Source organism: Salvia splendens, chromosome 3 (genome assembly GCF_004379255.2).
Source record: "Salvia splendens isolate huo1 chromosome 3, SspV2, whole genome shotgun sequence".
NCBI classification, from domain to species: Eukaryota; Viridiplantae; Streptophyta; class Magnoliopsida; order Lamiales; family Lamiaceae; genus Salvia; species Salvia splendens.
The window spans coordinates 1782584-1851887 of NC_056034.1; the positions used below are offsets into that span (position 1 = coordinate 1782584).

Below are 69304 nucleotides of genomic sequence, written 5' to 3' on the forward strand. Positions count from 1 at the left end.
CGAACGAAAATAGAAAGCTGGGACAAATTTTTAGGGATGGAGGTAGTATAACTTGTTGAATAATTGGACCACTCTGGGCTGATGTATTATTAGGCATTGGGCCAAGAGTTGCTGAGGCCCGCTGTGAGTTATCAGGTGGCCATGTCTTCGAGGTCCGCTTGACTGATGACTTACCTGTGGTACTCCCAATGGCCGACGCCTGGCACCTCCATGCGCATCCCAGCCGTGAGCCGTTGGATTGATGATGTGTTTTCTCTCTCGATCCTTCCACTCTTCACTCATTCAACCTAGACCTGCCCAAGGTTTAACAAATCGGCGGTTAAAATCGAAACCATAACCGCCGGTTACAGTTTCGAATCGAAACCGTGAGAATTTACCCAAATCGAAACCGTTAATGTTTAAACCGTGGTTCGGTTCAGGTTCAAAAATTTTCGAACCAAAACCGTGTTGGAACCGCGAAAAATCACTGAAAAACCGTGAAACCAAGCCGGAACGGCAAAAAAACGGTGATTTGAAACCGTAAAAAACCGTCGTATCGGAACCGGAACCGTAACCGTGAAACACCCTCACGGTTCGGTTCTGGTTCTCGGCAATTTCCAGAACCAGAACCGGCGGTTCCGAACCGTAACCACCTGTTCTAGAACGTCGGGCACTTCTAATTCAACCTATTCATCTCTCTCACGTCTGTGTATTCTCTCTTCCTTTTCTCCACACCTCTATCTCTCTCTCATCTCGCCGGTCATCTTATTCGATCTCCTTTCTGGACCGATGAATCTCTGTTTTAGTGAGATTTAATCGGTCAAACTCTCGAGTTGAGGTTACTTCTTCGGTTGCCTTCGAGATCCAATGTTAAATCTTTTTCTGGAGTTAGATCTATGATGAATCCGCGAATTTTTGATGTTAGTAAATGCTGGTAGAGAATAAAGACTACGACACAATGAATTTACGTGGTTCGATTTACTGAAGTAAATCTACGTCCACGGGAAGAAGGGAGGGCAAGATTGTATTGCTTGATCTGGGATTACAGCTTACAACACAGACTTGCTATATGATATTTTATCTCTGGAGAGCTTAACCTTCTACCTGATCTAAGTTCTATTTGTACATTGAACTAGGATCGTGGTTTGCAGCCCCACTAACAAGATCGTGGGTGAGCAATAACTGCTCAATAACTGCTTCGTACCACTAAATAGATCGTGGGTATAGCGGAGGTCGTGGAGGCCTTTCATGAGTCCACTAACTCCTAGTTCGGTCGAATGCTGAGACCGAACTGCTGGACTTTACCGATCAGCTCTTGCCGATCTGAGAGGAGAGCTTGACTGGTCGGCTTTTACCGAGCTGTAGGCTGAGTCCGAACTCTTTGGTCGTGCCGAACTCTTTGGTGCCGAACAGATACTCTTTCTTGGGCTCTGGGCTGATGGGCCGTCACTGTTATTGGGCTTGCCATTAGGGTTTAGTTCGTACCCCATCACTACCCCCCCCGAAAAGCGAAGTGAATCACTTCGGCGAGGTGAGTCACTTCGGCATTCTGGATAACGGTAAGGGGGAGGCTGACGTCAGGGGACGTGCCTTGCGCGTGCCTGCATTAAATGCGACAGTAAAATCCGGCCGTTGAATCCTGAAAAGGTGGGATTCGAAACAGCGCAACGATTTCGAAATCTTTCCCGAATCTGATAAATATGCTCTTTCTTCCTCATTTGAACACTTTTGCTGTTGCGTCTTCTATACTCTCTCTTTCTCGAGAAATTTTCTTCCGCTTTCAAGAGCTTCCTCAGACTTTCTTCACCTTCAAAAAGTAAGAAAAATGGCTTCTATTTCTTCTTCGGAGTCGGGTAGCGGTAGGAGAGGCGGTAAGGGGTCTTCTGGCCGGAAAGAGTCCGGGGAGAAGACCGTAGAGTACTTCCATAGTATTTTGAGTAAGGATACTGTGATATCCCTACCCGAAAAATACTTTTTTCCTGGGGGGAAGGCGGTGGTACCTGACGGTGATCATAGGGCTGACTCCCCGCCGGAGGGTTACGCCACCGTGTACGAGGCCTGCTTAGAATGCGGGCTTCGTTTCCCCCTCCCTTCTGCCTTTATAGATTTACTAGATTTTTTTCAGCTTCCTTTAGGCCAGGTGACTCCGAACTCTTGGAGGCACTTGTCGGCCTTCGCTGCCGAACTCCGTAGGTTAGGAAGGGATTTGTCTTTGAAGGCGATCCTTAAATTCTTTCAATTTAAGAGGAAGGGGTCTTGGTTCTACTTGATCCCTGTACAGCCCTTTAGGGCCTTTTGTAAAACGAAGTGGCCGAAGTGGCAAAACCGCTTCTTCTACTATGATAGGACCGCGGCTCCTAGTTTTCCCTGGAGAGGGCCGAAGTCCGTTATCCGTCATCCTCGGCCTGAACCGTTGGACGAGCTCGATGGCGAGCTCAACAAGATTCCCATAGTTAGGAAACAATACACGGAGTCTGAGCTCGTCAAGGGCGACGTCATGTTCGACATCTCGTCTTCGGACGAAGAGGCCGAGGGTGAGGCTTTCTCTTTCTTTATGCTCTACTGCTTTAACGAAGAAAATCTGACTTTGTTTTTTTTTGTTTTTTGACAGTGAACTTGCTGAACAAGGCCGTCCGCAAATCCTCCGAGCTTGTGGGGCCGGAGAGGCAGAGAGCCCCTCGGTCGGCGTCTGAAGCCGAAAAGAATCCGAAGAGGCAAAAAACCTCTTCTTCGGATCCGAAAGAGCCGGAGCCGTCTTCGGCTAAAGGGAAGGGGAAATTTCATGAGTCCCCAAGAGTGCCGGGGAAAGACCTGGTCATCTCCGAGGTGGTTGCAGACATCCCGGAACACGTCCCTGAGCCTTTTCAATGGCCGACGAATTTTGTGGAGGTAAGCTTTCTGACTTGGCTTCTTTTCCACATTTTTTGATGGCCCTTCTGTTGACTTTTTTCCTTGTTCATCTTCAGAGAGCGAAGCTCGTCTCCGTGGAGCTCTCCAAAGCATCCCACGACTACGAGGAGATGCAGAAGAAGTTGCATCTTGCTCGTAGTCTGGCCGAACAGGCTGAGGCCAAATTTGAGAGGGCCCGAGCTGGTAGGATCTCGGCTCAGGATGAAGCTCGGTCAGCCAAAAACCAGCTCATCATCCTGCGAGAGCAGACGAAGCACCGGGAGGCTCAGAAGGAGGCAGCCGCCGTGGCTGCCCAGGGGGAGGCTCTCCGTGTTTACACGGAGAAACTCTTTTTGAGCAGCCAGTTCTCGGCCTTTGTCGGTAGTCTGGTAAGGCTAATTACCGATAAGGGCGAGCAGGGGGCCGACGTCGTGCTGCCTCTGTACAGCCGAGAGATAGCAGCTCGGCTTCAGAATCTGCCGCTCCTTGAGGAGCTCGCTTCATCCTCGGTCCTGCTTTCTGCAGACCGAGTCCGGAGTTGTCGAGCTGATCGGGACGAGAACCTGGAGGCTATCTTTGCCTCCGTGGGACCCGTTTCACCCGCTTCGACTTACAACGGAGAGGGTGAGGCCGAGCCGCTGGAGCAGGAGGCCGAAGTCGAGCAGGCCGGGCATCCGGAGAAGGAAGCCGATCAGGAGGCGGAGGCGAGGCCGGCAGGAGGCGAGGCCGAGGCTGAGGTAGCTCAGGAGAAAGAAGCTGAGCCAGACCGAGGAGCCGGAGACGAAGCTGGCGGAGTATGATTTCGTCTCCCTTCTCTTAGTCTAGTTTCTTCCTTGTAAAATGGCCTTGAAGCCCTCCTAGTGTAAAAAATTTTCCTTGTGAATGAAAAATTCTCTACACTTGTCTTCGTATAGCTTTTCGTACTCGCCTTTACTCCTGTTGTATTTTACTATCTGCTCGGTACAGCTGCCGAACTAATATAGCTGCTTTGTACCCAAGGAGATGGAGATACTTCACTGGAAACGGCTGTACTCTTCGGCTTTAGACGAAGCTGAGAAAAGAGCTATAGCCGATCAGACGAAGAATGACGAGCTTCTGGCTCGTTTAGTGAAGCTGGAGGCCGATATCAAGGACTTAGAGTCCGATAAGAAAGATCTGGAGGCCGAGCTGAATACGGCCATTGCTGAGAGGACTGCGTATGAGGATTATATCCGTGAGCGCGGGGGAGTTACCATCTCGGATGTTCAGAGTCGAGTTGACGAACTGTGGGAGGAATATCATGTACTCCGTAGGAACAATGTGCTGGAGAGCCCGGCTTGCCAACAAGTTGTGACATCACTGCGGCGTTGGGCTTCTCGGTACAACATTGTTCTTTCTCGGCGCCCCTCCATAGAAAGATTCCTTCGGCATATCATGCCAACAGATGCTCGCACTCCAGATCAAACCTCTGGTTCCCTTGCTCAAAATCTTGCTCCAAGTCAGCAACGAACTCAGGAACAGCCGGAAACGTCAAGACGAGAACGGGCTCAGGAGCAACCAGAATCGTCAAGGCAGGGACGGACTGAAATTCGCCGAGGAGTTGCGACTATGAGTGAGCTAGATCGACAGATGCTTATTGCAGAGACTCTTCATCGCCGAGGTGTTAGGACTTCTCGGGCTCGGGGAAGAGGCGTTGGGTCGAGGATAGCATCTCGTCGACCTGCTTATTCTTCATCTGCTCGGAACAACCGAACTCGGCTTCCAGAGGATTTTGCAGATAGGTGGCTTAACTTTAGCAACCGCGGACAGTAGAATAGTCCTTTGTAATGGCGTAATGCCTTCTCGTAGGGGAGCTGAATTGTCTGCCGAACGAGATTTAATAAATGAAATTTTTTCCTTTCGCTTTTATCACTGCTTACTTACAGTTCTGCGAAACAATTTCATCGTGCTCGTCATCGGTCTTATGAAGTGAGCTTCTTTTATCGGACTCGTCTTTGATCTTATGAAGGAAACTTCTTTGACCGGACTTGGTTTGTGTTCTAATTTGGCGATTTTTGTCGCCGGGATCGAACTTTCCCTTGTTAACCGAAGTGGTCTTATGAAGTAAACCTCTTTGACTGGACATGGTCGTCCTCGGTCTTATGAAGTAAACTTCTTTGACCGAACTTGGTCGTCCTAATTCGGCGAGGTTTATCGCATGGATCGGACTTTCCCTTATTGCAGTTCGTTTCAGACGAAGTGCTTATTTCTTAAGCCGAATTATGGTCTTGTATCTTCCTGAGAAGCTTGGACTCACAATCGTTGGCTTATTGCAGTTCGTTTCAGACGAAGTGCTTGTTAAGCTGAATTGCGGTCTTGTATCCTCCTTGGAAGCTTGGACTCATAATCGTTGGCTTGTTGTAGTTCGTTTCAGACGAACTGCTTGTTAAGCTGAATTGTGGTCTTGTATCCTCCTTAGAAGCTTGGACTCACAATCGTTGGCTTGTTGTAGTTCGTTTCAGACGAACTGCTTGTTAAGCTGAATTGTGGTCTTGTATCCTCCTTAGAAGCTTGGACTCACAATAGTCTTTAATAATCGATCTAAAAAGGGGATCAGCCTTTAAAGAACGATATACCTCGGTACCATTTGTAAGAGACGACAAGCACATAGAGACAAAACACATAGAGAAAAAATGAAAAAGATGAAAGAAAAAAAACTTTAAACTTTTTATAAAACGACAAGTAAAAGGTACAAGTAAAAAACAAACAAATAAAAACATGTACCCCTATGACCGAACTAGACACAAGACAGACTGACCGGACTTTGTCTCTTACAAGTGGAACTTCTTGAGGTTGGAGACGTGCCATGTTCGGGGTACTTGTTCTCCTGACATGTGAGTCAATTTATAAGACCCTTTGCCGAGGACTTCTGACACCCGATACGGACCCTCCCATGTGGGCTCGAGTTTGCCCAGCTTTTCTGCTCGGCTTACTTCGTTGTTTCTCAAGACGAGATCTCCCACTTGAAATTGAAGCTTTTTCGCCCTTTGGTTATAATACCGGGCTACTTGCTCCTTATACTTGGCTGCTTTTATGCACGCCAACTCTCTTCTTTCTTCGGCGAGATCTAGTTCTGCTCTCAGTCCGTCGTCATTCATTTCTGAGGAGAAATTTAGAGTTCGGGGACTGGGTACGCCGATCTCCACCGGAATTACGGCTTCAGTGCCGTACACCAGACTATACGGAGTTTCACCGTTGGAGGTTTTGGGTGTAGTTCGGTAGGACCATAGGACTTGAGGGAGATTTTCTACCCATTGTCCTTTGGCTTGTTCTAACCGAGCTTTTAACCCTTTCACCAGAATCCGGTTCGTTACTTCCGTTTGTCCGTTTGCTTGGGGATGGGAGACCGAAGTGAACCGCTGTTGAATGTTCAGCTCTTGGCACCAATTCTTGAACGTCTTGTCGGTGAACTGAGTCCCATTATCCGAGACGAGGATGCGGGGTATGCCAAATCGGCACACTATGTTCTTCCAGACGAAGTCCAATGCCTTTGAGCTCGTTATCGTAGCTAATGGCTCAGCCTCCACCCACTTCGTGAAGTAGTCCACAGCAACGATAAGGAATTTCATTTGCCGAGGAGCTTGAGGAAGTGGTCCCACTATGTCTATGCCCCATTGCATGAAAGGCCAAGGGCTTTGCATAGTGTATAGATCGGTCTGCGGCATCCTTGGGACATTTGCATGAATTTGGCACTTCGTACACTTCTTGACGAACTGCACTGCCTCTTGTACCATGGTTGGCCAATAATATCCCCATCTCAGAACTTTTTTAGCTAAAGCTCTGGCTCCGATGTGGCTACCGCACGATCCTTCATGAACTTCTCTGAGGATGTAGTCCGTCTCTTCTGGTCCTACGCACCGCAATAACGGCTGGAGGTAAGACTTTCTAAAGAGGACTCCTTCATGAAGTTCGTACCGAAGTGCTCGGCACGTGATCTTCCGAGCTTCTCTCTTATCCTCGGGCAATTGTCCTTGATCCAGATACTGCAAGATCGGCGTCATCCAGTTCGGCGAGCTGGATACTGAGTGTACCTCGGCTTCATCAATGCTTCGGTGCATTAATTCTTCCGCCTTTGAGCTCGGATCTGAGGCCAACTTACTTAAGGTATCTGCTCGGCTATTTTCCGCTCTGGGAATGCGGATTATCCGAAAATAGGAGAAACTTCGGCTGATGCTTTGCGCTTTGTCCAAATACTTCTTCATTCTCTCGTCACGGGCTTCACTTGTACCCAACATGTGATTTACTATGACTTGTGAATCACAATGGACTTTGAGAGATTTGACGAGCAGACTTTGCGCTAACTGGAGTCCGGCCAGGAGGGCTTCGTACTCGGCTTCATTATTAGTAGTGGGGAATAGGAACCGAAGTGAGTAGGCTACCTCGTGTCCGTCGGGAGCGACAAGTAAAATACCAGCTCCACTTCCCATCTTGTTCGAAGCTCCATCTACGAACCCGCTCCAGCAGTCCGGCGGCTCTACTTCGGATTCCAAGGGCTGTGCTAGTTCGGCACTGGCAGAATTCTTCTGTTCGGCAATAACAGGAATTGCTTGATCGAACTTCGCTTCTGCAAGAAAATCTGCCAAGGCTTGTCCCTTGATGGCTTTCCGAGGTAGATATTCAATTGTGTGCTCTCCCAACTCTATAGCCCACTTGGCGATTCTGCCTGATGCTTCTGGTTTGGTCAACACTTGCCGAAGTGGCAGATCAGTTAAGACGCATACCTTGTGAGCATAGAAGTATGGCCGCAGTCTCCTTGCTGCATTTACTAATGCCAGAGCAATCTTTTCCAGAGGTTGATACCTGGTTTCTGGACCTCTTAATGCTCGGCTTGTAAAGTAGATGGGAAGCTGCTTTAGGCCTTCTTCTCGTACAAGCACCGCGCTGATGGTTTGATCCGATGCCGCTAAGTATAAGAATATTACTTCGGCTTCGGTTGGAGCAGAGAGAATAGGAAGCTCGGCTAGATAACTTTTGAGCTCGTCAAAGGCCTTTTTCTGCTCGGCTCCCCACTCGAACTTTGGTGCCTTTTTCAACACCGTGAAGAACGGCAGTTGCTTTTCGGCTGCTTGAGAAAGGAATCGATTCAGTGCGGCTAGACATCCGGTTAGCCTTTGCACGTCATGTATGGACTTCGGCATCGCCATGTTTTGAACAACTTGAACTTTTGAGGGGTTTGCCTTGAGTCCGTCCTTTGAAACCCAACAACCCAGAAACTTTCCCGAATCTACCAAAAAGGTACACTTTTGGGGATTAAGTTTGAGGTTGGCTTTCTTGAGCACGTTGAGAGTGGACTTGAGGTTGTGCTCGTACTCCGAAGTGCTTTTGCTTTTGACGACTATATCGTCAACATACACTTCGACCTCCTTTCCAATCAGGTGCCGAAAAAGCTTGTCTACCATCCTTTGATAAGTGGCTCCGGCATTCTTTAAACCGAATGGCATCTTTTTATAAGCGAAAATGCCGAAATCAGTAATGAAGGCCGTTTTTGAAGCGTCAATCTCATCCATTAAAACTTGATGGTATCCTTTGTACAGATCAAGAAAATAAAAAATTTCAAAGCCTATCAAAGCTTCTACTTTTTTATCTATGTTCGGAAGGGGATAGCAATCTTTGGGACAGTGCTTATTTAGATCGGTGAAATCTATGCACATCCGCCATCCTCCTTCCTTTTTCTTGATCATGACAGGATTGGCCACCCACGAAGGATACTTCACTTCGAATAACACATCCGCCTTCAATAATTGACGGACTTCGTCATGGATGACTTGACTTCGTTCTGCCGCAAAGAGTCTTTGCTTCTGTTTTATCGGCCGGACTGAAGGATCAATATTTAACCGATGAGTGATTACCTCGGGGGGCACTCCGGTCATGTCCAACGGAGACCATGCAAAGACGTCTTTATACTCCTTGAGGAGCTGGATGGTTTTTTCCCGAAGTAGGGGCGTTCCCGCGAAGCCGATCTTAACCGTTCTGGATGGATCGTCTTCGTACAGCTGAACTGTCATCGAGTTCGGCTCCGGTATGACTTCGGTCATCGCCTCTGACTCCGGCTGCTGTGATTGCTATGCTTGGTGGTGCCGATCTGACTGCTCGGCACTTCTAAGCGCAATTTGCAGACATTCCTTTGCTCTCTTTTGGTCACCTCGGATGACCGCTATCCCTCCTTTAGTAGGGATCTTGATGGTGAGGTGATAAGTGGAGCAAACGGCCCGAACTGTGTTGAGCCAGTCTCTTCCCAGGATGATGTTGTACGGGGACCGAGCTTTCACCACGAAAAACTCAATCATCGTACTGGAGCTAGTAGGCGCTTTCCCCACCGTGATCGGAAGGCTGATAATACCTTCAGGGCGGGTGTCCTCCTGGGCGAAGCTCTTCAGGGGAAGCGGAGCCGGACTGAGCCGAGCTGGGTCCACTTCTAGTTTGTCAAAGCACTCTTTAAAAAGAATGCTAACCGACGCTCCTGTATCCACAAACACCCTGTGGATCAGTTTGTTTGCCACTCCGGCTTGGATGACAATGGCGTCTTGGTGAGGAGAGATGGCCGGGACGGGATCAGCATCCGAGAACGTAATCACTTCGTCCTGCTTCAGCCTTTTATGCGTTGGCTCCTCTCGATTGGAGCCTCTGCGCTCTGACTTTAGGGACGACTTGGTCTTCCCGGCAGGGAGAGCGTCAATAGTCTGGATTACTCCATCATATTGCGGCTCGTCATCGTCTTCGGGATCCGGCTGCCTTTTCGGATCCTGAGGAGCGCAGTTCGCACCACTCTGCTTCTTATTCTTCTTTGGCTGCTTGCTTTGGTATTTTTTCAATGTCCCTGCCTTCACAAGAACATCGATACCTGCAGCCAAGTTTCTGCACTCCTCAGTATCGTGACCGTGGTCTTGATGGTAGGAGCAGTAGCTATCCTGTGGTCGGCGCGCGGCTGATTTCGTCATCCGCTTTGGCTTTTCGAATAGGTCAGAGTGCAGTTCGAAAATTTCCGCTCTCGGCTTGTTCAGCGGTACGAACTGAGCGGGCGGCTTCTCGGGATTGAGACGGGGTCCCAATCTGTCTTGCACCGGAGCCCTTTGAATTCTTTCAAATGGAGTCCGGCGAGGATGCCCCTGATCGCTATGATCGGGCTTCCTTCTGTCTCCTCGGGTCGATGAGCTGTCTAACGACCGTTTGCGACGGTCTGCCTCATCGGCCCGGGAGTACTGGTCCGCAATGTCCCACATTTCCTGAGCTGTCTGCGGACCGCACTCAACGAGCTTCCTGTAGAGAGCTCCGGGCAGGATTCCATTTTGGAATGCCGAGATGACAAGCAGATCGTTGAGATCGTCTACTTGCAGGCATTCCTTGTGGAATCTTGTCATAAAGTCGCTGATTTTTTCGTCGCGACCTTGACGAATGGAAAGCAGCTGAGCCGAAGTGATTCGGGCTTCCGCTTTCTGAAAGAACCTCCTGTGGAAGGCATCCATTAGATCTCGGTAAGATCTGATGCTGCCCTGGGGGAGGCTATCGAACCACCTTCTCGCGTTCCCGATGAGCAGCTCGGGAAACAGCTTGCACATGTGGACCTCGTTGAGACCCTGGTTCGCCATGTTATATTGATAGCGCCCCAAGAAATCGTGAGGGTCCACGAGCCCGTCGTAAGTCATCGACGGAGTTCGGTAGTTCTGTGGTAGAGGAGTTCGGGTGATGTCGTCCGAGAACGGAGTCTTCAGTGCTCCGTACACGGCGAATCCGATATCTCGTCGGTATGGAGGAGATTGAGTTCTCCTGTGATTCCGGTACCGAGGAGGAACTGGAACATGTTGGGGACGGGGATTCTTTCTCCTGGGAGATGCGACACTACTGCGGTAGTGACTTTCTTGTGCGGAGGGAGAAGGAGAATCCGCCGTTTTTGTCTCCGGCTGCTTTTGGCTTTTTTGCAGGAAGGTTAAGAATTCCTCCTGCTTCGCCGCCAAAAACTGCTTGACAGCCTCATTCAAATCGGGCTGCTGGGAAGACTCAGTGGGACGATTTTTGGAGCGGCTTGTTCCTTCGCCATGAGAACTGGTGGTGGATTTATCCCTAGGCTGTTTTCCAGACCTATGGGATGGATTGGCTTCCTCCTGGTTCTCACGGGCAGGAATACGGGTACTCTGCGATCTGGTATGCATTTTTTGGGTGGAAAAAATGAATCAAAAATTCGCTTTATCACAAATTTTGTTCTCTGTTTCCCACAGACGGCGCCAGTGATGAATCCGCGAATTTTTGATGTTAGTAAATGCTGGTAGAGAATAAAGACTACGACACAATGAATTTACGTGGTTCGATTTACTGAAGTAAATCTACGTCCACGGGAAGAAGGGAGGGCAAGATTGTATTGCTTGATCTGGGATTACAGCTTACAACACAGACTTGCTATATGATATTTTATCTCTGGAGAGCTTAACCTTCTACCTGATCTAAGTTCTATTTGTACATTGAACTAGGATCGTGGTTTGCAGCCCCACTAACAAGATCGTGGGTGAGCAATAACTGCTCAATAACTGCTTCGTACCACTAAATAGATCGTGGGTATAGCGGAGGTCGTGGAGGCCTTTCATGAGTCCACTAACTCCTAGTTCGGTCGAATGCTGAGACCGAACTGCTGGACTTTACCGATCAGCTCTTGCCGATCTGAGAGGAGAGCTTGACTGGTCGGCTTTTACCGAGCTGTAGGCTGAGTCCGAACTCTTTGGTCGTGCCGAACTCTTTGGTGCCGAACAGATACTCTTTCTTGGGCTCTGGGCTGATGGGCCGTCACTGTTATTGGGCTTGCCATTAGGGTTTAGTTCGTACCCCATCAATCTACATGTGTTCGGAGATGTTCTTGAGGGTTCTGGTGTATTTGAGTGTGTTTCGAGAGACTTTCCGAGTTTGTGAGGTGATTCACGTGTTGAGTTGGCCGTGGTGAGCAGTAGTCGGTGAGATCTAGGGTTTACTGTTCTAAGATGGTCTAGACTGTTCAACGGGATCTCTTTGTGACAATCGGTTGAGATTTGGGGAGGTCCTTGGCCGGTGAAGTCACTATTGTGACTTGAGCCATATCACAAATCTCTGTCTACTCTTTGTCTTTCTGTTCTTGTCTTTGATCCGTTTGGATCAACTTCCTTTGTTACTAACGTTTTACTTAGTGTGCAGGGTGTCCAAGGTGGGAGCTAGCAGTTTAATTCCGGTGAAGGAACTAAACGGAGCTAGGGTTTCGTGTAGTATCTTGTTCTTAGTAATTCATGTAATCTTGTTTCTCCTTTTGTATTCGGCTTGTATTTTTTGAGACTAGCCCTCTCAATAAGAAGTGTAAAAATAAAATATATCCCAGTAATTAAATAGTGAATTATTAACATAACTGGATAGCATTAATATAGCATCACTCAAACTCAACCAATTTAAAACAATTTAGGAGAACTAAATATATTATTAAACCATTCAAAAAAAAATGATCAATTTTTATTCGAACTAAAATTATGACACGATTCGCAAATATGAAACTAGACGAGATTATGTCTCACATGCTTTATTCAATTCAAATGGACCAATTCATGGACAACCTCACAAATATCTACATATGATATTGTCTATATGTTCATTTTTATTTTCTTTTTCAGTTTTTTTGGAATATACTGATCAAGATTCTCGAATCCCTATCTTATTAATTAATAAAAGAAAAATGTGAAAATATCTCATCAATTAAATTACCCCATATTTATCATTATTCCCTTCAAACTTCCTACTCCACTGAGGGTAGACTTAACGAATCAGCTCATCAGATTCAAGTCAGCTTTATCGAGTTGTAGACTAATTAGATTAAAATTTTATCATATTAAAAATTTTCAATCATAATCCTATTCAACTTACAAGGTATTCAATTTAATTAACAAGTTTCTAACTATATTAACATCTCTAATTATTGAAAAATAAATAACATCTCTAATTACTCCAGTGTCGGTGGAGGCACACTAATAATATTATAAAAGTCGAAGAAAACTTATTCGAGCAAAATTAACATGGATTTGTTGGAATTTTAGTCCGGTCAACGCAATTGACATGATTGTGGTATATTCACTTTCTCTTAGCCGATTCCCGTGAGTGAGAAATAATATATTAAAGTATGTCACGATATATGGAGATATGTAATTAATTAATATTATTTTGGACACGTAGATAAAATAACGTGGCAAATGAGCATATGGAGAAAGCTTCGTAGAATGTGTGCACATTAATCGAGTCGTCCAGATATATTTCTGGTATGAACAACCACATGAGAGGTGTCTAGATACATCCGTCCAGGTTCATGCTCCATTGTTGACGTTTGTAACGTCCGTAACGGCTTGTAACCCTCGGCAGTTACAAACAAACCATCATGACACACATAATGGGTGTTGACTCCGTCAATTCAAATGAGTGGACTTGGCCTATAAATAGGCAAGCATCCATTGCATTCTCTACACAACCACAAGCATAGCATTTGCATAGCTCTCTCCCTCTCTTTGCATAGTTTTCTGTCGAAGCTCTGCCCTCGCTATCATCCAGTTCGTCGGATCTTGTTATGTTTGCGGTGCTGCAACGAATAAGACGAAGCCGTTTTATCTTTGGGGACGACAAGTCAATCCGAGAGCACAACCGGAGCGTATCTCGTCTTGCGGAAAGAGGACTCCTCCACTCGGCTTACAACTTATTTAAGGTTTACAGTTTCGATTATTGTTTTGTTATTTCAATTCAGTTTATTGTACTCTTATCTTCATTCTTCATTTGAGTTATATTATGTTCGGTTAGTGTATCTTTATACCACAGTTGTAATCAAAGAAAACCAACAGGACTTAATAGAGACACTTGTAATATAATAATACAATCAAATGCAATAATAATACAATCAAATTCAATTTCATTTTCTATTTCCTGGACCCCATTGTATATGATTTTCGTTATCTTGGTTGTAAAATGTTTTTTTAACTCTAGCGTTATTTTAATCGTAAAATGCAGCTTCGAGACACGTCATTTTAAGAAATGCTTCAATACATTTATTAAAATCCAAGAACCAAAATATTCATGGAATATTATGGAAATGAAATAAATACCATACAATGAGAAGGGTATTATTGTATGGGACGCGACGAGCCGTGGTCCCATAATTGAACTCATTCCTCCAATTAATCACGTGAAAAACAGAGTAGATAAAGGCAATTTCAAAATTTTCATAGATACTATACGTTTAATTAGAAATTCAAATTAAAAAATTGCCATAAAATCGAAGGTCCCATAAAACCATCATAGTCAAAGTAGGGTAGAACATTCGAAACAATACAAAATACAAAAGAATAAATTAAAATGTACGTGATGGTCCCGTCCCGTCCCGTCCCAACCCGTCCCAGACGCATTTATTTTGAAATTGTACATAATTTTGTCCATGCAATGTCAATATTCACTAAAAAAACCGGAAAATAGTAACGGAATCCAATAGCTCAACAACTAGTGACGGAATTAGTGACCGAACAATGTGAGTCACTAATAGTGACAGATTTATTCATCACTAATGCGAAGCAGTCGCCTATAGTTTCCGTCACAGTAACTTTAGTGACGGAAAATTCGTCACTAAAATTTTTTATTGACAAGTTTATTAATGACGGATCTGCCGAAACTTGATCTGTTACTAATCTGTTAAGTGAAGGAATTTTACTGGTTAGTGACGGAAATATCCGTCGCTAATTGGCGAGTTTTTTTAGTGATTATAGATGAATATATTCGTTGTAACATTTCTACATTCTTTGCTCTCGATTATCAAATGTAAACACACACTTTAGGAATTGATGAATGAAATGACATTTTTTGACAACTCTGCTGAAAATGGGACTCTATGTTGATATTGTGTGTGAAATAGAGCGGTAGTATAAACGTATAATATTGATATATCGATAAATATGTGTACCGACATAGAAATTCATTATGGCACAAACAGATATTGTATGTACCATAAGCTTATACTCTTACTGTCCGCAAATAAGAGTTCCATTTTTTCATTTCAGTCTGTCGATAAGAGTTTCGGTTCTCGTCTTGAACTCATTGAGACTTTTAATCGCGGACGAATGGAGTACACTGTAGTATTGAAATGTTGATACGGTGTGCTAGATATGTTGATAGTTGATTGTTTTTTAAAATATAGGAATATGATAATATGATAATAAGCAGTAGGATGTCGTTAGATTCCTCATAAAATTATCTATAATTTGATAGTATGTTTTTTAGAAAAATATAATTTAAATTATCAGAGTTTTAGAACAAATAAAGTTATTAGTTTTAACTAAATACTACCTGTATTTATGTCTCTATTTTACCCTTCGACTGGCATTCTATTAAACACTGATTTATTAATAATTTAGTTGTTGGTATTAACTAAGAACCAATATCACCGTTCAGTTAATAATTTAATTGTTGATATTAGCTCTTAGTTATCATCTAAAGAGTGGTTCTTAGGGATAAAGGCCCTGATTTATTATACACTATAATAATTATTACTCCCTCCGTTTTTAAAAATAGCAACTCTTTCCATTTTAGTACGTCCTTTAAAAATAGCAACTTTCAAACTTTCTATTTTAAGAAATCTTTACACATCTATACATCAATTTATTTACCACTTATACCATTACGATTAACAACTTAAAGTGGGGGGTCATAATCCACTAACATTAATTTCATTATTTTTTTCTCTCCCTCTCTCCTACTTTACCAATTTTTTTTCTCTCTCTCTCTTACTTTACCAATTTTTTTTCTCTCTCTTACTTTACCAAATTGTGCATTAAAACTTGTGTCGTATCAAATGTCCCTATTTTTAAAAAACGGAGGGAGTAATTTTAAAATAATTAGTATGAAAATAAACAACTCTATTAATTGGTTGAAAAGATAGCACAATTAATTATTTAAACGGCCCACATTTCATTTAGATAGCATCCAAGAAAAGCCCATATAAACCATGGGCTATTGATGAAGAAGGCCCAATAATATATTAACCTCATATACCAATACCAATTTCCAACTAGTAGTACTAAATTACTAATTTCACATTTACTTTTCATCTATAATATTATAATTTTCAGAAAAGATAATTGACATAAATTGTATGTAGAGTCATGGCATTGTATAAATTTTCTAAAAGTTTAAAAGAAAAGGAAGAGATAGAGGATTTGATATAAAGTAACGGAAGTGAACTGAAAAATATCAGGTAATCAAACTATAAGAAAATATCATACTGAATATCATTTCATATTCAATATCCAAGTATACCATTTTTATGAAAGTCCAAATATACTTTTCATGTCTTGGAGCCACTTTCGGTATTAAAAAAATACCACAGATGTGATTAAACCTTAGTCCAAGAACCTACCAGGATATTTTTAAAGTCTACATACTATTGACATGCTAACCTCAAAGTTCAGGGGCCATTTCGCAAGTCTAGTGCACTGGACTAACGTACTAACAATAAAAATTTATATGTATATGCTTAGGTATTGACGAGTGCAAGACAAGTCCATGCCACATCACTCTCGGAGGTCTTGCCTGCGGATGCCCAACCGGCTATATTGGTCAAGGTGGAAAAAGACTAGCGGTTGTCTCGCTGTCGTAATAATTGATAATTCGGTTTTTAAAACTAGGGTAAATTGTGAACTTTCACAATAGTTTGGTTTTTCATGTGAACTTTGCTCCCCGTGTGCGGATTTCCCGAGTCGGTTATTCCGGCTAAGTAGAGTGCTGACGTGTGTAAGTGTCTGACATGGATGATGTTGTGTACATTGATATATGCAATGACATGGATTTAAATTTTTTATTTTTTAAATATTCTAACTAGTGTTTTAAAACCGGTCTGACCAGTTTAATACATTTGTATTCTATTTTTATTTCTCCGACTCCATTGCTGTCTCTCGAAACGTCGATCTCTTCTCCACCGCCGACCCCTTTTTTGACTAACGCCGCCTTCCTCTAGTTCAGTCGTACAAAGCGGCGACGATTGCTGGCGTGGATTTCTCAAGCAAAATGGATGGAAAAATTTAGAGATTTATGATTTTGATATGGAATTGGGGGGAAAGATGGATCAAAGGCTGAGGGAGACACGCGACATCAGGAGTTATGGCTGCTTTTGTGGCATGGGTTGTCGACGGAGGAGAGGAAATAACACAGAAAAATCAAAAAAAGAGAATGGAGAGAGTATGAAAAGGTTCTGCAAATAAAAACTAAGTGTTGTATTCCATATATTTCAATTCAAATATTAGTATAAACCACTCAAATGAATCCTATTGTTTGTGATATGCAGTGAAATTATTTTCCTCCAGCAGCGAAATTGTTTGTGATATACAGCGAAATTTAAATTTGTTTCGCCACACACAAAACGACGTAGTTTTGTGTTCCGACTGCCACATAGGATAAGTTTGTACTGGAAAACTACCGGGTCGGGTCGTGAATTTGCAAAACCCGGTAAAGTTCATGATTTTTGACGCAATTTTTAAAGTTCACGGGAAAAATCAAACTATTGTGAAAGTTCATGAGAAGCAATTTACCATTAAAACTATAAATGGATCAGTATTTAATTTTATTTAACAGTTTGTACGTGGATTACTTGATAAGTCCATGAGTTTGTATCACATTACAAATAATAAAAACAAAAAAGAGATCAACTAGGGCATCCACAAAAAAGAAGTCATATATCAATATAATATCTAAAATTTAAATTCCAAATAAAATAAATAAATAAAATACAAAAGCTTAATTTAGTGATTTACTATCCTCCGTAAACAATTTCTCTTCAAATTAATTGAAAAATTAGTATATACTTTAATTAGATTTGACTAAAATATAGGTTTTTAAATATAAGTCATTTTTCAGTTAGATAGAAAGATGGAAGTAAATGGAGTATGCATTTGTTTATTATAGCCCAACGATCAAATATATAGCTCAAAACTAAAACGCCCCAGTTATCTTCTCCTTCCTTTTCCACAATTTCAGAGAGCTTTGTCTCTGGCGGCGGGATTCCTGGTCTGGACTGCTGGGCTCTCTCTGGGGCGGAGATCGGTGGACAGGCGTGTAAAGGGAGGTCAGGGTCTGGTGCCGGCCAAACCCCCGCTGGAGCGATGGCTTGGCCCTTCAGGTTCCGTTGCTACTCCCACAACCCTGTACCCCATTCCGTGCCCCTCCCCGTGCCACAACAATTAAATCGCACTATTCATCATTTTGAGTTGCAAAATTGGAAACGGTGACTATACGTATAATGGAAAATGAATTTTATTCATTACGAATAAAAGTACAAATACGAAAATATTAAAAAAATATATTTTAAAAAAATAATACATTAAACATAATAATAATGCTCGAAAATGTTGGTACGTGTCCAAATTTCTTCGATTAGAACAAACTGGAGTTGACCGTGGACTTGTGCTTGGCGCATAGTAGTGTCACATTCCATGACATCGCGCCAGTCGGAGCCACACCAAGAGCTATAGGGTCGCTGACAACGGTCGAACTGGAGGTACTAGCGCCAACGTCGTTGGTCCATGACGTGACGAGGTCTCCTTCGTCTTCAACGATCATGTTATGCATTATGATGCATGCATACATGATGTCGGCGATTATTGGACGGTGGCACAAATGGGCCGGCCCTTTCACTATAGACCACCGTGATTGGAGGATCCCTAAGCACGTTCCACGTCTTTTCGAGCCGCCTCCTGCTTTTCAGTGAACAAACGCCCACTTAAGAGTTGTCGGACATGTGATTGTCTTCACGAATACAGGCCATCATGGGTAGATTTCATCTGCTAGATAGTACCTCATATTGTACGAGCGGCAATTAGCCATGAACTGTACGTTCAACGATTTTTTGGCACACAATTCGTTGAATACTGGAGACTAGTTCAACACATTGATGTCGTTGTTCGACCTAGCAACACCAAAGTACGCATGTCATATCCATAGTCATTGGTCGGCAACTGTCTCCAACACGATTGCCTAATGTGTGCCCTTGTGCCCGCTAGTGAATGCACCTCTCCAGACCGTAGGACAGTTCTTCCACTCCTTGTGCATACAGTCAATGTTGCTTAGCATCCCGGGAAAACCGTGAACGGCCTCGTGCATGTTCACCAACATCTGAGTGTCGTGAATCGTTGGCTCTCTCAAGTACCTATCATTGAAAGCTTCAATGACAGCACGATAAAATTCAGCCAAGCATTCTCGTCCAGTGCTCTATGCAACATGGAGATATTCGTCGAACATATCTGTAGTAGTGCGTTATGCGAGTTGTTGTATCGCGAATGTGCATTTCTGCAATGTCAATAGACTTTGACGGCCTACAACATCGGTGTGTTGAATGAAGTATTGGTCACGAGCAACAACTGCGTTCACAATGCGTAGGAACAAAGGTCTCTGCAGTCGGAACATCTGATCACTCTATCGAAGGTCTCTCGAGAAATAATCATTAAAAGCCGCAAATAAGCTCCCTCACGGTCTCAATGGATTGCACGCATGACATTCTTGAACATCTTTATAATACTGTTACAGAATAGATCCTTTGGAGTAGGATCTTACTCCTTAACCAAAGCTCAAGAAGGATTTAACGAAAGGGAACACAAAAAAAACTGAGATTAGTTGTTTTCTTCTCTGCCTTTCCTCAATGAGGAGTACATAATTTATAAGGAGCTACAACTAACCGCTACTATGGAAGGGAGACGTGCTATCTAGCCACTACAAGGAAATGGGAAAATGCAATAACCAACTAAGAAATGGAAACGTGCTATACTATCCACTACTAGGAAATGGGAAAATGCAATACTATGAAAAACCAACTAATTAACCATTAGAGGACACGTTCAATCATGTGTGGCAGTTTCCAAACTCAACACGTAATCCTTCAAATATGTGGGCTGTTTTCCAGCACGGGCTTCACGACGATGGGCTTCTGCTATCGGGCCTCCGATTGGATTCCTAATTGCAGCTGCTTGTTCCGTTTCTTCAGCTGATAGATCTTGGGCCTGAATCAGTGGGCTCTCTGTAACATCCCCCTCTGGTTGAAGAACCACCTTGTCCTCAAGGTGAAGATCGGGAAATTGAATAAGCAGTTGCTGAACGGGCTCCCAGGAGGCATCATCGAGCGATCCATCGGACCACTGAATTAACCATTGCCGCTCATGTTTTCCGTTCTTCAAAATAGTGCGTTCTCGAACTGCGGCAATAGGAATAGAGAGGGGTCGATCCCCAATAAAGTCTGCCGGGAGTGACTGAACCACAGGTTGGGTTGACGAAGCAATGTATGGTCGGAGCAGAGACACATGGAAAACCGGGTGGATACGAGCTGACTCCGGAAGCTCGAGGCGATAAGCAACTTCGCCTACTCGTTCAATAACCTTGAATGGTCCATAAAAACGCTTGCTGATCTTAGCCGAGAGCTTTCGGGCCACAGAGCACTGTCGGTAAGGTTGTAATTTCAATAGAACCAAGTCACCGATTTGAAAAGTAAGCTCACGGCGATGACGATTGGCGGACTCCCTCATGCGCTGCTGAGCGATGCCAAGATTGCGACGTAACTGACGCATAAGTTCATCACGTTCAGATAAAACGTCATCTACGGCTGGTAGAGTGCTGGATCGAGGTGTATATGGTATAATAGAAGGTGGAAGTCTACCATACAAAGCTTGAAACGGACTCATTTTTAGCCCATCGTGGAAGGTAGTATTCAATGCAAATTCAGCCCATGGAAGAAGTATTGTCCAACGTGTGGGACGTGCATGAGCGAAGGCCCGAAGATATTGTTCTAATCCACGATTCTTAACTTCGGATTGCCCGTCTGTTTGAGGATGATAGGCAGTGCTCCGCTTAAGAGAAGTGCCGCTGAGGCGAAAGAGCTCGGTCCAGAAGTTGCTAAGAAATATAGGGTCACGATCAGAGACAATAGACACCGGAAATCCGTGAAGCTTGATGACCACATCCACGAATAAAGCAGCAACGCGGTGTGCATCAAAGGAAGAAGGCAATGCTCCGAAATGGGCAAACTTGGTGAGACGGTCGACGACCACCATAATTGTGCCAAGGCCGCGGGAGGGAGGCAATCCCGTGATGAAATCCATAGTCACCTCATCCCAAACTTGAGTAGGAATGGGCAGTGGTTGAAGTAAGCCCGCCGGAGGCTTAGTTGAGTACTTCGTTGTTTGACAAGTGATGCATGCCATAACAAAGCGACGGATATCAGCTCTCATCCGAGGCCAATAAAAGGAAGTGGCAACTCTTCGGAAGGTATGATCAACTCCCGGGTGACCGGCCGAAGGGGTGGCATGGCATTCCTCAATGATGGATTTAATCAAACTTGAACTGGCACTTAAGCAAAGACGATGGTTATAGAACACCAACCCGTCGTGAATTGAAAAGGGAGGCTGAAGATTGCCTTGGGCTGCAAGCTCATGATGCTGAAGTAATTCGGGCAGTGTCTTGTTCTCCCTACGGAGGGTAGATATCAGCTCTGGTGGAGGCTGACAATAAGTTTCCAGCAGAAGGGCCGGTTCGTCAACTTCGTTGCGCCGATAGAGAGCATCAGCAACACGGTTGGATGAGCCTTGCTTGTACTCAATAGTAAACTGATACCCCATAAGTTTACGGATGAAGAAATGCTGCTCGGGAGTTTGAATTATCTGGTGCAATAATTCTCGCAAGCTCTGTTGATCCGTCCGAATAGTAAAGGTGCGACCCAATAGATATTGACACCATTTTTGAATAGCTTCCACAATAGCGTATAGCTCGCGGTGATACGTCGAAGCAGATAAGCGACGGGGACCAAGCTTCTTGCTAAAAAAAGCAATAGGGTGATCATCTTGGAGAAGGACAGCGCCAATGCCGGTGGCTGAAGCATCTGTTTCAATAATAAATGGTTTCGAAAAGTTAGGCAGATGTAGAACCGGGGCAGAAGTCATTGCGACCTTGAGCGCCGTGAAGGCCGATGTAGCAGCATCGGTCCATTTGAAAGAGTTGGACTTTAATAGGTCAGTGAGCAGAGCCGCAATATGAGAATAATGGGCAATAAACCTCCGATAGTATCCCGTGAGGCCCAAAAAACCCCGCAATTGCCGCACCGTTGTTGGAGTAGGCCAAGAAGTCATTGCCTCAATCTTAGCGGGATCAGCATGAAGGCATCCGGCAGAAATTTGGTGACCAAGATAATCAACCATAGTTTTACCAAATGAGCACTTTGAAAGCTTGACATAAAAATGATTCTCCAATAAAAGAGATAATGTCGCTTCCAGATGTCGGAGATGAAGATCAAGGGAGGTGCTGTAAATTAATATATCGTCAAAGAAGACGATTATAAACTGCCGAAGGAATGGCCGAAACAGACGGTTCATGCAAGCTTGGAATGTTGATGGGGCATTCGTCAATCCGAAGGGCATGACAAGAAACTCATAGTGGCCTTCGTGGGTTCGAAAAGCAGTCTTATGAGAGTCACGATCATGCATTCGAATTTGATGGTAACCAGAACGAAGATCGAGCTTTGTAAAATACTACGCCGCACCAAGTTCATCAAAGAGTTCATCAGCCGTAGGTATTGGAAAGTGGTCTGGTACGGTGACTGCATTAAGGGCTCTATAATCCACACAGAAGCGAAATGTGACATCCTTCTTTTTAACGAGCAGAACGGGTGAGGAGAATGGGCTGCGGCTAGGACGAATAAGCCCTTGGTCCAGCATTTCTTGAACCATTTTCTCTATTTCACACTTCTGAAAATGAGGATATCTATATGGCCGTACATGAACCGGGGAGGTACCAGTTTTAAGAAATACCCTATGATCAAATAGGCGTCGCGGCGGTAATCCTTGAGGAGGACTGAAAACTGGGGCGTGTGCAAGCAATACCTCACGAACGGAGGGATGGAGATCAGAGGGGGGATCTGAAGGCTGCAACAGTTGCGGTGCTGACCGAGGAAGCACAACAATTTCATAGCAGGCCGATAGGGACTCCGCATCTGCTAATGAAAATAAATGATTCATCGAAATCTGACGCAGAGGAGATGTATCACCACGCAGCAAAACTGGGGAGTCGTGCCAAGTGAATTCCATGGTTAGAGAGGCATAGTCATGAGTCACTCTCCCGAGCAATTGGAGCCACTGAACTCCGAGCACAATACCTGGCCCATGAATGGGTAGTATAAATAAATCCACCAGAAACTCGTACCCTTGAATATGGAGGCGGACCTCGAGGCATTGGTTGGTGCAAGATAAAGAATCTCCATTTCCTACATAGACCCGAAATGGGGTAGTGGGCTGCACATGTAGTTGGAGTTTCTCCACAATATTAGGATGGACAAAATTGTGCGTACTTCCGCCATCAATAAGAACTTGCACTGGAGAGCCAATAACAGTGCCGGTGAGGCGGAGCGAACGTGGACTGGAAGAGGCCGAGAGACTTTGCAAGGTGGACACATCGGCGATTGGAATATCATCTGCGGAAGGGTCCAGCGGAGTAGAGGAGTCCAGGGACTCATCATCGTCACCAACAAACAAGAGCAACCGTGATTGACAACGATGATTTCGGTGCCATTTTTTATCGCACCAGTAGCACAAGCCTTGAGCATCTTTAGCTAACTTTTCGGCAGTGGTGAGGCGCCGAATAGGGCGGTCAGATCGAGTGGAAGGCAGTGGCAGATTGGTGCTGGATGTAGGTGGTGGTGTTGAGGATAGTGAAGGAGTGGAGCTAGTTGCAGAAGACCATTGTCGGCATTGGGGAGTAGTGGCTGCAGAAATGGTATCCACATATTGAGCAGAGAGCTCACGAGCCAAGGCAAAAGCCGCCGCTAGAGAAGTCGGCCGACGAAGAGTAAGGTCGCGGCGCAGGAGAGGTTTGAGGCCCGCAATAAATACCGAGACCAAAGCTGGCTCGGCGACACCGCTAATCTTGTTGAGCAACCGTTCGAACTCTGTTTGATAGGCGAGGATGGTGGAGGTTTGTTGCAGTTTGGAGAGAGCCCCAAAATAATCTTCAAAGTGGCCAGGGTCAAAGCGGAGGCGGACTTGAGCCACAAAATCATCCCAAGAAGAAAGGATGATGTTGTTACGAACCCATTGAAACCATTCAGATGTCGGGCCCTCGAGGAGTAGACCGACCAAGCGAAGGCGCTCAGTTGGGGCTGTTGCATAAAAGTCGAAATATTCTGATATACGGAAAAGCCAGCCAGTGGGGTCTTGGCCATCGAATTTAGGGGCTTCGAGGCGAAGCTGGGAGCCGCGGAATGCTGTTGGTGTAGTGTTTTGAGGAAAGGTGGGATGAGCAGGCTGGAATGGATGGTGCATGATTTGAGGGAGTGTGACTGAGGTATGGGGGTGGTGAATTGAGCTAAAGTCAGGAAGGGTGGGACATATTTGTGTAGTGGAAAGGGAAGGAGTGTGTTGGTGTGGGGTAAAAGATGTCGGGGGGAGGCCGAACATTTTGAGGTGATGAAGCATAGGAAAAGGGAGGTGGCTGAAGTGAGGAGTGATATAGAGCCATTAACTGATCGAGGCGTTGCGTGAATGTCGACGCGAGCGATTCAATTTGTGTGTTGGTGGAGAGTTGTAGGCGATCAAAGTGGTGTTGAATTGGAAGGGGAAGAGACGGGAATTGCTCCGAGTGAGGAGTGGGAGTGTTGGGTGTGTGGTTGGTATTTGCTGAGGTATTGACCACGGTGGATGTTGTAGGTGGGGGAGTTGATTTTGAATGCATTGTGACTCAATGAAAGCACCAAATTGTTACAGAATAGATCCTTTGGAGTAGGATCTTACTCCTTAACCAAAGCTCAAGAAGGATTTAACGAAAGGGAACACAAAAAAAAACTGAGATTAGTTGTTTTCTTCTCTGCCTTTCCTCAATGAGGAGTACATAATTTATAAGGAGCTACAACTAACCGCTACTATGGAAGGGAGACGTGCTATCTAGCCACTACAAGGAAATGGGAAAATGCAATAACCAACTAAGAAATGGAAACGTGCTATACTATCCACTACTAGGAAATGGGAAAATGCAATACTATGAAAAACCAACTAATTAACCATCAGAGGACACGTTCAATCATGTGTGGCAGTTTCCAAACTCAACACGTAATCCTTCAAATATGTGGGCTGTTTTCCAGCACGGGCTTCACGACGATGGGCTTCTGCTATTGGGCCTCCGATTGGATTCCTAATTGCAGCTGCTTGTTCCGTTTCTTCAGCTGATAGATCTTGGGCCTGAATCAGTGGGCTCTCTGTAACAAATACCATCGCGGATGGTCTTCTGTCAGGTTGAGAACTCATTTTTTTGTGTGAGATTTACGGAGGAATAGAAAGGAAATGTGAGATTGTGAATGAAATGAATTAGAATTGGGGTGTATATATAGATTTTAAAAATAGATTTGCGGCACGGCGCGGCACCTGCAACGCACTCAGGATACTGGGTCGGGCCGCTAGGGTGCTCGGCACCAGGCCGCATACAAGGCACCATTCCTAGCCCCTCCCCGGCACAAGCCACCTCCAATGCTCGGTGCGCGGCACGGCTCCAGCCCCACCCTCGGCGTTGTGGGTAGACCTGCCTAAGGTTTACCGAACCGGCGGTTAAAACTGAAACCGTCGATTTTTGAACCGTGGTTCGGTTCAGGTTCAAATTTTTTTGAACCGGAACCACAAAAAACCGACGGTTCAGAACCTTGAAAAATCGTCGGTTTGGAACCGGAACCGTAACCGCGAAACACCTTCGCGGTTCGGTTCCGGTTTGGCAATTTCCAAAACCAGAACCGGTGGTTCCGAACCGTAACCATCGGTTCTGGAACTGTGGGCACATTTAGTTGTGGATGGCTTATAGAATTACTATTACATCACAATTATGTTAGTAACCAATTATCGAAAAATCAAACCATCAAAATTTAATTAAATTGAAGTGTAATTTACCAACGCGGGGAAGGACTTTTGGGTCATTTAACCACACAGTAAACGCACAAAACCCTAATTTCCTAATCCAATGGGCCGTCCGTCTTCTACAATATACCTCGCCTTCCTTTCTTCAACCCCTCACTCTCAAGTTTAGATCTCGGCTTATACGGTTCCGCACTGAAAAAAAAAAGTTAAGATCTAGCTTCATATCTTTCAATTTCCCCTAAATTTCAATTAACTGTTTTTCTTCCTTTTTTTATTTTGTTGAACGAAAATGCTATTTGTAATCCAAAGCAGAGATAGTGTGTATCGACGTTGTGCGAATCTGATTCAAATGCACTCTGATCGAAAGTGTTCTCTGCAAAATTGAAATCAGAGGGGAAAGATGGGCAGTTGTCTCTCAATTTCAATTTCCAATTGATTCGTCATATGACAGAGTGTCAAAGGGAAAGCTTTGCTCGAATGCTAGAACGTCTTAAGGAAATAACTGGTTTGTAGTGAATCGTCTAATTTTCTTCTTATCTTCAATGAAAAGAAATCCAAGGAAATGGTTTTTGCTGAAATTTGAGTTTGCACATTTGGATTGAAACGTGGAATAATGAATGGTTTAACCTGAGCTTTATATAGTATATTTACTAATTATTATAGAGAGATTTTTTTTAATAGTCCTAAATGATCATAATATATACAGTCATAAAAATAAAATATTAATAAAAATTTGTGCATTTACTACATATTCACTTTAATTTATTTCACCTAAAAAACATCAATTTTGTTTAGACTATTTTATCCTTAAGCATGAATAGTAAGAATTTAAATATGCATTTGGAATATGTGATTCTTTTCTTTTCTTTCTTGTTGATTTCGTTTTACTTTTTATACTTTTATTTATTGCTTTATCTATTGTTAATTGAATATTTTAATATATAAAATTACTTTTAAAATTATAATATTCAAATTCTGTTGTGACTAATTATTTTGTATTTAATCTTATATAACATCAGTCATGATATAATACTAATATACTGTAAAATAAAATTTTGAATTAAAACTTAAACAAAACACCTCATTACAAAATCACTTTCACTCCCACCTCACACGTTAACTATGGTGATAATACTACTATTTAATAGTTATTACTAGTACACAAATCGCCATGTACAATATGATAATAGCAATATATCAACAATAATAATAATACTGTTTATAATAAGATATAATGGTGTATAATTATAATATCATTAAACTATAGAAGTTGTATCAAATTATTCCTGAATTTTAAATTAGTCTTGTATTTAATTAAATAATGTTGGTTCAATTTACTTAGATTCAATATAACTTCGATTTAGTTGAATAAATAAAAGTTTCGATTGATATTAAATTCTATTGAATGATTGAGTAATTAAATCTTTTCATTTAAACATGAAGATGGTTGGTTGCAATTGAACTTAATTAAAATTACAATTACAACATCTTAATGATAAAAAAAAATTTACTACTCCACTATTTACTTTGAATATAAGCAAAGTACTTGAATAACCATCCATCACCCATATATAATTATATATATATGTCCAAGAATAGTTAGTGACTCAAAAAAATATAGTAAAAAGCCCCTTCAAACAAAATTAATGGTTATATTATGTATTTCCCATTATTTGAATAAAGAATGATGTAGTAATTATATAGTTTATTAATTTAAGTTAAATAAAAAATTTGTTAGATTATTCCAATATACGTGCCAAAAACAATTCAATTATTGAGAAGGATATAATACTATAGAGTTTAAGCATTCATTATAAGACAAATTAGAATATAATAATTAATTTGTTACAAATATTATAATTTAGTAATCACTTATGAAATTAATCTTATTAATAATAATTTTATAAGTTATTCAATCATCGATCATCGACTATCTTATTTTGGATACAGGTGATTAATTTATACTATCATCATAGTCATTATTATTTAAAACATCTTACAACATATGAAGTAAAGTAAAATGTAAGTAAAAAAGTAAAAGTACTAAGCTAATAAAGTACTAATAAGTAAAAGTACTAAGCGCGTACAGCTTATATTCCATAGGAGAGTATATTTATAGATTTTAAAAAAATGGATTTGCGGCACGGCACCCGCAAAGCGCGCGGGTGTCTGGCCAGGCTGCAACGGTGCTCGGCACCATTCCCAGCCCCTCACCGGCACAAGCCACCTCCAATGCTCGGTGCCCTCCAGCCCCACTCTCGGCGTTGTGGATGGCCTTATAGAATATTTGCGGCACGGCTCTAGCCCCACTCTCGGCGTTGTGGATGGACTTATAGAATTACTTGTACTTCACAATTATGGTAGTAACCACTTACTAAAAAATCAAACCATCAAAATTTTATTAAATAGTACTCCCTCCATGTGACACACTTGGATAGTAGCACGGGATTTTAGAAGATATTGTTTTTTCTGAGTGGAAAGAGAAAATAATATATTTATATTAATGTGAAAGATAATTTTTACCAAAAAAGGAAATTTGACATTTTCTGTGGGACAAGCTAAAAAGGAAAGTGTGACATCTATAATAGGACGGGGGAGTAGTGTAATTAACAAACGCGGGGAGGGTGTTTTAGGTAATTTAACCACACAGCAAAAGCACAAAACCCTAATTTCCTAATCCAATGGGCCGTCTTCTAAAATATACCCCACCTTCTTTTCTTCAGCCCCTCACTCTCAAGTTTAGATCTCAGCTTCATATCTTTCATTTCCCATGCTTTTTCAATTTTTCAATCAACTGTTTTTCTTCCTTTTTATTTTGATGAAGGAAAATACTATTTGTAATCCAATCAAATTAGAACATATAGTAATAATCAAATTTTGACCATCGCTTATTGCTACCCATACAAAATAATTTTTGAATCCACTAAGTTCGTTCTATAAGATCAAGTAACGAATAAAACAGATTGAAATAATATCGTTTTTTACCATCTTTTATTAATCATTAACTAATTAACCTAACATTTTATATACGGTTCAAGTTTAGAAAATTTATGCACTACTCATATAAATATATATATTCCATTTATGTAGAGGGACCTATTTTTAATTTGGTAGTCTACAATGGTTATTGAAATGATTACATATACGGGGGAGCGTTAAAATATTTTCAAATGTTAGGTCATTATAATGGTAAGTGTTTTTCTTTGAAATATGTGGCCCATTATATTTGATGACTCGTATAGAAATGGAGAAACAATTTTGACCCATGTATTGATTATCTTATCAAGAATCTTTCAATCGATTATGTTGTCTCTCTTTATATTTTTGGATATATGGGAAAATAGATTCATCGCAAACAATAATTGGTAGTAAAAAACTAGAGTAAAGATAAATTTACAAAAATTGTATACACAAAATGTCCTTTAAATTTAAAAAAGAATAATACTAATTTATTTTGATTAGATAGCATCATTAATTACATACTTTTGTGACTAATTTGACCTTATTTATAATTTTTTTCATTACTCGTTTATATTGCTGCACAAATACTATGTAATTGAATTTATACTAACCCTTATTAAAACATAAAATTTTAGATAGAATAATCATCCATAGTATTTTAATGGAACAACTTTATATTCCTTTTTTTTAAACTATCACAATAATATGAACATAAAAAAATTGTTCTTTTTTTACAAAGTATAAATTAGGAAAACACTCTTTTGGTTAGAAATTCTCACGTATTATTTTTTAAATCATTGATATTTATAGGTAATTTCTAATGATTAATAATTTGTTACTATATTTTTATAGTGCATCAAATGATACATAAGAGGTAGTTCGATGATGGAAGGTCGTCACACTTGACGTCCACCTAGGAATGTGAAACATTCTTCAAGTGTAGTACTACTAGTTATATATTCAAAATATATAATTATGTCTTCATTCACGTACTTTCGATAATGGCCATGTATTGACCATTCTTTGCATATTTCTCCGTGTGCTATAATAAACAGAAAATATTTGAAATTATAAGCTTCAAATTATATTCCAAATCACAAAAATTAAAGTAGTTGAAAGAAATGAATTAAAATCCAATGTACGTGAGAGATCCAAATGAAAAATGATATAAATCTATTAGATTTTAGATTAAAAAGATAATTTGAATAAATTTCTGAAAAATAAGTTTATACTAAATTGTTTTATAGATAAAAAAAACGGTAATTCAGGTATAATGTACTAGCAAATTTAATCTATAAATAATTTTATAATATAATTTATCACTATTATATTTTGTTTAATTTGATTTAATAAATTTAATTTAATTATTAGTTTTTTCGCTCTTTTTATTTTGTTCTTTGTACTTCTTTCAACTTGTTTCATATTTTTTTGTTAATACTAGAAAAAACATGATGTAAAATATTTGTCTAAATATAATAAAAAATTTTGTTAAAATTATATAAGCATTTTCTTTTTGAATTCTAATTGAAGGTATTATTTTTCATTCTTTAATCAACATAAGGGGTTAGAATGTAAAATTAATGCTATGACTAAAATTGGTAAATTCCTTAATTTTTGCATATGATAGAAAATGACAAAAATACCCTAATTTTGTATATACAATTTTGTTAATTTATCACTACTCAAAAAACTAATATACCACCATATTAAGCATAAATTAGGTTAAGATGAATTGATTATTTCCTTTGTAGACTTTGTTCATTGTCATTTTACTTTTGTAGAGTTGAGATTTTTAATCAACCAAAGAAAGCGAAAAGTCACTATACATTTATATCAATTCATAATTTTCTGAACTAAAAATACAAAGTTTAATTTAAAAACACCATTTTCATCTATTAACTCCAATTCTTATTTTTTTTCAAAACCTATTAACTCCAATTCTTATTTTTTTCAATATAAAGTATTCCATTTCCAAATCTTCTTCACCTACGATTTGTCCTCCAATTAAAACATAAACGTTGAAATATTTGTGTGAATAATGGAGAAATTAAGAGTAAGCCTTATCTGAATAATTCAATAAAGATGTCCCCAACTAGGAAACTGACATTCTTGTTATTGATAAGTCTGAAAAAAAATTAAAAGTCTGAAAAAATTAGTCAGCAACATGTGCCTTTAATAATTCATGATAAGGTTTTATAATGAAAATGATTGAGTGGGTTGAAGCACTTTTGCCTACCTCTTTTTATAAATTACACCTTCTAACCTCAATTAATTGCCTCCTTAATGATCAATACAACTCATTATAGTATTTTGGGTTTGCTAATATGAAAAGGTCCAAACATAATATACTTCTTTATTTCGATAATTTATTGCTTATTTACCATAATCACATTGTACCCATTAGAACAGTGTCATTATCTTAATGGTGAAGAGTATATACTAGTATTTTCTTGAGAATAAAAAAACTCGAAATGATGAAATTTTATCTCATCAATTCGGATAAGAAAAGAGTCAATGTTGAACAAACATTTATCCTATTTTTGATTTACTTTGTACACAAAATTCATTAAGAAGAATACTTTTCTATTATTGTATACTTTTAAATAAGAAACTTATTAGTCTCAAAGAATGGCCTAGTCAACGTTGTCGGCATTTCCTCACACCAATAAAATAGTAGTAGTAGTAGTACTTACCAATTTATAGTTTATATTAGGAAAGGGATATGGACATAAGAGGTGCCATGTCATGTTGATATGGAACCAATGGGAAGATATGTTTCATGTGGTTCTTGATAGGGTAGATAGTCAATCCCATGTTTATTAATATATATATATATATAGATAGATATACTTTTTAAAGATCTACTGTAATATATCTTCTATATCTCTTAATTTATTTCTATTCACATTGATATTTCATGTGAAAGTAATAGTATATCAATACCATTCTCATGACTAGATCTATTGAATTATTCAAATAGTAAAAGATTTTGAGGTGTGGAAGATAAGCAATAGGTTCAATTTTATACTCCTATTGAACTTATCCATGTCCAAAGTAGGGCAAAATCCCAAAGTCAAGAATTCATTTCTTATCATACAACAAGATAATGGAGAATCTAAAGATAAGGCATTAAAAAAGTAATGCAAATAAATTATCAAACTTGAGGGCCCCCTCTAATCTCACCCTTAGTTTCACCAATCCAAATCGACACGTGGCACCAACGACCAATCGTCACAATCGCACTGTTGGATGCCCGCCACATGTCGTGTTCGTAGCGTAGGTAGCATGGGATTTCCATGCACCCTAAGGTGATGAATGAAAACCAGCCTAATCCACTTCTTTTAATCTCATTTCACAAGCCCATATATATATGTTTCATTTGGTTGGTCCAAGAAATTCATGTTCTTGAGATCCCTTTAATGTTCTTTGATCATTTCTATTGTGAGTGTTTGAGTAAAGATGGAAGGAGGGCAAAACAGTCATGATCATATGTTTCAAGAATCATGGGATCAATCAGAAACTTCATCTTCATCAATAGGAGAAGATTCAGATGCTTCAAATGGATCATCCTCCATAACGTCATCTGACACAGTGGATGATGCATCTTCATCTTCATCTCTTTGTGATCTGTCAGAGATCATTGAGCAATTGCCTATCAAGTAAGTAAAGATTGGATTTTTATTTTTTTTAGTTAAGAGGATCAATAATGGTTCCAAAAAAAAGGAAAGATATGATTTTTATCACTTTTTTATGTGTTTTAGTGGTGTTTGTTTTGCAGAAGAGGGCTTTCCCAGTTTTATCAAGGGAAATCAGAGTCTTTCACATCACTTTCAAGGGTGACAAGCATTGAAGATCTGGTGAAGAAATCAGCAACAGCTCCTTGTAGAAGAAATTTGAAGGCTTCAAAGAGCTGTGGAAATGGTTTGCATAGCTACAAGATGTATACTCTGCCTAAGGCTGTCATAGCAAAGAAATCTTCAAGGGGTGTTTCTTCTCTCTCATCACTCCCTAGCAAGAGAGGGGGTGTTGTCATTAACAGCAAGCCCCCTCTTAGATGACTTGGAATGTTGAAGAAAAGTTTTAGATGACTTCCACACACACAATTGAGAGAGAGAGAATGTATATAAAGCAATTTTGTGATCAATACTGTCTATTTTCTTTCATTTCATTGTTCATAGGCACAAAAAGTAAAGAAATGAGATACCTTTTTTTATATCAGATCAAAGGTGTTTGTTTGTGCCTTCAAAAGTCACAATTCTATCAACCTTATCCCACTTTGTTTGATTCAAATTTTGGATAGAAAAAAAGGCAAATTTGTTTTCAAGTTTTGTAGGATTTGTATAAAATGGGTAAATTGTTAAAAAAAAACATCGGTCAATTTCTGGCTGCTCCCTCAATTTAAAAAAGAGAGCCGATAATATTATAACCTTGAAGATTTTCTCAATTATTCCGTAACCAAAGAATCATGTCTTCGTTTTTTCATATATAGTATATTTAGTCTTTTTTCTTGACAAGCCTATCTATCTTTCAACATTATGTAGAAAAATTGCATAAAGACGAACTATACATAAAAAAGTTAGGCAATGTAAGATGACAGATTTTTAGTTGTGTGAAAATTAAGAACATTGTGAGAATTATGACATATTTCCTCCGTTTTAAAAAAATAGATAAATTTGTAAATGGCGTTGGTTTAATGTGCAATTAGTAAAGTAAGAGAAAGATATATTTCCCCCGTTCTAAAAAAATTAGATAAATTTGTAAATGACGTTGGTTTAATGTGCAATTAGTAAAGTAAGAGAAAGATAAGAAAAGGTAAAAGAGAGAGGAAAGAATGTGGAATTAGTGGAAGTCCATTGTGGGGAGGAAAGAATGACATTTCATAAGCAAATGTATATAGTGACTAGTTTTATTTCTAAATGAATAAAAGAGGCCAATGCTAAAAAATGCATGTTGGGCCTTTCATCACGTCATATCTTATTGTTAAGAAAGACCTCAAAATTGGTATTCAGATACTAACAGAGATATATCAATAATTTGTAATTGTAGTATTAGTTGAAGACATAGTAAATTTTATCATAATTTGTAATTTGTGAGTTATTTTTAAATTAGGATATGTATGTTGAGAGTTAGAAGATAAATAAAGAATAATACTATTTTTGTAGACCAATCACAATGCTCCAATTTTATGCAGATTTTGGAAAGTTTATCTCCATCTCCATTAATTAAGATTGGAGATTCATAATGCTTATTTATATGGATGAAAAGGATGATGATGTTTTCGGGCCTTCTATTTGATTAATTAAGTTGGGCTCACTCAAGTTTTGGTTGGGCTCATTCAAGAGAAAAATTAAATCTAAAGATTTAATGGTCAAGAGAATTAATCTCTTTAATCTCAATGAAATACAATGTCTTGTAGATAGTACGGTTATTCCCTCCGTCCAATTGAAGATGTCCATATTTTTGAATGACACGCGATCTTAGATGGAGTAGTTGAGTATGATAAAGTATAGTGAAAAAGTTGATTGAATATTTTAATTAGGAAAGAATAGAGAGAAATTTATTTACAAGTATGGAGAGTGCACATTTTAAGTGGGACAAATAAAAAAGGAAAAAAAAATGGACATCTTGAATGAGACAGATGGAGTACTTAAGAATTAAGATAGATACTGTTACATGGCAATTGTAACTTCAAAAAATAAGCTTGGACGAAATTAACTATTCTAAATATGATTTAGGTTTTTTGGTAATCAATCTTATATTATACTCCACTAAATGATAATATTGATTTGGATAAATATTTGACTAAAAAGAAATGCATGCTTAATAAAATTGAAAATAATTGTGTTTGTTTGTTTGGTAAATGTTCAATTTTAAATTCAATGAAAAGGGAGAACACAAATTTCAATAAAAAAATCTATTTTTGCTCTCTCTCTCTATATATAACATTTTATTACCGAACCTCATTAATTGTTTGGTGACTTTCACACATTTTTTGTATTTTTTGTGAATTTATAATGAAAATAAATTTATCAAGCCTCGGTTTTAATACATTGAACTCCCAATTTGTTGATCTCTAATTAATACTCACTCTTATCGGGTTAACTTTGGCTAATATCGTCACATGATATTTTCAAGAGTTAAATTGAAAATAATTACTATATTGCTAATCTATGGATATGATATTGCGAAAGATCACAAATGCGACAAATTGGATGGTAGGCCAAAAATCATTCCTTTAATGGCAAAACAGATATACCTAAAGATTAGGAATTGTTCTATTTAAAGTTAAAATCAATTGTCAAAAATACTTATCGTCTTCATTTTACACTACTTTTGGTGCAATAATAAATTTATGGCCCATGTTTTACAATATTCAGCAGGCAAAAAAGTGAATGCAATATCAAGATGCATCAATTGATAAGTTTTGAAATATTAATGTTAATGCTCCATTATTATATAGTGGGCATATATCACATCAAGTTAGGAAGTGTAACGTGTCAAGTTGGTCAAATTAAAATGAATTCATATCTTGGGAATACAAAATCACGTGAATTCCTACTAAATTGGGAGTGGATACATACATTACAGAGTCAATTTCTAAGGTTGGTCAAATTAAAATGAATTCATATCTTGGGAATACAAGATCACGTGAATTCCTACTAAAATGGGAGTGGATACATACATTACTGAGTCAATTTCTAAGGCTGTAACTCTAAAACATTGCTTCCTGTCCGAGAGCAGAAGTCTCATTTCTTTCGGACGCGGATTTTAAAAAACGTTAAGAAAAATGGTGAAAAAAAAGTTAGTGAAATATGAGTGAGTTTTAAATGAAATGTGAGTGGAATGGGTTAGTTGAGTCTATGGCCTATATGGTAAAATGTGAAACAGGACTCCTATTTACGGTTCGTAGACAGACCAAAATGAAAAAAAGGGACTCCTATTCGCGGACATGGGGAGTAATTTTTAAATGATTTTCTCTTTAAAAATACTCCCTGTTCTATAATCCAAAAAATTAACGAGCATACAACAATCCATTAATTTTCATATACTCCTATTGATTAAAAAATTGTTGAGAAAGATCTCAAAATTGGATGGATTAATAACTAAGTAAAACTCGAACACTAATAGTGATACAGTATCAATAATCTGTATGAGTGGAAGACCTTAAATTTGTTGATCATATTTTTATTTCCCATAGTTTTTTTGGTAAATATTTATGCTTTTTACTTGAAGTTTTAATCTCAGTAGTAGTATATAATACTAACCAACTCTAGGAGTGATAATAGTGTTGGTTTCTGGATTACAAGATAAAAAACCGTAGGGCGTAATACAACCCAAAAGAAAGAAAAAGGAGAAACTGAACTGAAATTACAACTGAAAATGAAACAACTAAACCAGTATGCTATGACAGCCGAGTCGAGGAGGCCTCTTCCCGCAATACGAGATACGCCCCGGTAGTGCTCTTCGGGTTGGCGTGTCGTCCCCAAAGGTAAAACGGCTACGTCTCTATTGATGCAGCACCGCAATCAGTAGAGCTCCGGCGAACGGGATGGAGGAGAGGGCAGAGCTTCGACAGAAAGACGATGCAGAGAGGGAGACCAAGACCGAGACCGAGACCGAGGCCGCGGCCGCAACCACGAGCACGGGCGGGCGGCGGCGGCGGCGCGGGTGTGCGCGCGTGTGGGCTCTTTCACCCATCTTGGTCCACTATAATTATTAAGTAACATAAAGTCACTTAATTTAAACACATTAAAAGATGTGTTAATCCTCCAATGTGGGATAATTAACACTAGTTAATTATTCCCTAAGCTCCAACTCCAAGTTTTAATTAAAAGCTAATTATGCCCAACTTTAATCCACTATTTCTCACTCACCGGAAATCGGATTTGAGAAAGTGAATATACTACATTTATCTACGTAAAATGTAGATCGACGCTATGTCATTTAATTTTACAAAATTAAATGTCTCGTCACATTTATTATTTGGTCAAAATCCATTGACCGGACATATTTAATACCATGATTTCTACAAATAGTGTGTGGACAGGAGCCTAATTAAAATACTATCTTATCTCTTGTTTCCTTTTCAAGTATATATTCCAGAAGCTGAATCATAATGCATTCATATCTCTTGTTTCCTTCTCAAATATAATTTAGAAATATGAATTCAGTTCAAATTAGATTCAAAGTTGGGATACAAACAACTAAATATAATTATTGAGTCAATTCCGAATTCTAAAACTCCCATTTTTTTCTCTAAAAATATTAGTATTCTATAATCCCAAAAAAATAACTTGTAACAATCCATTAAGTTTTAATTTCAGTAGTATATAATCTTAGTTATAGGTGGAGAAATGAGTTAGTTTAAAGTTGGGAATGGGATAAATAAATAAAGAATAATAGTATTTGTGTAGACCAATGAGAATGCTCCAATTCCATGCAGATTTAGGAAAGTTTGGCAGAGGTGGATGGATGTCTCCATCTCCATCTCCATTCATTAAGACACCTCAGTCTCACATTTCCATTCATTAATAAGAGTGGAGATTTTAGATTCAAACTCACACAGCTTACACTCTCAGTCTCACACAACACACACTTTGCCAGCTCTGAACTAATTAACAAGTCGATTTCGTTTCAATCATTGTGCAGAGACACAAGTCATGGCTACATTACTACTCCCACTTACTATCCTATCTTTGGTTACGGCCGGAATCGTAGCAGCCCACAACGTCTCCATCTCTCTGTTGGACTCCGCTGTAGCCAGAGGAGCTGGTACGTACACACGCACACACACACACACACACACACACACACACACACACACACATATATATGTATATGTTTGATTCTCAACTGTTGCTAATTCATTGCTTAACTATTTGTGTATATAGTCTGTCTAGACGGCACCCCTCCTGCCTATGCTTATAGCCCAGGGTTCGGAGACGGAGTCGACAACTGGCACGTATTCCTACAGGTATATGAATATGAACAGCTTTTGTGGATTTTTATCATTTACTTCTATTATTGTTGAGTTCATATGCCTTTATGATAATAAGACTAACAATTTGGAGTTGCAAGGGTGGTGGGTGGTGTCACAATGTAGATAACTGCCTCGATAGAACCAGAGATCCAAAAGGAAGTAGTGCTAAGCTTATGACGGAGCAGAATGGTGTCGTATCCTTTGGAGGGATGCTCGATGCCAATTCCACCTTGAATCCTGGTATATATGTGCAATTAAATCTAATCAAAATTACAATTTCATTTCTCTAATTTGAAATATATAACTTAATTCTTGCATATGTATGATTTCAGATTTCTACAATTGGCACGTGTTCAAAATCTTCTACTGCGATGGCTCATCTTTCATGTCCGATGTTGAGGACGTAGACCCTGTAAGTTTTTAAATTTCTTCCATGTCACCAATAAGCACAACTAGTTATACTAACCTAACATGCACTCTTTTAAAAACCGGACTGGACGGTTCGGCACGAACTAGAAGGCTGATGCATCCGGTTTAGTCCTAATTGTATGTTTTACTCAATTCAATTATAGCTGCATCACTTTACTCAATTGTTCAATTTCTGAAACATTTATATAGAAGCACAACCTGACTTATAGAGGTGCGAGAATATACGATGCCATGATGGATGAGCTCCTACGAATCGGAATGGGAAATGCTAAAAATGTATGTGTTATTAAATTATAGTAACTCTTGAATTAATTAAATTCTAATTGCTACTTGATATTAATTGATGCTAGTATTATTTTTATAGGCTTTATTGTCAGGCACTTCGGCAGGTGGATTAGCCACTACTTTACATTGTGATAAGTTTCAATCGTTGTTTCACAACACAACTAAAGTGAAGTGCGTATCTGATTCAGGTTTTTTTGTTCATGGGTAAGACCATCTCTATTAATTACCTAATTATCAAAATATTTTTTATTATATATTATCGTACTATGCCATTGATTAATTTTGTTTGGCTCACTAGAGAGCATTTTATGGGTGCTGATTGGAGAGAAGCGTACTTCTTCAGTGTGATATCAACGCATGTATGTATTCTTTTAATTTCATTTTACTCTGTTTTATAATCAAGTAGTACTATATATTATTTCCACGTGTATTCTTACATTCTTTCTTCATTTTTTGCTATGTACATATATAGGGTTTGACGAATATGTTACCCACATCATGCACATCCAAATTTAGCTCAACTCTGGTATGAATATAGTATTAGCTAATTTTCATTACTTTTTTGGATAATATAATTAAGTATTCCTTATAATCATATTTGTATTTGTAGTGTTTATTTCCTGAAAATTTGGTCCCAGATATCCAAACCCCACTATTTTTAATTGAATCAGCATTTGACAAATATCAGGTATGAGCAATCTTATAATGTAATAATTATTAGTATTCATTAATTTCTTTGATGTTATAATTATAATTTTTTATTTCCAATCTACCTGTCACAGATCTCAAACAATGTGTTCTCTCCGAGTGATGCTAGCCCGAGATGGATCAATTGCATCAATAACTTGATATTTTGCAATTGGAGTGAGATAAAAATCATGAAAGGTATATACAATATTATTACTAATTTTGACTCTATTTAATATTAATCTATCTCTCATAATATTTTTGTTAGATTTTAGATACACATTCATAAATACGCTGAAAAGTACAATTGAGAATAGCTCCTCAAGGAGAGGCTATTTTGTACACAGTTGCTACCAACATGGCCATATGGAATACGTACGCGGTTCAACATGCTCATTGTTTGTTGGAAACGGACTTGCTAACAAAGTAAGTGAAACTATATAAGGTATCTGCCACACAAATTGTTTGGTCACACACTACTAATTTAGTATGAAATGTATTTTCAGACGATAGCACAAGCCGTGGGAGATTGGTTTTTCGACCGGAGCGAGTTCCAGGAGATGGACATGCTCAATGACTTGCCACGGAACTGCACTGGCTTCGACGACCAACCTACTTTGGAGAAAAAGTGTAGGGACCATATTCATCATTAGATGCCATGAATTGATAGCTTGCGAATTTGAAGTTCTAATTTCAATTATTAATGAAGTGTTAAAGTTTTCGGTTAAATTCGGCTTCTTAATTACAGGTTAATTGATGGTTGGTTAAATTCGACGTATTAATTATACAAGTTAATTGATGGTGACAATAAATACTACTATTACATAGATAGGTTACAAGTAATGGAATGAATTAAGTGAGGGATATGACATCTATAAAAGCAAGACGTTGTAACTAAGGGTATTATACATATTATCTTAGAAGCATGAGTCCTCAAAACTCAGTCATGGTGATGGTGATGGTGATTATGATAAGTAGTTTGGTTGTAATGAGTGTCGATCTGAAAGAGTGCTACACAATGTGGGATGATAATTGTAAATATGGGCTGCTGAAAGAGATATGCAACAATATTTGGGATAACCCTGAGACTATTTGTTGTGGTACCCTTCTTAGTAAGAGGTTTAGTTTTGATTGCTACTATGCAATTGTTGATGACTTAAAAAACAGTTCCGCTTGCCAACACCCAGACGTGGCTTCCAGTAGAGCTTTATTCATATTTACTAATTGTGAATGAATTTACTTATTGACAAGGCTGATGCTCCTATAATATATTTCAAACTTCATTTAATAATTGAATCATTATAGATACAAATTGTTTATTCTACCGGTGATCAAATTATATAAGATTAATTACTTCAAACCAATGTCTTTTTTATCTTATGCTCTAGTACTATGTTTTCGTTGTTGGAAAAGAGTGGATTACATAATTAACCAAAGATTATCATACCTACCAATAAAATATTATGTATGGCCCAATTAGAGTACTGATTCAAACCAAAAGAGGAATTGCTAAAACACAATTGAGAAAATAAAGTGTTGGCCGGATTCAAGAACAAACTCAGGACGGAGCTGCTCGTTTGCATTCTAGGGACGAAGCTCGGCCTTCAATCAGAAAAATTGTGCGTTACCAATTGAGAATATAAGCCCATACCTCTGTTCCCGGCTGCTGGGAGTCCCGGGGTGAAGAAACATGTTTTTTGCCTAAAACAAAAGAACCAATTTTAAAGTTGTTTTAAAAATCTTTAATTGAAGATCTCCAGGAATACAGAGGGAGCGGACGTATCCTAAATCCATTCCAGCTCTTCGAGAAATCGTCACCTGACACGAAAAATAAACGACAATACTTTAGAATTTCCCATTTGATTAACAGAACTCTAATAAAATGCTGCTAGGTTAAAATAGAAGGAAGCAACTGAAACTGAAAGATCAGAACATAAAAACTCGATAGATATATCTAAGATCCGGGAAATTGACAGCAACTATGGCCATTTCAGCTTCATTTATAGCTACTTGCTTCCAGATCTCGGGGCTGTTCTCTCTATTATCAAGCATTCCTCTTTCTTCTATTTGTGCAGCTCTGGTAACAAATCATCATTAGTAATCTGTCACGAGTACATAAAAAAATTTCACAATCATGGAGCCATCCCTGATGAAAACTAAAAAGCACAAATAAAAGACGGGCAGATAATATTTCATAAAAGAACTTCAACTCACATATGATAAAAACTGTTAATCTGAGCCTATTTTAAGTATTACTGGCAACAATTAACAGCGAGGAGAGGCTATTGAAGGTTTTCAAGTGAAATACCTCTGTTCTTTCATCGCGCATCATGTTGATAGCAGCAACCTCGATAATGTTGGACAGCTCAGCTCCAACCACTCCATCAGTCATAGTCGCAGCAGCCAAATAGTCCACGTCAGGGGCCATTGATTTCTTCCTAGCATGAACCTGAAACCAAACAATGAGACCGCGTAGACCAACTGAAAGTACTGCTGATGGAAGGCAACAAACCGCATCTTCAGAATTTCAACACGGCCAACCAGTCCAGGCTTGGGTATGTGTATTTTCCGGTCGAACCTCCCTGGTCTCACAAGTGCTGCATCCAAAATGTCTGTCCTGTTTGTAGAAGCAATGGTAATGACTTCTCCTCTGCCTTCGAACCCATCCAGGCACACAAGAAGCTAGAGGATCGATAAGGTATTTTATATTACAGTCGAATCAGACCATTATTGTGTGGTGTCACATCACAATTATAAGCAATCAAATATGTGCAAGAGACCGGATTTAAAGTAGCATCACGTTCTTGCCCACCAGACCACTTAATCAAACCATGTGCACTTCCGTCAACATCCAGTTCATCGATGAAAACAACAGATGGAGCCTGCAAATGCTTGACTCACGCACATCACATCACTTCCACAAATATAAGCTCTGTGAAAGTAAGAAAACAACAATGCATGGTCTTTGATGAACAAATGCAGTCAAAATCTCATGGACAAAAAAGAGCAACTATTAGAATTAATGAGCAAAGAGAGCAAATATGTACGGTCTCACGTCAAACCTATAAGAAATCATAAGGCACTCAAGAATGGAACTCCTCCCAAAAGCTAACTAAAAGGTGGAATCATAACAAAATATTAGAATTTAGGAATCGAGTATCAAAAGCATTCCACGTTCTGAGTAGTAAACCTATTTGCTTGATCCAAAGAAGCCCAACAATCACCACAATCAGATAAAAGGAATTGAATTCTCACATTGTCCCTTGCTTCTTGATAGAGTGCTCGCGACTCCCACATATATTTCGACAAACTGAGATGCAGATATGGAGAAGAAGTTTACACCTGCCTCACCAGTAACAGCTTTTGCTAATAATGTCTTCCCCACTCCTGGAGGGCCACAAAGAAGGATACCACCTGACGTATTCCAACCCAACATTAGGCAACATATATTTCTACTTCCTAAACCGAATTGTTGCACAGATCATATATTCTTCACATCCCAGATCCTAATACCTAGTCAATTTTTTTAAATATGAAAGAATCACGATATGATTAAAACAGAAATAATCCCTAGATCCATGTACCTCTTTGTTGCAAACAAAGGAAGCTCATCAAGAAAGAGATTGGAGAGAGCTAGTGATGTACGGTGTTCCCACACAACTAAATTTGTTTGTTCATTCACCTATCTGTGATGGGCATGTTCCAGACAAAATTCAGAAATTCGAACTCGTTTACCAAATAAACAGGAAAACAAGAACCTATACACATAAAATTACCTCATTATAGCATCCTGGAAATTCCATATAGTACTATGTTACATCCTAGCTAAAAACAAGGGGATGAATAAACGGCAATGGCCAAAGTCGGAAAACATTATCCGTCTCCTTTTTAATGGGCCGAAGGGGTCGGCCCAAGTAAAACTGACCCGGATATGGTTCAATTAGATTCAACTTAATTGGGCTAAAAATACAAAATGAGTAGAACTGTAGCCCATTAGCCTCTTTATTGACAAGCCCATATATTTTTCTGTGAGTATTGATCGACTACATCTCATGATGGGTAATCAAAATTCTTTGTATTTCAATTTTCAGTTATACATATTAGTTATTAAATCTTAAGTTTTCTATTAATCTTGTCTTACATAATATTTGAATTTGATTTCAGATTTTTAGAATGTACTGTTTCTGAAGACATTGGAGGGACTAGAACTAGATGATAATTCGTCAATAGGATTACCATCATTTCGTGATATATTCGCAATATTATAGACAAACAACTCAATTTGCAAAATAATGCATGTTTCATATTTTATTTTGCATTTTTGTTTTGATTTATATCATGAATTAAATTAGTCAATTTGTGTGATATATTTTTGTTTTCATTGTGGGATTTACATGACCGGTATTTCAAAGAGCAATGTCCAATTCATCGACAATCAACATTCCTATCCTATTAATTGCAATTAGACACTATAAAACTCTTTTCGAAAAATAAATAAATAAAGTCCTCAGTGTAGTGGAGACATAAGTAATTCACTTTAAGACAACAAATTTAACATTAAAATTGTTAGATTTAGTGCAATGAGTGATAGATTGCAAAAGTGCACTAAAAACTGTCGTATCCAAATAAACATTTATATATATATATATATATATATATATACTTCAAAAAAAAGTATATACAACTTCGAATATAAAAAATAAAGTTCTCTTTAAATCAGTGTATTTCCTTTATGAAAAAAAAAACAAATAAATACACAAATTAGTGCAACACTAATAATTTCTGCCCATGAAACATAAATCCAAAAAGAAAGTGCCCCTATTTTAAGGTACAAGTGGAAGTGTGTGGGACTTAAGTCTAAACATCAGTAGTAAAATAAAATAAAAAGCCCTTTATCAGCTTTAGTAAAGCAAATAGAGCAATAAAAAGCAAAACTAGCTTATTACTCCATTATTAGTATTAAAATTTTAGGTCTTGTAAGATTCCATTATTGAGTGTCACAATAAAATGAGAAGAAAATAAAGCACTGTATGATAATAAGTAATAATAAGCAACAAGTACCCAACATTTAACAACCCACCGACCAAGTTAGGAGCTTTTCTATATTTATGTTTGTTGTTTGGACCTTTGGCTTGTTATGATAAACTCGTCATCTATTAGTTGAAGTGCTTATTCCTATCGAAAAAATGAACACGTCGAGATTCGATTGTTAACATATATATTTCATATATATTGTAGTACCTATCTATATATATCTTCTTTCAATTCTTAAATCCTAATGCAACATTTAATGATTTAATATGTAAATCTTAGTAGACGACCAACTTTAATTTACCACACTATTGCAGATAATAATGCATCAATTGATGTTACGATATTGCTAATAAAGGTGACAAACTTTTGTGTTAATGTTTAAGATTTGTGGATAAATTAAACTTAACAGTTCAATGTAGTGGATCAATTATATCCTAAGTGGATATAAAGTAGTATTGATATTTAAAGTACTTTCCGTATGTTCAATTAATTAGGGTGTGATTGATTTTTATATAAGAGGATATGCAAAATGTGTGATACGATCCTAACTCTCTTCTATTATAATTATTTTGTTTAGATATCATAGGGATTTAGCATATCTTCTTTTATTATTTTGTTTAGATATTATAGGGATTTAGCATATCTTTTTTGTATCCACACATATTATAAATATGTGTGGAGTCTTCCATAATATTCATTCAATGAAATACAATATTATTTTGGCCAAGTCCATGTGTGATTCTTTGAATCCATAATTCCTTACGCTACCTGCTGCCCGACGGAAGATCTCCGCGCACAGCCGGAACGTATATCTGATCTGTAGCCGTTGCCCGACGGGTTGGAACCCGCGCACAGCCGCCCAGATCTTTATCTCCGCCGACCCTCACGGGCGCCGGATTATCTTTATCTCGTTATTGTCCGTTTTATCGGATCGTTAGGGATTTAGGTCCTTAACAACTGGTGCTTTCATCGTGATCTCACCCTCCCACCATCTCGAACCGAAGCTACACCGCTGCCCGACGGAAAACATTCCGTGCACAGCAACTGCTTTGGTTGCCGAGTCCCGCCTGTCCGCCGAGCTCTAGCCGCCGGACAACTCTACTTCTGCAACGCCCGACGGGAAAGATTCCCGCGTGCCGCGTCAAAGTCAGACGCTCATCATCCACCACAGCCACGCTTCAGTCCGTCGACATGTCATACGACTACGTCGGCTATCGCCGTCGTCAATACGACGTCTCTCAGGCCACACAGCCATTCCGTCCCTACCAGCTGGCCCAACCTCACAGTGTAACCTGTTGGGACCCTCCGAGCAGCAAGGTGGAAGTACTCCGTTCACCGTCGTGGCCTGATCCAGAATCACCCTACGTCTCACACCACTTGGATCCACCTGATCGTCGCCCACGACCGAGATACCAACTCCAGGATTTCGATCCCTATGACCCTCCACCGACGCGGCAGCCCTCTTGTTGGGAACCACCGCCTCACCGGGCATCGCAGGGATACTCGGATTATGATCAGCCACCGCCGCGTCCACCGAGTTGCTGGAATCCGCCCAGACATCGAACCAATCGCCGCTGTCCACCGGCGCAACAGCAGGACCGCGACTACCTGCCTTTTGACCGGCCCCGACGCTCGGAGACGTGCAGGGATCGACCTCACCCTCAGGAGGAGGTGAGAGCGCTGCGAGTCCAGCCCCCCTCCCACCGGCCCCGCTACTCTACCGAACAGCCACCGCGTGACCTATACAGTCAGCCCACGCTGGTGACCAGTCAAACTTCTGACCAACCTACGCACTCGCCTACCTGTTGGGATTCACCGGAAGAGTTGCACACACTGCCTATGTACCAGCCACCACCGCGCGACCGATCGTTGGGTCACCGCACAACGACGTTGCCTGTTGTTGCCCCCAGTCTCAAGGTTCGTTCGCCTTGCTCGGCCCAACTAGCTGCCGTAAGTGATTTCAACGAGAAGTTACGTAGTTGTAGATTGGAGCAAGCCGCCCTTCTCGCCTGCGTGAATGCATTGTTTGAGGAGAATATTGATGACGATAATCTAGCTGAGGATGTTCCCGACAACGTTGCTCACAATGGGAGTGCTAATCTTGTTGTACCAAATGACGAGTCCTTGGAAGAGATCATCAAGACCAACAATACGCCGCTGCAAGTGCTTGTCGGGGCATATGACGAGAAGATTGATGATATTAGTGTTCCAACACATAAGGAATTGGAGATGAAATATGATGTAGCGACTTTGCTGGAGAAAGGAAATAAAACCGAAGCCCTTCGATCTAGTTTAGAGCAGAAAGAAAAAGATTTCAGTGTGTTGAGTGAGAAGCCGAACAAGAGAGAGAGCATAGAGAATCAGAGCCTTGTTGATGGCATCGAGGCTGGATTGGATATGAAAAAACAGGACAGACAAGAGGAAATGGAAGAGAAGCGAAGGTTGTTTGAGGATGAGCTTAAATTAAAAGCAGAAGAATTGGGTAAGACAGGTGATGCTCACTCCGGTTCGCAAGCACTTGTTTGTGTCTATGTGGATTTGAATGTCAGTAATGTTACAAGTATGAATCCTCGATTACCGTCGCTCGCCGCCGATGCAAGGTTGATTCCTCCGGAAAATGACACGCCGTGTTTGAGCATTCATGGAGGTGTGGCAAAACTTTTCATTTTTGCGTTGAATTGTCACGACAACAATATGGCGGGGGTGTCCACCATATCTTATACCCAACACGGTTCTCTATTGGTGATTTTGGGTGGAAATGATGAAGGGAGACGCACAACTATTCGGTGGGCGTTTGATCCAGGAGGAGATACCTCGCCAGAGCTTCTACTTTCAACTCTCTTCGTGGTTTTATGGTTCCTACCTTGAGGACAAGGTGGATTTCAACCGTGGGGGAGTTGATACGATCCTAACTCTCTTCTATTATAATTATTTTGTTTAGATATCATAGGGATTTAGCATATCTTCTTTTATTATTTTGTTTAGATATTATAGGGATTTAGCATATCTTTTTTGTATCCACACATATTATAAATATGTGTGGAGTCTTCCATAATATTCATTCAATGAAATACAATATTATTTTGGCCAAGTCCACGTGTGATTCTTTGAATCCATAATTCCTTACGCTACCTGCTGCCCGACGGAAAATCTCCGCGCACAGCCGGAACGTATATCTGATCTGTAGCCGTTGCCCGACGGGTTGGAACCCGCGCACAGCGCCCAGATCTTTATCTCCGCCGACCCTCACGGGCGCCGGATTATCTTTATCTCGTTATTGTCCGTTTTATCGGATCGTTAGGGATTTAGGTCCTTAACAATGTGTTGTTGCATATGCACAACTTTTGAATTATTTGAATTTTGTTTGGTTGCATTGCATACTATTTAAAGTCAAAAATAATTATCATCTTCATAATGTATTATCTGAAAAACAAACTACCAATTTGTTGATCTCTAATTAATGGAGTACTCACAACCATTTATGATTCTTTGTCTTAAGTTGAACTGTTGAAATAATATCGTCACTTGCTATTTTCAAGAGCAAAATTGAAAATAATTATATTGCTAATCTATGGCTTTAGGATATGATGTTGCGAAAGATCACAAATGCGACAAATTGGATGGTAGGCCAAAAATCATTCCTTTAATGACAAAACAGATATACCTAAAGATTAGGAATTGTTCTATTTAAAGTCAAAAATAATTATCATCTTCATAATTTTACACTACTTTTGGTTCAATAATAAATTTATTGCCCATGTTTTACAAGATTCAGCAGGTAAAAAAGTGAATGCAATATCAAGATGCATCAATTGTTATGTTTTGAAATATTAATAACTGATCGGACCTTAATTTTGTTCCTTGATTTTGAAAAAATTACTGACGTTGACTATATATGAATTTTTAGGTGTAATTCAGAATGCTTGTTCATATCTAGGGATGTCAATCGGGCCGGCCCACCGGGTTTCGGGCCAACCCTACTCGGGTTGCGGGTCAATCGGGTGCGGGCTAATCGGGTTGATATTTTTTCGGGTTATAAAAGTTCAACCCTAATCCTAAACGCTCGGGTTTCGGGCTGGCCCATCGGGTTAATCGGGTTGCTACCGATAAAATTAACATGCGATCAATTCAATAAATAATGACGAAAATTAGTTATATTTATAAAATATAAATATTTAATTGTGATAAATTTGAGATATATACTTAAACTCAAACACAAACATGATCAAATACTAATATTTGAGATTTGTGTAAAATAAAATATAAATTTAAATATTTTAAAGCATGTTTTACAAATTTAAATATTTGTTAATGAATTAGAAGTTTCTAATTTATTTATTTATTATTATATTAATAAAAATTTAATATATCATTTATATATTTAATATAAAATTGAATGTTATTTTTTTAGTTATCTATATTATAAAAATAATTAATGAAATTGTCCAATTAGGAGTCAAACAAATAGAATAATAGAAATTTTATCGGGTTTTCGGGTCAGCCCATCGGATTTTTGGGTCTGACCCTAACGGGTTGCGGGCTAATCGGTTTGTAGTTTTATCAGGCTGGAAATTTTCAACCCTAGCCCTATAAATTTGGCGGGTTATTCGGGTCAGCCCACGGGTTGCGGACTGCATTGACATCCCTATTCATATCTGTGGGAGTGGGACCCTTCTAATTAATCACTGCTTTTATCAATTAATAGTAACTCTGAGCTTAGTTTTCTTCTGTAATTAAGGTGTGGTCTCTTAATTAATCCCGTCCCAAACTAATGATGCTATAGACTTAATTAATTGACCTTCTAATGCTTTTATTAATTTTGTTCTGCTCTAATTCCTTCAATTGTGTTAATTATGATGAATTGATGCTGCAAATCTTGAGTTTTTTCTTGTCTTTGACAACTAATTAACAAGCCTTTTTCATTTCAATCATTGTGTAGAGACACAAGTCATGGCTACATTACTGATCACGCTTATTATACTATCTTTGGTTGCGCCCAGAATCGAAGCAGTCCACAACGTCACCATTTCTCTAGCTGGTACATACACACACATATATATGTTTAATTCGTAACTGTTACTAATTCATGATTTGCTAAACTAACTAAATTATAATTGAATTTTTTTGTATAGTCTGTCTCGACGGCACCCCTCCGGCCTATGCTTATAGCCCAGGGTTCGGTGACGGTTACGCTAACTGTCATGTATATCTTGAGGTATATAAATATGAATAACTTCCTCGATTTTATTGAAAAACACGATAGATAGATTCAATAAATAGTACTATTGAACTCTGAATTTGAATGTACACGGTTTCACTCAGTAATAATTAAATGAAATCAATCATTTTATCTTCACCATATATATAAGAATTAAAAATAACTCCCCACTTTCTAAGGAAATTACACGTTCCGAATTTCCAGCAACTTCAATATCCCTCTGATGCAACAAGTCTAATTATTTCATAGGAGCACAGTACCATGTGCCTCCCTCAAACTGTGAAACCATTTTCTTGTGGGACACATATGAAATGACCAACCGGAGTCCATGATCTAGAATCCTTTCTCACATCTATCTGTCACATTCATCACCTTAGGCACCTCATCAGCCTCACTATTCACAATATTTGAGTGAGAATTCCCTTCATTAGCCTCCTTCTTCTTCCAGGCATAGCAGTCACATTTTAAATGCCTTGGCTTCTTGCACCAATGGCAAGATCGAGTTTCCTTAACTCCAGAGCCCTCGGCCTTTGATTCGTCACTCTTCTTTTTGAACTTCTTCTTACTAAACTTCTTGATGTTTAGAGATTCTAGTTGTGGATCAGATTTTGTCATTGCTTCCTTTTGTAACTCCTTGGCCATGAGCTCGGCATGGACCTCAGCAAAAGTTATCTGTTTATCTCTCTCGTATAATATAGCATCCCTCATTTTATCATATGAATTGGGGAGAGCGTTGAGTACCAAGATGACCTTGTCTTCATCACCAATCTTCACATCAACAGCCTCAAGATCATCTATAGATTTGCAGAAGTCTTCTAGCTGCTCAAGAATCGACTTATCTTCCAAGAAACTATAAGAATAAAGCCTTCTTTTATAGAGACGGTTAGCCAAGGATTTTGCCAGATATACCTCATCAAGTTTCTTCAAAATTCCGGCAGCGGTTGTCTCAGCCTGCACCTCCCTCAACACCTTGTCTCCAAGGCACAATACTACTGCACTATGTGCCTTAAGGAGCATTTCATCGAGCTTTGCCTGAGCCTTTTCGTCGAGAGCAGGAGCTTTTCCCTTCGCATCTGCGTCGGCTGAGGTCAAAGTTGCAGCCAAACCCTGCTGCACAAGAACGGCTCGCATCTTCATTTTCCATAAGCCGTAGTCATTTTTGCCCGTGAATTTTTATGCTTCAAGACGTGCCGCCATTGCTATCCTTTGAGATCGTTCGAATCTTCCCACCGGACGGCGCAAAATGTTGAAAGAATATATGTGAAGAATGATGGATCCGCGAATTTCTGATGCTAGTAAATGCTGGTAGAGAATAAAGACTACGACACAAAGAATTTACGTGGTTCGATTTACTGAAGTAAATCTACGTCCACGGGAGAAAGGGGGGGCAAGATTGTATTGCTTGATCTGGGATTACAGCTTACAACACAGACTTGCTATATGATTTTTTATCTCTAGAGAGCTTAACCCTGTCTATCTGATCTAAGTCCTATTTATACATTGAACTAGGATCGTGGTTTGCAGCCCCACTAACAAGATCGTGGGTGAGCAATAACTGCTCAATAACTGCTTCGTACCACTAAATAGATCGTGGGTATAGTGGAGGTCGTGGAGGCCTTTCATGAGTCCACTAACTCCTAGTTCGGTCGAATGCTGAGACCGAACTGCTGGACTTTACCGATCAGCTCTTGCCGATCTGAGAGGAGAGCTTGACTGGTCGGCTTTTACCGAGCTGTAGGCTGAGTCCGAACTCTTTGGTCGTGCCGAACTCTTTGGTGCCGAACAGATACTCTTTCTTGGGCTCTGGGCTGATGGGCCGTCACTGTTATTGGGCTTGCCATTAGGGTTTAGTTCGTACCCCATCACTACCCCCCCCCCCGAAAAGCGAAGTGAATCACTTCGGCGAGGTGAGTCACTTCGGCATTCTGGATAACGGTAAGGGGGAGGCTGACGTCAGGGGATGTGCCTTGCGCGTGCCTGCATTAAATGCGACAGTAAAATCCGGCCGTTGAATCCTGAAAAGGTGGGATTCGAAACAGCGCAACGATTTCGAAATCTTTCCCGAATCTGATAAATATGCTCTTTCTTCCTCATTTGAACACTTTTGCTGTTGCGTCTTCTATACTCTCTCTTTCTCGAGAAATTTTCTTCCGCTTTCAAGAGCTTCTTCAGACTTTCTTCACGTTCAAAAAGTAAGAAAAATGTCTTCTTCTTCTTCTTCGGAGTCGGGTAGCGGTAGGAAAGGCGGTAAGGGGTCTTCTGGCCGGAAAGAGTCCGGGGAGAAGACCGTAGAGTATTTCCATAGTATTTTGAGTAAGGATACTGTGATATCCCTACCCGAAAAATACTTTTTTCCTGGGGGGAAGGCGGTGGTACCTGACGGTGATCATAGGGCTGACTCCCCGCCGGAGGGTTACGCCACCGTGTACGAGGCCAGCTTAGAATGCGGGCTTCGTTTCCCCCTCCCTTCTGCCTTTATAGATTTACTAGATTTTTTTCAGCTTCCTTTAGGCCAGGTGACTCCGAACTCTTGGAGGCACTTGTCGGCCTTCGCTGCCGAACTCCGTAAGTTAGGAAGGGATTTGTCTTTGAAGGCGATCCTTAAATTCTTTCAATTTAAGAGGAAGGGGTCTTGGTTTTACTTGATCCCTGTACAGCCCTTTAGGGCCTTTTGTAAAACGAAGTGGCCGAAGTGGCAAAACCGCTTCTTCTACTATGATAGGACCGCGGCTCCTAGTTTTCCCTGGAGAGGGCCGAAGTCCGTTATCCGTCATCCTCGGCCTGAACCGTTGGACGAGCTCGATGGCGAGCTCAACAAGATTCCCATAGTTAGGAAACAATACACGGAGTCTGAGCTCGTCAAGGGCGACGTCGTGTTCGACATCTCGTCTTCGGACGAAGAGGCCGAGGGTGAGGATTTCTCTTTATCTTTATGCTCTACTGCTTTAACGAAGAAAATCTGACTTTGCTTTCTTGCTTTTTGGCAGTGTACATGCTGAATAAGGCTATCCGAAAGTCCTCCGAGCTTGTGGAGCCGGAGAGGCAGAGAGCCCCTCGCTCGGCGTCTGAAGCCGAGAAGAATCCGAAGAGGCAAAAAACCTCTTCTTCGGATCCGAAAGTGCCGGAGTCGTGTTCGGCTAAAGGGAAGGGGAAATTTCATGAGTCCCCAAGAGTGCCGGGGAAAGACCTGGTCATCTCCGAGGTGGTTGCAGACATCCTGGAACACGTCCCTGAGCCTTTTCAATGGCCGACGAATTTTGTGGAGGTAAGCTTTCTGACTTGGCTTCTTTTCCACATTTTTTGATGGCCATTCTGTTGAGTTTTTTCCTTGTTCATCTTCAGAGAGCCAAGCTCGTCTCCGTGGAGCTCTCCAAAGCATCCCACGACTACGAGGAGATGCAGAAGAAGTTGCATCTTGCTCGTAGTCTGGCCGAACAGGCTGAGGCCAAATTTGAGAGGGCCCGAGCTGCTAGGATCTCGGCTCAGGATGAAGCCCGGTCAGCCAAAAACCAGCTCATCATCCTGCAAGAGCAGACGAAGCACCGGGAGGTTCAGAAGGAGGCTGCCGCCGTGGCTGCCCAGGGGGAGGCTCTCCGTGTTTACACGGAGAAACTCTTTTTGAGCAGCCAGTTCTCGGCCTTTGTCGGTAGTCTGGTAAGGCTAATTACCGATAAGGGCGAGCAGGGGGCCGACGTCGTGCTGCCTCTGTACAGCCGAGAGATAGCAGCTCGGCTTCAGAATCTGCCGCTCCTTGAGGAGCTCGCTTCATCCTCGGTCCTGCTTTCTGCAGACCGAGTCCGGAGTTGTCGAGCTGATCGGGACGAGAACCTGGAGGCTATCTTTGCCTCCGTGGGACCCGTTTCACCCGCTTCGACTTACAACGGAGAGGGTGAGGCCGAGCCGCTGGAGCGGGAGGCCGAAGTCGAGCGGGCCGGGCATCCGGAGAAGGAAGCCGATCAGGAGGCGGAGGCGAGGCCGGCAGGATGCGAGGCCGAGGCTGAGGTAGCTCAGGAGAAAGAAGCTGAACCAGGCCGAGGAGCCGGAGACGAAGCTGGCGGAGTATGATTTCGTCTCCCTTCTCTTAGTCTAGTTTCTTCCTTGTAAAATGGCCTTGAAGCCCTCCTAGTGTAAAAAGATTTTCCTTGTGAATGAAAAATTCTCTACACTTGTCTTCGTATAGCTTTTCGTACTCGCCTTTATTCCTGTTGTGTTTTACTATCTGCTCGGTACAGCTGCCGAACTAATATAGCTGCTTTGTACTCAAGGAGATGGAGATACTTCACTGGAAACGGCTGTACTCTTCGGCTTTAGACGAAGCTGAGAAAAGAGCTATAGCCGATCAGACGAAGAATGACGAGCTTCTGGCTCGTTTAGTGAAGCTGGAGGCCGATAATAAGGACTTAGAGTCCGATAAGAAGGATCTGGAGGCCGAGCTGAATACGACCATTGCTGAGAGGACTGCGTACGAGGATTACATCCGTGTGCGCGGGGGAGTGACCATATCAGATGTTCAGAGTCGAGTTGACGAACTGTGGGAGGAATATCATGTACTCCGGAGGAACAATGCGCTGGAGAGCTCGGCTTGCCAACAAGTTGTGAAATCATTGCGGCGCTGGGCTTCTCGGTACGACATCATTCTTTCCCGGCGTCCCTCAATCGGGAGATTCCTTAGGCATTTCCCGCCAACAGATGCTCGCACTCCAGATCAAGCCTCTGGTTCCCTTGTTCAAAATCCTACTCCCAGTCAACAACGAACTCCGGAACAGCCGGAAACGTCAAGACGAGAACGGGCTCAGGAGCAACCGGAATCGTCAAGACAGGGACGGACTGAAATTCGCCGAGGAGTTGTGACTATGAGCGAGCAAGATCAGCAGATGCTTATTGCAGAGACTCTTCATCGCCGAGGGGTTAGAGCTTCTGGGGCTCGCGGAAGAGGTGTTGGGTCGAGGATAGCATCTCGTCGACCTGCTTATTCTTCATCTGCTCGGAACAACCGAACTCGGCTTCCAGAGGATTTTGCAGATAGGTGGCTTAACTTCAGCAACCCTGGACAGTAGAATAGTCCTTTGTAATAGCGTAACGCCATTTTGTAGGGTAGCGGAGTTGTATGCCGAACAAGATTTGAAAAATGAAATTTTGTTTTCGCTTCTAACACTGTATTTACAGCTTAGCGAAAAAATTTCATCGTACTTGTCCTCGGTCTTATGAAGTAAACTTCTTTGACCGGACTTGGTCCTTGGTCTTATGAAGTAAACTTCTTTGACCGGACTCGTCTTTGGTCTGATGAAATAAACACCTTTGACCGGACTCGTCTTTGGTCTGATGAAATAAACATCTTTGACCGGACTCGTCTTTGGTCTGATGAAATAAACATCTTTGACCGGACTCGTCTTTGGTCTGATGAAATAAACATCTTTGACCGGACTCGTCTTTGGTCTGATGAAATAAACATCTTTGACCGGACTCGTCTTTGGTCTGATGAAATAAACATCTTTGACCGGACTTGGTTTGTGTTCTAATTTGGCGATTTTTGTCGCCGGGATCGAACTTTCCCTTGTCCTAATTCGGCGAGTTTTATCGCGTGGATCGGACTTTCCCAGTTAACCGAAGTGGTCTTATGCAGTAAACCTCTTTGACTAGACATGGTCGTCCCCGGTCTTATGAGGTAAACTTCTTTGACCGAACTTGGTCGTCCTAATTCGGCGAGGTTTATCGCGTGGATCGGACTTTCCCTTATTGCAGTTCGTTTCAGACGAAGTGCTTATTTCTTAAGCCGAATTGTGGTCTTGTATCTTCCTTGGAAGCTTGGACTCACAATCGTTGGCTTATTGCAGTTCGTTTCAGACGGACTGCTTGTTAAGCTGAATTGTGGTCTTATATCCTCCTTAGAAGCTTGGACTCACAATAGTCTTTAATAATCGATCTAAAAAGGGGATCAGTCTTTAAAGAACGATATACCTTGGTACCATTTGTAAGAGACGACAAGCACATAGAGACAAAACACATAGAGAAAAAATGAAAAAGATGAAGGAAAAAAACTTTAAACATTTTTTTAAAAAACGACAAGTAAAAGGTACAAGTAAGAAACAAACAAATAAAAACATATACCCCTATGACCGAACTAGACACGAGACGGACTGACCGGACTTTTGTCTCTTACAAGTGGAACTTCTTGAGGTTGGAGACGTGCCATGTTCGGGGTACTTGTTCTCCTGACATGTGAGTCAATTTATAAGACCCTTTGCCGAGGACTTCTGACACCCGATATGGACCCTCCCATGTGGGTTCGAGTTTGCCCAGCTTTTCTGCTCGGCTTACTTCGTTGTTTCTCAAGACGAGATCTCCCACTTGAAATTGAAGCTTTTTCACCCTTTGGTTATAATACCGGGCTACTTGCTCCTTATACTTGGCTGCTTTTATGCACGCCAATTCTCTTCTTTCTTCGGCGAGATCTAGTTCTGCTCTCAGTCCGTCGTCATTCATTTCTGAGGAGAAATTTAGAGTTCGGGGACTGGGTACGCCGATCTCCACCGGAATTACGGCTTCAGTGCCGTACACCAGACTATACGGAGTTTCACCGTTGGAGGTTTTGGGTGTAGTTCGGTAGGACCATAGGACTTGAGGGAGATTTTCTACCCATTGTCCTTTGGCTTGTTCTAACCGAGCTTTTAACCCTTTCACCAGAATCCGGTTCGTTACTTCCGTTTGTCCGTTTGCTTGGGGATGGGAGACCGAAGTGAACCGCTGTTGAATGTTCAGCTCTTGGCACCAATTCTTGAACGTCTTGTCGGTGAACTGAGTCCCATTATCCGAGATGAGGATGTGGGGTATGCCAAATCGGCACACTATGTTCTTCCAGACGAAGTCCAATGCCTTTGAGCTCGTTATCGTAGCTAATGGCTCAGCCTCCACCCACTTCGTGAAGTAGTCCACGGCAACGATAAGGAATTTCATTTGCCGAGGAGCTTGAGGAAGTGGTCCCACTATGTCTATGCCCCATTGCATGAAAGGCCAAGGGCTTTGCATAGTGTATAGATCGGTCTGCGGCATCCTTGGGACATTTGCATGAATTTGGCACTTCGTACACTTCTTGACGAGCTGCACTGCCTCTTGTACCATGGTTGGCCAATAATATCCCCATCTCAGTACTTTTTTAGCTAAAGCTCTGGCTCCGATGTGGCTACCGCACGATCCTTCATGAACTTCTCTGAGGATGTAGTCCGTCTCTTCTGGTCCTACGCACCGCAATAACGGCTGAAGGTAAGACTTTCTAAAGAGGACTCCTTCATGAAGTTCGTACCGAAGTGCTCGGCACGTGATCTTCCGAGCTTCTCTCTTATCCTCGGGCAATTGTCCTTGATCCAGATACTGCAAGATCGGCGTCATCCAGTTCGGCGAGCTGGATACTGAGTGTACCTCGGCTTCATCAATGCTTCGGTGCATTAATTCTTCCGCCTTTGAGCTCGGATCTGAGGCCAACTTACTTAAGGTATCTGCTCGGCTATTTTCCGCTCTGGGAATGCGGATTATCCGAAAATAGGAGAAACTTCGGCTGATGCTTTGCGCTTTGTCCAAATACTTCTTCATTCTCTCGTCACGGGCTTCACTTGTACCCAACATGTGATTTACTATGACTTGTGAATCACAATGGACTTTGAGAGATTTGACGAGCAGACTTTGCGCTAACTGGAGTCCGGCCAGGAGGGCTTCGTACTCGGCTTCATTATTAGTAGTGGGGAATAGGAACCGAAGTGAGTAGGCTACCTCGTGTCCGTCGGGAGCGACAAGTAAAATACCAGCTCCACTTCCCATCTTGTTCGAAGCTCCATCTACGAACCCGCTCCAGCAGTCCGGCGGCTCTACTTCGGATTCCAAGGGCTGTGCTAGTTCGGCACTGGCAGAATTCTTCTGTTCGGCAATAACAGGAATTGCTTGATCGAACTTCGCTTCTGCAAGAAAATCTGCCAAGGCTTGTCCCTTGATGGCTTTCCGAGGTAGATATTCAATTGTGTGCTCTCCCAACTCTATAGCCCACTTGGCGATTCTGCCTGATGCTTCTGGTTTGGTCAACACTTGCCGAAGTGGCAGATCAGTTAAGACGCATACCTTGTGAGCATAGAAGTATGGCCGCAGTCTCCTTGCTGCATTTACTAATGCCAGAGCAATCTTTTCCAGAGGTTGATACCTGGTTTCTGGACCTCTTAATGCTCGGCTTGTAAAGTAGATGTGAAGCTGCTTTAGGCCTTCTTCTCGTACAAGCACCGCGCTGATGGTTTGATCCGATGCCGCTAAGTATAAGAATATTACTTCGGCTTCGGTTGGAGCAGAGAGAATAGGAAGCTCGGCTAGATAACTTTTGAGCTCGTCAAAGGCCTTTTTCTGCTCGGCTCCCCACTCGAACTTTGGTGCCTTTTTCAACACCGTGAAGAACGGCAGTTGCTTTTCGGCTGCTTGAGAAAGGAATCGATTCAGTGCGGCTAGACATCCGGTTAGCCTTTGCACGTCATGTATGGACTTCGGCATCGCCATGTTTTGAACAACTTGAACTTTTGAGGGGTTTGCCTTGAGTCCGTCCTTTGAAACCCAACAACCCAGAAACTTTCCCGAATCTACCAAAAAGGTACACTTTTGGGGATTAAGTTTGAGGTTGGCTTTCTTGAGCACGTTGAGAGTGGACTTGAGGTTGTGCTCGTACTCCGAAGTGCTTTTGCTTTTGACGACTATATCGTCAACATACACTTCGACCTCCTTTCCAATCAGGTGCCGAAAAAGCTTGTCTACCATCCTTTGATAAGTGGCTCCGGCATTCTTTAAACCGAATGGCATCTTTTTATAAGCGAAAATGCCGAAATCAGTAATGAAGGCCGTTTTTGAAGCGTCAATCTCATCCATTAAAACTTGATGGTATCCTTTGTACAGATCAAGAAAACAAAAAATTTCAAAGCCTATCAAAGCTTCTACTTTTTTATCTATGTTCGGAAGGGGATAGCAATCTTTGGGACAGTGCTTATTTAGATCGGTGAAATCTATGCACATCCGCCATCCTCCTTCCTTTTTCTTGATCATGACAGGATTGGCCACCCACGAAGGATACTTCACTTCGAATAACACATCCGCCTTCAATAATTGACGGACTTCGTCATGGATGACTTGACTTCGTTCTGCCGCAAAGAGTCTTTGCTTCTGTTTTATCGGCCGGACTGAAGGATCAATATTTAACCGATGAGTGATTACCTCGGGGGGCACTCCGGTCATGTCCAACGGAGACCATGCAAAGACGTCTTTATACTCCTTGAGGAGCTGGATGGTTTTTTCCCGAAGTAGGGGCGTTCCCGCGAAGCCGATCTTAACCGTTCTGGATGGATCGTCTTCGTACAGCTGAACTGTCATCGAGTTCGGCTCCGGTATGACTTCGGTCATCGCCTCTGACTCCGGCTGTTGTGATTGCTATGCTTGGTGGTGCCGATCTGACTGCTCGGCACTTCTAAGCGCAATTTGCAGACATTCCTTTGCTCTCTTTTGGTCACCTCGGATGACCGCTATCCCTCCTTTAGTAGGGATCTTGATGGTGAGGTGATAAGTGGAGCAAACGGCCCGAACTGTGTTGAGCCAGTCTCTTCCCAGGATGATGTTGTACGGGGACCGAGCTTTCACCACGAAAAACTCAATCATCGTACTGGAGCTAGTAGGCGCTTTCCCCACCGTGATCGGAAGGCTGATAATACCTTCAGGGCGGGTGTCCTCCTGGGCGAAGCTCTTCAGGGGAAGCGGAGCCGGACTGAGCCGAGCTGGGTCCACTTCTAGTTTGTCAAAGCACTCTTTAAAAAGAATGCTAACCGACGCTCCTGTATCCACAAACACCCTGTGGATCAGTTTGTTTGCCACTCCGGCTTGGATGACAATGGCGTCTTGGTGAGGAGAGATGGCCGGGACGGGATCAGCATCCGAGAACGTAATCACTTCGTCCTGCTTCAGCCTTTTATGCGTTGGCTCCTCTCGATTGGAGCCTCTGCGCTCTGACTTTAGGGACGACTTGGTCTTCCCGGCAGGGAGAGCGTCAATAGTCTGGATTACCCCATCATATTGCGGCTCGTCGTCGTCTTCGGGATCCGGCTGCCTTTTCGGATCCTGAGGAGCGCAGTTCGCACCACTCTGCTTCTTATTCTTCTTTGGCTGCTTGCTTTGGTATTTTTTCAATGTCCCTGCCTTCACAAGAGCATCGATACCTGCAGCCAAGTTTCTGCACTCCTCAGTATCGTGACCGTGGTCTTGATGGTAGGAGCAGTAGCTATCCTGTGGTCGGCGCGCGGCTGATTTCGTCATCCGCTTTGGCTTTTCGAATAGGTCAGAGTGCAGTTCGAAAATTTCCGCTCTCGGCTTGTTCAGCGGTACGAACTGAGCGGGCGGCTTCTCGGGATTGAGACGAGGTCCCAATCTGTCTTGCACCGGAGCCCTTTGAATTCTTTCAAATGGAGTCCGGCGAGGATGCCCCTGATCGCTATGATCGGGCTTCCTTCTGTCTCCTCGGGTCGATGAGCTGTCTAACGACCGTTTGCGACGGTCTGCCTCATCGGCCCGGGAGTACTGGTCCGCAATGTCCCACATTTCCTGAGCTGTCTGCGGACCGCACTCAACGAGCTTCCTGTAGAGAGCTCCGGGCAGGATTCCATTTTGGAATGCCGAGATGACTAGCAGATCGTTGAGATCGTCTACTTGCAGGCATTCCTTGTGGAATCTTGTCATAAAGTCGCTGATTTTTTCGTTGCGACCTTGACGAATGGAAAGCAGCTGAGCCGAAGTGATTCGGGCTTCCGCTTTCTGAAAGAACCTCCTGTGGAAGGCATCCATTAGATCTCGGTAAGATCTGATGCTGCCCTGGGGGAGGCTATCGAACCACCTTCTCGCGTTCCCGATGAGCAGCTCGGGAAACAGCTTGCACATGTGGACCTCGTTGAGACCCTGGTTCGCCATGTTATATTGATAGCGCCCCAAGAAATCGTGAGGGTCCACGAGCCCGTCGTAAGTCATCGACGGAGTTCGGTAGTTCTGTGGTAGGGGAGTTCGGGTGATGTCGTCCGAGAACGGAGTCTTCAGTGCTCCGTACACGGCGAATCCGATATCTCGTCGGTATGGAGGAGATTGAGTTCTCCTGTGATTCCGGTACCGAGGAGGAACTGGAACATGTTGGGGACGGGGATTCTTTCTCCTGGGAGATGCGACACTACTGCGGTAGTGACTTTCTTGTGCGGAGGGAGAAGGAGAATCCGCCGTTTTCGTCTCCGGCTGCTTTTGGCTTTTTTGCAGGAAGGTTAAGAATTCCTCCTGCTTCGCCGCCAAAAACTGCTTGACAGCCTCATTCAAATCGGGCTGCTGGGAAGACTCAGTGGGACGATTTTTGGAGCGGCTTGTTCCTTCGCCATGAGAACTGGTGGTGGATTTATCCCTAGGCTGTTTTCCAGACCTATGGGATGGATTGGCTTCCTCCTGGTTCTCACGGGCAGGAATACGGGTACTCTGCGATCTGGTATGCATTTTTTGGGTGGAAAAAATGGATCAAAAATTCGCTTTATCACAAATTTTGTTCTCTGTTTCCCACAGACGGCGCCAGTGATGGATCCGCGAATTTCTGATGCTAGTAAATGCTGGTAGAGAATAAAGACTACGACACAAAGAATTTACGTGGTTCGATTTACTGAAGTAAATCTACGTCCACGGGAGAAAGGGGGGGCAAGATTGTATTGCTTGATCTGGGATTACAGCTTACAACACAGACTTGCTATATGATTTTTATCTCTAGAGAGCTTAACCCTGTCTATCTGATCTAAGTCCTATTTATACATTGAACTAGGATCGTGGTTTGCAGCCCCACTAACAAGATCGTGGGTGAGCAATAACTGCTCAATAACTGCTTCGTACCACTAAATAGATCGTGGGTATAGTGGAGGTCGTGGAGGCCTTTCATGAGTCCACTAACTCCTAGTTCGGTCGAATGCTGAGACCGAACTGCTGGACTTTACCGATCAGCTCTTGCCGATCTGAGAGGAGAGCTTGACTGGTCGGCTTTTACCGAGCTGTAGGCTGAGTCCGAACTCTTTGGTCGTGCCGAACTCTTTGGTGCCGAACAGATACTCTTTCTTGGGCTCTGGGCTGATGGGCCGTCACTGTTATTGGGCTTGCCATTAGGGTTTAGTTCGTACCCCATCAAAGAACAATCGAAGAAGACTTAAGTTTGTAGAAGAAAAGGAACTCTCTCTTATTGAGAAACCAAAAACAAAACTCTTATTGAGTGAGTAGTGACTGTTTACAACTGAATTACACACTTGCAAAAGAGCTCAACTAACTGACTATTTAAGCTAGAGATCAAGTGAAAGAGATCTTTCACAAGATCTTGTTGAGTTGGTTGAAACCAACTCCAACGGCTAGTTTCAAACTCTTGCATCTTGATCCCCTCATCCACAGTTCCACCGCACGTCTGCATGCACCTCTGCCATGCAGCTGCCTTGATCAGCCAACAATGCTAACAGCTAATGACTTAAAAAACAATTACCTTTGCCAACAACCAGGACTGGCTATGAGTATCGCTGCAAATATGTATATCGGTTGTATAGGCTAATACTCCTATAATTTATTGCAAACATCATTTAATAATTGTATGCAGGGGCGGACCTATATACGGTTCTATATATACTGTTTTAATAGATGAAAATATAAAACGTAATGTAGTGCAGTGGTAGGCCAGCTAGCCTTGCAAGATGGAGGTATGAGAGTTCGAATTCTTTAGGAGACGCTTTTTGTGTGATTTTACCTTTGATTAACAAAATTATTATATTTCTTTAATTTAATAACTTTTATTCACTTCTTCATTTGTATAAATATTACTACTTTAAAATAAATATATTTCTCAATTATTTCGGCGTTGCGTCCGCCACTGATTGTATGTCATGGATACAAATTGATGATCAAATTATATATTAATTACTCAAAACCTTATGATCTAGTACTATGTTTTATTTGTCGGAAAAAAGTGGTTTACATAACCAAAGATTATCATACATTAAGCTACCCTAAATGTTATGTATACAAATCAGAATATTGATTCAACAACTGCCGTATATACTATATAGTAACACAAAGACAAAAAGTGTTGGCCGGAGCTGCTCGTTTGTATTCAAGGGACGAAGCTCAGCCTCTAATCAGCCGAATTGTGTGTTACGACCAAACTCGGGCCGGAGATGCTAGTAATCGACCAATTCAAGAAACATGATTTTTGCCTTAAACAGAAGAAACAGTGTTTAAAAGTTATATTTTGAGAGTCTTTAATCGATGATCCCAGGAATACAGAGGGCGTGGATTATACTTTATATATATATATATATATATATGGAAAATGATCAATACAAAACTTGATCTCAATACAAAATCCAGACCAAATCCTGACCATGAGATTTGACAATCCAATAGTCAATAATTAAACAAAAACACGGAGGGTCGTTGTAAAGCAGTTTTAGGTCATATTATAAACTTTGGGTTTGAGGTCATGTTAAGATCATTTCATGTCATCCTTACTATAATGACGTAAAAATAAGCTTACAATGACCTAAAAATGACTTTTGTATGCTTGGTTCTGCATTTTTGTATTAAGAATGGTTTTGCATGGATCAAAACCCTATATATATATATATATATATATATATATATATATATATATATGATCATGTTGAAACAATGCTCGACGTTCCTTCCTCAAGAGTTGTTAAACTTATTCACAATGATAAGAGGCCTTAAATTTTTACTTGTAAACAAATAATTGTCAAAATAATGGTTTAAATGACACAATGAGTTTATTTACAATATTTATAGATGAAAAAAATATTTAAAGTTGGGGACTAACAAATCGACCATGACCAATAACAATCTAAATAATAACAAAACCAACATAATAACAAATGTACCTATAAAAGCATCACACACAGCAATGTCAAGTCTGCATATCTCCTTTGAGGTAGGTATCTATTTCGCGACATACGATATATCCAACCAATATCAATAAACAACGCAATCTCCTCAAAGCAACCGAAGAAGAATATTATAACCACAAAAAAACATGAAAAAATAAAACTCACAAGTGAAAAAAATTTACCAAAGTTTCAAGCTGCGTTAGTAGCCAATTTTTGAGAAAAACAATTTGTTGGTTAGATTACAATATTGGATACTAGTGTTGTGATAAATGAGGATAAAAATACTTGAAACAATTAATCATTCATATAAAAGTGGTCATATGTGATATACCTAGCATATTTCATAAAATGCAAATCTGCAAAACAATAGTATATAGCCCAAAATAACTTGGGGCCATTAACCAAATCCACATTAATAGCATAATTTTATCTTGACATTAAACACATATTAGTGCACACCACATGAGAACCCATAAATATAATACTCCTAGGTGTCACCACACCACATTAAACACATATTAGTGCACACCATACGAGTACTAACTTTTTTTAAAAATAAAATAAAATAACCTATCTCCTAGGTGTCACCCCACCCTCTTATGAGCTTCTAGGACTCTTAAATCTTAATTAAGTCACAATTCCAAAAATGTCCACTTTCTTCAATTGATTTGCCACCTTCCAAGAAGGTCAATGTGGGGACTTCACATTAAATTTTTTGCCCAAAATTCAATTTATTATCAAGACTCAACCATTAATGTCCCATTTGACTAATAAATTAAAAAGCAGCCGTCAAATTCAAAAAACAAAATTCCGTGTTTCAAAATTCAAAGTTTTTAAAATCTAATAAATGGGAGAGAGTATTAACTATTAATAAAGTTACCAATTACCTCGATTAGTATTAATTAATCCATTTGTTAAATACTCAGTAGATCCCCTTAGATATCTAAGATAAAGTATTTTAATTTTTTTAATCTAAAGGTACAATCTTTTTTATTGTTATTATTCGAATCTCTTGCTTTAGTGTTTTTTTAATTGTTATTAATTAATTACTAATCTTGAATTTGCAACAGGATGACGATTGCATTAGCGATAGACCAATCCCTAATCACTCTCATGATTATGGAGAAAAGAGCTTTACATATAAAAAAATCAGCAGTTGGTGTTTGAATTATTTGAGACATGCCAGTTAATTAGGGATATAATGTTTATTTAGTTTGAAGGTTTAATTTCAAATGCCCAGACATTTGTTTAAATCCTATACATGTTCAGATTGTATTCGTGGGTGTAACTTTCAAATAGTGTGAGTTTAAACATTTTGTATATGCTTTAATTGTTTTCATCAATCGAGCTTCATATTAATAAAATATTTTAAAAATATATACAAATCAAAGTCCTTGTGAATGAACATAAGGGCAAGAGCATATACCATTGTGATATGAAGTAGTGTTATTTATAGCTAAACTTATTTCAAATTTGATGAAAATGTGTATAAAGTTATGGATGTAAAGTAGTTCACTACCTCAAATTAATTACTATATGCAACTATTAAATTAAGAACATGGATAATTTTGGAACAAAATGATGGTCAAGACATGCAAAAGAGACAAGGTTATCAAGAAAAGAAACATCCAAGTACTATAATGTAGTCAAAGAGCACAATTAACAAAACAGCCTCATAATTATAGATTTTACCAAATAAAGTGTGAGCACTTCAAGAAAGCAAAAGGGAAGATTTTTTCTCACCTCATATGATGAAAGCAAGTAGCCCACAATTTTCAAGAGACCGAAATCAAACCCTAATCATTAAACTTTTCTTGTCAATAAATAATTTTTAAAATGTAGAAATAAATCAATTTAAAAATGTAGCTAACCATTTTTTAGAGAGTACATGAACTGCCACATGTCCCTCTTTAAATAGAGTTCGATAGATATTGGAGGATATTAAAACCCTTTTGTTTGTTGAAAATTGGATAAAAAGTTAACAGTAGCTAGCTAATGGATTTTGTAAAAATAAAAGTTGACATCGTTTGATAATTGAATTCTTGATTTTTTAAATAGTTGGAGGTATGTGAGTATATTTTGTTGAGTTGAATAACAATGAGAAGGTGTGAAAGTGAAACTGACATTTGATATATGTAAAACTGAACGTACATTGATTCTCGCTTGGATAATAATTTTTTTTTGTGATTATTATTGATTTTTCAGTTTACTGTTTATGCATAGCGACACAACATACTCAATTTCGACAGTCAATAAATGATTATGAATCTATTTTAAATATGTAATTGAATTGATTTTCAGTTTAACAGCTATATATCAGTACTATAACATGGACTCAATTTCGACAGTAAAGAGATTATTATGAACCTATTTAAAAGGTTTCACCATGATTTGTCAATATACTTATATTATAGTAATACAAATATAAAAATTACAAATATTGAAATATAATGATATACATATTTTTTAAATTTTAAAAGTTTGCCCTCACTAGCTTGGAGCAAGGAAAAATATGTGCGAAAGTATTTTTATTTGATATATTTGGAAATGGTTATTTGTAGCTGTCAATGATTCAATAACGTGTTACTGTGGTAGTGTCACATGAGCTTCCACGTATGCAATATTTTTTATAATGTTATAATTGTAGATAAAAATGAATCATAATTATGTGACTATTAGGTAATGTGTTTGCAAGAATATGCGACCATTCATAAAATGTAGTAGTTGGGTATTTGCTAGTCTGTAAATACTTATTTTGGAAAACTATTAAAATTTATAAAATCTATAAATACGTTGGTGAGTAATCAAGTATACATATATAGTAAGTCCAATGAATTCCTACTTTGTGCAATAAATATTCAAATTAATCACAATATTTGGTTATTTATGATTTACAGGGTTTTTCAGTTTGAGTAATATTAAAGTGCAATTGAATTTTCAGTTGAAAAAAGCATAGTTCATGTAACTTATTTTATGCCTAACTTGTTTTACAAACATTGTTGTATCGACTCGACCCTAAACAAATTAAGCACTTTTCCTCTACAATTTCCAAAGCTTCAACAAATGTACTAGACCTCATGAAATCTTTTAGGAGAAGTAAAATAGGACATAAATTTTTTTTAAAATGCAAGAAAATCTCAATCATTGTTCTTTGTACAAACTGAAGAATATTCTTCCTATATGTGGATGGAATAAATTCAGAGCGATTTAATTTACCAAGAGCAATTGTCATTTTGCAAAAACAAACATGTAGTTGAAAATTGTGCCCCTCTTATAATGACCAAGTCACATGGAAGTTTCAATATTGACACTATACTATAGTAAGTACTATATAAAATAAATATAACTAAGGGCATCCACAATGGGACGGATGTCCTGGCGGACATCCCGACGGACTTCCCAAAAACACCTCCTACCACGTCATAAGGACATCCCACTACACAATGGCGGACATCCCGACGGACATCCACAAAAAAAAAATATTCGGGACGTCCGTCGTGTCAACGCAATGGCGGACGTCCCGACGGACGTCCCGGAAAGCCGCGGAACTCCGGTGTCCGCAGCGGACATCCGCATCCGTATGCATGTTGCCTAATGGCGGACGTCCCGTGCGGACGTCCGGCACGCCGGTCCGACGTCCACCTGGACATCCGTCATTGCGGATGCTCTAAGGGCGGGAAACAACTAATCTGTTCATTTCAAAATAGTACTAAGATCCTTACCTAAAAATGTTCTACTTACACAACAATGTAAATATCTTTCATTTCAAAATAGTACTAGTATATAAGATTTTTTTAGCTAAATATAATGTACGCTATAATTTTATAGGGAAAATTGACAAAAAAAATATATATATATTTTGTCGAATTCAATTGTCACAAGAAAATTACTCCGTTGTATTTTGTCAAATATTGGTTCATCTGACCACTTTAAAAATCACTCATAAAAATTTATAGTATGAAGTTTGGATTTGGTTGTATTTATTTCATATAAAAAAATCCAGTCACCTACATTTTATATATCCTTAATGATTTTTAACGAAATAGTGGAGTTTTATTTTGGAAGAGACAATATCGTTCAACTCACTAACGGTCTACCTATAATTTCCATGCTATCATATCAAATAAAATTTCCTTAAAAATATTCAGTTAATATACATATTTTCAACAATCTATTAGTAATTTTTCCCCCTTTGAATGGTTAATTTGATCAAAGCGGTAGTAATTTTTTGGGTGCAAGTAATTTCATATTTTCAAGTAAGTGATTAGAAGTTTTTAAATTTCGAGATAAACTATACAAATGTATCAGTAATATTTTTTCATTCCCAAGATCTATTGCTTGCCATTGACATTATTATACATTATCCTTTGTATCGGTTTTGCTAGTCGATTGCAATTCTACTTAGATTTATTTTTATGTGGGAAGGAAGAAGAGGAATTGAACATACTATTATTATAAGCAAAAAAAAAATTGATTTCATTACTTCAAAGCAAGGTGCTTAACATAATTTTGTCAAGGAATTTACATATGCATTCTGTTATATTCTATCAAGAAAACAAACCATGTAGAGAGAGGTTTTTATATGTTGACAAAGATGCATAATTTTAGCATATCATAGTAATATTCATATCCTATAATATTCATATCCTAAAATTCAAAATCTTCTTGAACTTGAGAACATGACTTCTGCATTCTAACGGCACTGAAGCTACTCCTTGATGCCATTATCTCATTCAACGAAAGACGTTTCTTTGGGCCCGATTCGGGCCTTTGCTTCGGGGCGCTATACGACCTCAGCTTCGCCCTAAACGATTGCGTGTTCACCATGTAATTAGGGCAGTTCGAGTACGGCCTAAATAAGCCATCCCCACACACGCTCTTCGGCGGCGTGACCGGGATGTGGGCCCGGCCCGAGCACGAGAATCTCGGGGTGTTCTGGGCGGTCCGGAACTTGTAGTCCTCCGTGACGAATCCCCAGTCGAAATCTTGTGTGTGGCGGCAATCAGGGATGGACAAGCGGGCCGGGACCGGATACGGAAGAGGCGAAGATACTGCTTGGTAGCAGTGATCGTCGCCGTACTCGGACAAGGACCCGTTCATCCTCCAAGACCTCGATCTCGGGCCGCAAGTGTCGATTTCGACGATTTTTGGGCTATCGTCAAATGAGTTAACAGAAGGGTCATAGGAACCTACGACCCTTCGGCTGTAAAACTCACCTCGGTTTTCATCAAATCGGCTCTGAAAAGTTCACCGAAAGGGACACCTTAGTAAATCTACATAACCGGTTAATATCTCATAAAAAAGTTATGTCGGGCCGTGTTTATACTTACCACGGGCTTTCTCGGTTGTATCTCGAGTTGGTACCGGTAGTCATTGCTGATCGAACGACGGGCCCGTTGCGACCGTACGGCGGCTTGGGCCCGAAACAGAGCTTGCATGCTATGAAGTGTTGCAGCTGCACGCTTCCTCACAAGGTAGCCTCTAACGAGAGCTTGCAACTTCACCAGCCCTTTTAGGGCCCGTAACGCTTTTCGGGCCTATTCAAATTTCCAAAATCAGACAAATTAGTAACACAAATATCCAATTGAAATACACAAAAATAGCAATGGTTTTAGAACAAAAAATTCAAATTCAAAATTCAAAAATTGGAACTGCCTAGACAATGATGCATGAAGATTACAGTCAAATAAATGAAATAATCAGAATAGGACAGCACATAAACATTCTGTTTGATTACAGTGTTACTAATTTTGCTTATATTTCAAGAAACCAACAAAATATAAACAAAATACTGTATCATATTCTCTCAAGCGTTTAAATCAGTATAACAACAAATAACACCAACCAATTAACTTTTATTGGAACATTCCAAAAAATCAAGAAATCAGTAAACACATTTGAAAATAAAATAACATACCAAAAATCCTCTAAACACAGTTTGAATCTTGGCAGCAGCCAATCTCTCTCTGCCACCTGT

General features: G+C 40.3%; 4 protein-coding genes, 1 long non-coding RNA gene and 1 other non-coding gene across 12 annotated transcripts in view; 3 read left to right on the top strand and 3 right to left on the bottom strand.

Annotated features, from left to right (window-relative positions):
• Positions 1-22415: 22415 nt before the first annotated feature.
• On the bottom strand, positions 22416-24200 carry LOC121795456. The gene has a single exon (XM_042193995.1). It carries the CDS (start codon positions 24198-24200, stop codon positions 22416-22418), a length of 1785 nt encoding a protein of 594 aa, XP_042049929.1.
• Positions 24201-26080: 1880 nt separating this feature from the next.
• On the top strand, positions 26081-26223 carry LOC121797521. Its single transcript, XR_006049885.1, has one exon. It is a non-coding gene; the product is annotated as a small nucleolar RNA snoR135 (small nucleolar RNA).
• Positions 26224-32132: 5909 nt separating this feature from the next.
• LOC121793928 lies at positions 32133-32954 on the top strand. The gene is made up of 2 exons (XM_042191951.1): positions 32133-32395; positions 32515-32954. The coding sequence occupies exons 1-2, from the start codon at positions 32196-32198 to the stop codon at positions 32792-32794; spliced, it is 480 nt and encodes a 159-aa protein (XP_042047885.1). The 5' UTR covers positions 32133-32195; the 3' UTR covers positions 32795-32954.
• Positions 32955-37257: 4303 nt separating this feature from the next.
• LOC121794266 (pectin acetylesterase 11-like) lies at positions 37258-39846 on the top strand. The gene is made up of 12 exons (XM_042192354.1): positions 37258-37508; positions 37628-37710; positions 37815-37956; positions 38049-38128; positions 38335-38421; positions 38510-38634; positions 38729-38789; positions 38903-38956; positions 39041-39118; positions 39213-39315; positions 39386-39543; positions 39624-39846. The coding sequence occupies exons 1-12, from the start codon at positions 37397-37399 to the stop codon at positions 39768-39770; spliced, it is 1230 nt and encodes a 409-aa protein (XP_042048288.1). The 5' UTR covers positions 37258-37396; the 3' UTR covers positions 39771-39846.
• Positions 39847-40536: 690 nt separating this feature from the next.
• LOC121794271 lies at positions 40537-42967 on the bottom strand. Of its 4 annotated transcripts, none has more exons than XR_006049254.1 (5): positions 42894-42967; positions 42702-42803; positions 41630-42531; positions 41426-41566; positions 40537-41219 (listed from the first exon to the last, which is right to left on the bottom strand). It is a non-coding gene; the product is annotated as an uncharacterized LOC121794271 (long non-coding RNA). The 4 variants fall into 4 exon arrangements; XR_006049257.1 differs by lacking the exon at positions 42894-42967 and having other exon boundaries at positions 41630-41799; positions 42373-42531; positions 42702-42852; XR_006049255.1 differs by lacking the exon at positions 42894-42967 and having other exon boundaries at positions 41630-41999; positions 42373-42531; positions 42702-42852.
• A 24925-nt stretch (positions 42968-67892) lies between these two features.
• LOC121794267 (protein IQ-DOMAIN 25-like) overlaps positions 67893-69304 on the bottom strand; it is a 2898-nt gene continuing 1486 nt past the window's right edge. For all 4 annotated transcript variants that reach the window (XM_042192356.1, XM_042192358.1, XM_042192355.1 and 1 more), the window contains exons 2-4: positions 69245-69304; positions 68658-68864; positions 67893-68565 (exon numbers count right to left, since the gene is read on the bottom strand). The exon at positions 69245-69304 is cut by the window's right edge and continues 360 nt beyond it. In XM_042192356.1, the coding sequence (XP_042048290.1) occupies positions 67975-68565; positions 68658-68864; positions 69245-69304 (858 nt within the window). In that variant the 3' untranslated portion in view covers positions 67893-67974. The remainder of the gene's footprint in view (positions 68566-68657; positions 68865-69244) is intronic.

Bases quoted from the DNA above. Each gene is read 5' to 3' on its own strand.
- LOC121794266 (XM_042192354.1), top strand. From the start codon at position 37,397: ATGGCTACATTACTACTCCCACTTACTATCCTATCTTTGGTTACGGCC. The intron at 37,509-37,627 runs GTACGTACACAC...TTGTGTATATAG, and splicing joins CGCTGTAGCCAGAGGAGCTG to TCTGTCTAGACGGCACCCCT. The intron at 39,316-39,385 runs GTATATACAATA...TATTTTTGTTAG, and splicing joins TGAGATAAAAATCATGAAAG to ATTTTAGATACACATTCATA.
- LOC121793928 (XM_042191951.1), top strand. From the start codon at position 32,196: ATGGAAGGAGGGCAAAACAGTCATGATCATATGTTTCAAGAATCATGG. The intron at 32,396-32,514 runs GTAAGTAAAGAT...TTTGTTTTGCAG, and splicing joins ATTGAGCAATTGCCTATCAA to AAGAGGGCTTTCCCAGTTTT.
- LOC121795456 (XM_042193995.1), bottom strand. From the start codon at position 24,200: ATGCACCATCCATTCCAGCCTGCTCATCCCACCTTTCCTCAAAACACT.